Source organism: Episyrphus balteatus, chromosome 2, assembly GCF_945859705.1.
Source record: "Episyrphus balteatus chromosome 2, idEpiBalt1.1, whole genome shotgun sequence".
NCBI lineage: Eukaryota > Metazoa > Arthropoda > Insecta > Diptera > Syrphidae > Episyrphus > Episyrphus balteatus.
In genome coordinates, this window is record NC_079135.1 from 66,739,811 (window position 1) to 66,811,598 (window position 71,788).

The window sequence follows — 71,788 nt, forward strand, 5'->3', positions numbered from 1 at the left end:
ATACACTCTTTTTATAACACTCCAAAAACTATTTTCAACTTATTTTGTGTGATATTTTACGGTGTAGGAAAATGGACAGCTTTAATTTAGTCGGGATAAAATTAAAAGACGCAAACGGGGAAATAAACGTTTTGACCCAAACTAGCGTTACTGCCTCCCCTACACAGGGTGTCCCAAAAGTAATGGATCAAACGAAATATGCTGATAGGCTAACTTTAGGACTCTCAGAATTTGGTAACTTGTTCATCTCAAATTCTTACGGTTTTCGATTTAATGCAGATTTTGCGAAATTTCGAAAAGTCCCGACTTTGCAACTGTTTTTTACAATTCTTTCACTAAAACATTTCTTAATAATAAGAAATAATTAATAAATCAAAATATTTTTTGCTGCAAATCAATTAAGAGTTCAATATTTTTTAAAAACTCAATTTGTTACTTTTATTTCATATCTTGTCACGTAAATCTCTAATTAGGGGAGATTAGGTACTGTTGAAGCAAAGGACGGTTGAAACAACACAAGTAGCTCGAGAATCGTAAGTGATACAGTACGACTTATAGGGAATCGAATGTATTTGAAATTTCAATTGTTTGTCAAAAGAGCTTTTTTTTCGGAAAATGACAGGAACTATGTGATCGAAGAGCTACCTTACGGAAAGGATATAAAATATTGTTTCAATGTACATATTTGTTTTTAAAACTTTGTGAAAATCGAAAGCTTGGTCTTTTTCAAGCTTTTTGAACCGAATACTTTTTTTAAAATGAAAGAGAGATATACAAACAAGCTACTAGGGGGAAGAAGAAAAAACATCGTGTTTACTTTTTTGTACTTTTTTGACTTTGTGTTTTGATGTAGTTCAGGCTTAACACAACAAATAAAGTACCACCACCACCACTTAGCACCACTGTTTTTATCGAGAGAAAGTAAAATCTGGATAATTATCTGGATTTTTCAAAAATCTATACAGATAAAGTTTTTGTTGTTTTTTGTTTTTTGCCTCGAAAGATTCATAAAGGGCCCCCAAACAGAATTCGGTAGGCCTCCAAAGATCCATAGGAGGCCTTCATTGACTTAAAGGCCATAAAGATAATTCTGTGGGCCTCGAAAGATCCATATGGGGCCCACAAACAGAATTAGGTAGGCCCCTAAAGATCCATAGGAGGCCTTCCATAAACGTGATTCTGTGGGCCTCGAAAGATCCATATGGGGCCCCCTGAAAATCCATAGGGGGCCCACAAACAGAATTCGGTAGGCCCATTAATATCCATAGGAGGCCCCCTGAAAATCCATAGGGGGCCCACAAACAGAATTCGGTAGGCCCCTAAAGATCCATAGGAGGCCTTCATTGACTTAAACGCCATAAACATGATTCTGTGGGCCTCGAAAGATCCATATGGGGCCCCTTGAAAGTCCATAGGGGGCCCACCAACAGAATTCGGTAGGCCTCTAAAGATCCATAGGAGGCCTTCATTGACTTGAAGGCCACAAAGATAATTCTGTGGGCCTCGAAAGATCCATATGGGGCCCCCTGAAAATCCATAGGGGGCCCACAAACAGAATTCGGTAGGCCCCTAAAGATCCATAGGAGGCCTTCATTGACTTAAACGCCATAAACATGATTCTGTGGGCCTCGAAAGATCCATATGGGGCCCCTTGAAAGTCCATAGGGGGCCCACCAACAGAATTCGGTAGGCCTCTAAAGATCCATAGGAGGCCTTCATTGACTTGAAGGCCACAAAGATAATTCTGTGGGCCTCGAAAGATCCATATGGGGCCCCCTGAAAATCCATAGGGGGCCCACAAACAGAATTCGGTAGGCCCCTAAAGATCCATAGGAGGCCTTCATTGACTTAAACGCCATAAACATGATTCTGTGGGACTCGAAAGATCCATATGGGGCCCCTTGAAAGTCCATAGGGGGCCCACCAACAGAATTCGGTAGGCCTCTAAAGATCCATAGGAGGCCTTCATTGACTTGAAGGCCACAAAGATAATTCTGTGGGCCTCGAAAGATCCATATGGGGCCCCCTGAAAATCCATAGGGGGCCCACAAACAGAATTCGGTAGGCCCCTAAAGATCCATAGGAGGCCTTCATTGACTTAAACGCCATAAACATGATTCTGTGGGACTCGCAAGATCCATATGGGGCCCCCTGAAAATCCATAGGGGGCCCACAAACAGAATTCGGTAGGCCCATTAATATCCATAGGAGGCCCCCTGAAAATCCATAGGGGGCCCACAAACAGAATTCGGTAGGCCCCTAAAGATCCATAGGAGGCCTTCATTGACTTAAACGCCATAAACATGATTCTGTGGGCCTCGAAAGATCCATATGGGGCCCCTTGAAAGTCCATAGGGGGCCCACCAACAGAATTCGGTAGGCCTCTAAAGATCCATAGGAGGCCTTCATTGACTTGAAGGCCACAAAGATAATTCTGTGGGCCTCGAAAGATCCATATGGGGCCCCCTGAAAATCCATAGGGGACCCACAAACAGAATTCTGTAGGCCCCTAAAGATCCATAGGAGGCCTTCATTGACTTAAACGCCATAAACATGATTCTGTGGGCCTTGAAATATCCCTATGGGGCCCTTTGAAAATCCATAGGGGGCCCACAAACAGAATTCGGAAGGCCCACTAAGATCCATAGGAGGCCTACGTTGACTTAAATGCCGCAAACATAATTCTGTGGGCCTCGAAACATACATAGGGGGCTCACAAACATAACTCTATAGGTCTCGAAAGATCCATAAGAAGCGCAATATATTTATACTGACTAAAAAGGCCAGAAACCGATTTGAAGCATGACGTGAGTGAATTTAAAAATTGAATTTCAAGTGCTTTTAAGAAATGTTTTCTTGCCCGAGGGCCTACCGGGAAAAATCCAGAATGCCCGGTGGGCCAGTCCGCCCCTGGGCACTTGCAACATCAACATCGTCCCTGCCACTGCAACTGCATGAATCCATGACATGCCATTGCCATCACTGTTCCCACGTGTCCTAATGAATTTGCTGCAACAACCATTGTTTGGATTTTAATTTATTATTATTTTTATGCAAAACTTATTTACGCAACACAAAAACATGATACTAAGAACAATTCATATTTCATAAGGGGATGCATTATGATTGGCTTCGAATGCCCCGCCTCCCTTGTTGTAACAGGATAAATTTAATTTTAAGCGCAGGCGCCATCATTAATACCGGAATGTGTGCATTGCATATTAATCTTTCGCGGAAGTGTAAACAAGAACAACGGCTCCATTAACAGAGTCTTTTTTTCGGTTTTTTTTTGTTTTCATCCCCCATTTGTTTATCATATCCTTTTGCTTTTCCTCTCGTTGTTGTATTACTTAAAAGAATAGACAGACACCATGTTAAAAAATAAGGACTAGCGTGGTGCAAAAATCTAATAATATTGCATACACTCATGTACGACACGAGTAAGTATATTTATTGTGAGAATGAATTGTTTTTTTATATCATAGAGTTCGTGAATGCATCTGTATAAGTTGGCGGTTATGAATGTTGTACTTGTTCCATATCAGAAAACGGATAACGGAGAGGATGGTTTGCTATTGTGTGCAGTAATTTTAACGAGATAAAACATAGATCATAATAACATGGGTCTTTTTCTCCCTCAAGTACCTACACGGTACAAATTGTATTGTTTATGTTTTAACAGAGCAAGAGCACCCATCAACTCCCACCAACTCCCACTGACGCCTATGAAGGCAGTGTTTTACTCTTTGGGTTTTTGTGATGAAGAAAACGTATTTATATTTATTCTAACACAGCATTGCCATTATACAAGAGAATTTAATTTATTTAATACCGATAGTTATTGCTAATATATTAAAGGTGCATTAAACGTCACGTACAGACACATCCAGTTATACTTTTCATTTGATGTAAATCGTATAGATTGTAGGTATATAATTCAATTAAAACAAAATACTAACATTTTTGGGGTAAACAATCCTTATAAAAACATACAAATCCACTTAATTTAAGCGGTAAATCATCTTATTTTTATATGGAAATATTTTAATTAAAAACAAAACTGGCAGCCACTGGGGATGGGGAGTGATTCACAAATGTTGCGCCGCTAGGCGAGTACCTACATCAATGTCACTGTTGGAAATAAGCATGTATGATAAACTGCTACTAAAGCTGAAGTGAGACGATATATCGTCGGCACAAAGCCAAAACCGCGAATCTGCATTTTTGGACATTTTCACTTTAATGCGGCATTTAACTTGTCATCGGCCCCTCTATCCACTGCTTCGACCCCAATCATCCATCTGTTGCCTAAAAGCCTAAAATATCAATTTCCGTAGCACGACTTCCCATACGATTGCATGAATTTCCAAAACTTTGAAGCCGTTTTTCTCAAAACAACAATTTTGCAGATTCGTGGTTTTGGCGTTGTGCCCACGATATGTACATAGATTTTAAATTTGTATTTTTTCTCGTTTTTTTTTAAGAAGAAATCGTGTTGTTTTAAAAGGGTGAGATACATATAAAGTGGTCACCATCTTATTTTAGGATACCTACCCTTTTTTCTCAGTGTTATAATGAGCTGAAGAAATGTTTTTAATTTTTTTTTTATTCTTTTTTAAATGATTTTATGTTTGTGTTTATATTAACACTGACGTAAAGATTTTGATCAATAATTGAGTGCAGGTGTTTATTTAACTTCGATTAGGGTCTGTTAGAATCTAGGCCAAAGTTGTAATTAACATTTTTTGCACGTTGTCCATGTACACTGTGGCGTATACGTGTTATTTTGTATCCGCTATTTTTTAAACCGCATTTTGCAACAGTTTCCTGTCGGGGATGATTATAAGTTCTTATAGTCTTATAACATTCCGTGGTAAGTTTTAACTTGTTGCAACATAACCTGGTCTATATCACAACTTGCCCCATATGCGGGTTAAGTTTTAACAGGAGAGCTTTTTTGTTGAATACTGAACTATTTTTAATAAGCTTTACTGATTATTTTTAAAGGATTTTGATAGTTGAGGAAATCGAAAGTGATGATTTTAGCCCCGGTAAAAACATTAAAAATATCAGCGTAAAACTTTAAAAACTAAAAATCTATCGTTTCAAAGTTATTTGCAATTTTTTGATGTTTTTGACTTTTGTCTAGGCGTATGAAGAGGCTTCGATTACCTTATCGACTTTCGGGTAGGTTCGGTTTTTTTGTCTTGATTCTTATGACAAATGAAACCTTTCCAACAAACTTTTTCAGTCTAATGTACCAGTTATGTCCCAAATTGAAAAAATGGCACATGCATACGTCCTATTTATTTAATACTTTATTAAAAAATTACCTGTTACCTATCTAATATTAATATTTATTAAAAAAGTTCAAAAATATTGTTAATAATATTGTAAAAATCGAAAAAACTGTCTGTAACATGTGATTTAAATAAAAATTAACTGAAACAACAAAAATAAAGTTTTTATTCGTAGCCTTTTAAGACTAAAGCAAAAACACACATTTTTAAAAGCTTTTACCGGTGCATGTTTTTCCAAACATGTATTATAAAATGTATGAGTTTTCTGGTAAATTTTTGAATGATTTTCTTCCTTATTATTGTTAGGTTTAAAATTCAAAGGGCAAGGAAAAATTAACGGCATTAAAACAAATATCTGAACAACCAAAAAAGATATCAAAAATGTTTAAACTTAATAAAAATTTAAAAAATTTACCAAGTTTATACTATTTATATTAACAGAGAAATTTATCATGAACATGAGTAAAGGGTTTTCTTAAATCTTCGCTAAATGGTATCAACTTTGCAGATAGAACATTACTGTACAACATTTTTTTTTTTTTGAATATAACCAAGAATCACCTTATTTTATTCCGGGTAACATTGTATAACATTACCTTACTTGAGTATGTTTTTTTGTTATTTTTCAAGCATTTTAATATTTTTCATTTAAACGCTATTGGTTCACATTCTTGAATTTTGTAGTAGAAATTTGCATAGCTGGCAGTTCCACTCCAGCCTTAAAGTGTTTTTGTATGTGTCATAAAATTGTAAACAAATTATGTTTCGTCAATGACTGGTGGAAATAATACCAAACCAACACACTCAAACACTCTGAGAGTATGACTTGGGGTGGCATAAGCACGTATAGAATCCTTGTATATCAGGTGCTTATGGAATGAATGCAGGGGGAGTAGGTCCTGGGGATGAAAACGTTTAAATTTTGATTTGCCACTGAGTGGTGAAGAAAGAGCGCACACGGCCTGATGGCAAGGATACTTCAGGATGCCAACAGCCGACATAGGAAGTGAAAAGAGCAGCTACAACAACAACAACGACTACTCACTTCTTCAAGTGGGAAAATTTTCATCGAGTAATATTATTTCGTTTGTTATAAGGACGACTCGTACAATAGCTTTTTCGTTTTCGCTGTCGGTTTGTGCAAGTTTTAGTTGCATTTGTATGGCGGCGTTGTGTGGAAGGATTTCAGTAGAAACGACCAGTAAAAATATATCGTGTTGAATGTAAAGAACAGTTCTTATTCGGACGCGATTCCAATAACATCGTTTTTCATTTGAATTAGCTTAAAAATATGCGGATTTTTTTGTTTTAATAAATTCATACGAATAGTGTTTTTTTAGAATATCAATTAAAAAAATATAAAATAAAAAACAAAAAACAGTTGACAAAATATTTCTAATTTTAAATGGCTGGACCATTTTTATCGCCTTTGCCTGGGGATTTACTAACCGAATATATGTTTGGTAGAAGGCGCCAAAGAAGAAACCGCACAACATTTACACCACAACAATTACAAGAATTGGAGGCCCTGTTTCAAAAGACACACTATCCTGATGTCTTTTTGCGCGAGGAAGTTGCACTTCGAATAAGTTTAAGTGAGGCGCGAGTCCAGGTAATATTTTTATTTATTTAATTTTTAATCTATCACCCATAAATCAAAAGCCACCTTATGTTTTTTAAAAAGGATAAAATTCACAGTCTTGAATCAATTGTCTTTTTCCTATAGGAAATCGTTAAAAAAAAATTTATGTTTATAAAGAACAGAAAAAATTCTATAAATAAAAAAACTGTTGCGTTCTATGATTTTTCTTATCTATTTGGAAAATAAGAAGCAAGTGACAGTTCTTTCCAATAATTTTTTTAAATACTTGGTATTGCCTCCTCTAGCGCATATGAAAAACTTTTAGTCGTCTGTTAATTCCACGAATTAAGATTTGAAGGTATTGCTGTACATTATTCTCTTAATCTTAATTCACTGCAGTTTTCAGTTGATCAAAACTCCTTGGAGGTAGATTGAAGTCGCGAATGCATCTCTTCAGATTTTCCTAAACATATTTTTTTGAATTTAAATCCAGATTTCTTTGTAGTCACTGGTAGGTATATTAAGGTCTTGAAGGTATTCTGAAACCACTCTATCTGTGGACGAAATCTATAGGGGTGATTGGCACCGCATTCTCTTCTAGGCTATCAGTCACGTAGTTTTAGGAACTTAACGCAGTTCTGACAAAGCTCGTTAACCACGTACGTGCTGTGAAGCAAATTTTAAACCCATGAAATTTTATGATCCACCTCTAAAAAGTTCGCGAGTTGTCAGACCTCAACAAAATCCCTTCATCTCACTCTTGCCTCTTTTGAAAAAAGAACCATGATTCCATGATACCTACTGTGGCATAAAATAATAACAGGATTTCTCTGTAAAATAAATATAAAAGATGTGCGTTAAATTTTAGCGGGAGTGTATATAAGTTTTATGGAAACTTTTACGCCAGCGTTGCCGGAGCCGGCTGTTTATCGCGAAACAGGCTCAATGAACATTTCACTGGCTCCTCAAAATTTTGTGATCCGATATATGTATCGAAATTCGGCTGTTATAATTTTGAACATGACAATTTAGGGCTCCTTTGAAATTAAAGCTTTTTTTTATTCTAAACTTCTTGGTTAATTTTTTTGATAGCGTAATAGTTTGTTTTCATCACATCCTTAGTACAGGTAAAATAGTACATAAACTCAAGAAATAAAAAAAAAAAATTGTTACACTCATGAAACTTGGCAAAAAAAAATTTTTATAGACACTTTAAATTCTTGTTTCTTATCTTAAAAGTAACATAATTGCTAAATTTCAATAGGGTACCACTAATATTACTCTAGTATTACACACTTTTTCAAATATACCCATATTTTCTTTACTTCTAAAAAAAACACCCTTTCTTGTTTCTTATCTTAAAAGTAACATAGTTGCTAAATTTCAATAGATTACCACTAATATTACTCTAGTATTACACACCCTTTCAAATAAAAAAAAATTATAGACTTATCTACATTATTCGTAATTTCCATTGGAAAGAGAACATATTAAATGAATTTCGTAAGGGTACCATTTATACCATTGATTTTATCGGACTTATCTCGGATTTTTCAGTATTTCCCAAAAAAACACCCTTTAACCTAAAATATTTGTATAGACTTTTTGGGTTCTTGGTTTCTGTATTAAATGAAACATTTTTCTCAAATTTCATTGGTGTAACAATTTTTTCCTAGTTTTTGTGGTACTAATTCCGAATTTCATCATTTCTTAGAAAAGAACACCCTTTCACTCAAGATAATTTAGTACACTTTCCAGATTCTTAATTCTTAATTCTTATACCAACCAAAACATTTACACCAAGTTTTAAAAATTAATAAAATTTAAGTCAGCTGTTATGATACCTTCCTCACACACAACTTAACCCATGGGTTTCGGTTATATTTTACCTGTTGAAGTCAAAAAACAAGCGGCCTTGTTTTCAATCGGCTATAACTTTTTTAGAGCAATCGTATTGACTTTATTTTTATGTCATTAGAATTAGCATCAAAAAATACCTTGAAAACATGTGTCATATGATGATATTCGACAAACAATTTTTTTCAGTATATTTTTGACCTTTACCCCCTCCCTCTTGTCCGCGAAAAAACGCCCTTCCACCCAACTTTTTTTATAGACTTTTTTTGTACTTGGTTCTTATCCCAAAAGCAAACTTTTTGCCAAGTTTCATGAGTGTAACAATTTTTTTTCTTTTAAATGCCTATTTTACCTGTACTATAATATAAATGAGATAAATTAGAATTTTATCTCATTTTGAATGTCAAATCGTATAGGAAATTGTTCTTTTTTCTTTTTAATTAAAACAAAAAACCATGCAGAAATCCGCTTAATTTAACACAGAATCTTCTTGTTTTTGGAATATTTGTTTTTTTTTTTTTGCCGTGAATGATTTTTAATAGATTAACAATACTAAATCACAGTACACATAAACAATCAGCTGTCATGTTGACAAAAAAAACTTTCCTAATTTTTTAGGGAAAAATTTCTTGCCTAACTTTCCAGTCAGCTTTCCAATAAAATTACCTAAATTGGAAGGATTTTTTTTTTGACAGTTGACCAATCAGACACCGAGAAATTACCTAAATATTTAGTCCCTAACGTTTCTGAACCTGCCCAATGACGTTACCTAAGTATCTAGTCCCTAATATTTCCTGAACGTGCCCAATTAGCACTGCCCATAGTCAGAACAGGACCAAATTGAAATCGGACCCCACGGGAAGCACAAGCTTAAAAAAAATATTCGAAATCGGTTCACCCAGTCGAAACTTCTGAGGTATCAAACAAAAAAAATACCTTCGAGTTGAGAACCTCATCCATTTTTTGACTTGTTTGAAGTCGTTAAAAAAAAAACGTTCGAACTTTGTACCGCTGTATTAAAAATTTATGTTTTTTTCTTAAAGTCAAAAAAGGGCGAGGTTCTCAATTCGACTGTATTTTGTTTCGAAAGTATATATGTAACTATCCATTTCGGAATAGAGTTCAATGGGAAGAATTTAGCTTTGAAAATTAGCAGAAGTTATCTTGATTTAGATCAGGAATACTGTTTTTTGATTATCAAAGAATGTGGAATACATTTGTTTTGATTAAAATTTCAATATTCTTATAGTAAACAGAAACCACACAGAAAGTTGTTGAAAAATTGCGTCGTTTACTTATGTACTCAAAAAGGTGGATTAAAGGCTTTTGCTTCTACTAGACACTAAAGCACTGTTCACATGGGGCGAACAACGAAAACGACGAGTTTCTTTTTGATTTGACGAAACCCCTCTTAAAACTTACGAAACGAAATCTCACCTTAAAGTTTATTTTATTTTTGGTAAGATATTTTGATTCCTCAAACTTAAAAAAGTCCAGTCATGGCTAATTTTACGGTTATATGGTCGAATCTGTAGCTGCCAAACAAAGTTTCTCAGGGCAACTATGAGAAAGATACATAAAAAGCATAAATTGTTGGTTATTTTCTCGTCTTTTATTCTACAAAAAAGGTTTTAATAAAATAAAATTACATTAAATATTCTCTTTATTTGGAGGAACTGTTGTCACAAAACCAGTCAAGACATACTTAAAATCCCTGAACTCTGAACCTGAAGTAGAAAGTCTTATCCCACTAGCCCTTTTGCTAATTTTTGGAACTTGTGGAAGTGTTAACAAAAACGGTAGTATAATTCACTTTTTTTAAATCTTTACATTCGTTAAGGATCGGCCAATATTATCTATAGATAACATTCATCAAACCTTAATTTTTTTAATTTAGAAATTGTTACCAAATCTAACCTTTCCACAGTTAAACACCAAATTTTTAGAGCAAAACTTGCAAAGGTAAGAACGATTCCCGACTATGAATTTCGGATTAGTGGTCTGCGAGAATCCTTATATTTGCCTTCTCTGAACGGGTATACTTCTGGAGTATACTCTATTCGTTGTTATTATAACAAATAGAGTGCAATGAAAATGAGAAGCAACAAACACTGCACAATATTGGGTCACCTCATATCGAAACAAATAGGTACCTATACCTACTCTATTTGATTTTAGTTTTAAGACATTCATTCCAGATCTTTAGGCGGATCATGGTGGCTTCGGCAGATATCAGGTGTCAAAGGTGTAGAAAATTTGATCTACATTTCGTCGACGTACAAACCATGTTTTTATTATTGGGCAGGTTCAGAAACGTTAGGGACTAAACATTTAGGTAATTTCTCGGTCTCTGATTGGTCAGCTGCCAAAAAAAATCCTTCCAATTTAGGTAATTTTATTGGAAAGCTGACTGGAAATTTAGGCAAGAAAATTTTCCCTAAAAATTTAGGAAAGTTTTTTTTGTCAACATGACAGCAGATTGTTTTTAATTAAAGAATTAATTTAACAAAATTAAATTTATTTGTGTGAAAAACAACTAAAAAGTGCATTATCGGTTATAAATAATTTTATTTATTCATTACAGTTAAGTGAAATTTGGTGTCTTACCCATGCGACTGGTAAAATTCTTAAATAAATTTCGAAATTTGAATTCGAAATAGCATCACATCCAAACAAATTTAGTCAATTTACTCAAATTTCCGTTCAGAAAATGACGTTGCCTAAATATCTAGTCCCTAATATTTTTATTTTATTTGAACTAGTATTATAAAACAAGTTGTCCAGTGTCAGACACCTTGTGCGGTTCCTTCGCCCTACGTCAGATGGATTTATGTATCGCTCTTAATTTTTAAGAAACTACTTAAAAAAAAAGAGAACAAATACACTGGCGGTGCAAAATTAACATATTACTATAAAAAAATTAAAAAAACGAACACATACAAAGATTTCATACTATAGGACGACTGGTTTATCTTCCTTCATTTAGGCGAAAATTCAACACAAAAATGTGTTTGATTGAAAAAATAGTTATAATAATAATTATTATTTAACAGCAGCAACAACACTTACAATTTTAAATTATACCTACCTCTTTTTCATTGCCAGAATTTTGGATTTTACTTAAGATTTTTTAAATTACTCATTTTGGGACAATCTCAAAATTATTATGTTGCTCTTTTTACTTGCGATATATGTAGATGTAGGTACTATATATCAAGTTATGCATTCGTACAAAAAAAAAGTTGAGATAGCATTTTTCCATGACATTACGATGGTAGAGAATGCCAAAAAATTGGGTCCCGGAAGTCCGTCTGTCTGTCCGTCTGTCAGTCTGTCTGTCTGTATACGAAGCTACAGCCTAAACGGATGGACCGATTAATGTCAAACTTGCTATGTAGCATTATTTGGCGACTCTCCAAAGGGGTTTTTGGAATTAATTTTTTTGGACCAAAAATAACGGTACTTGTCATACACCGATTTTAGTAAAATTGAAATTTCTCAAAAACGGCTCCAAAAATTTTGTTTACAAAATTCAAATGTAAGTTTTAAAACAAGGTTTATCTCTTATAAAAAATTTTTTTTTGAAAATCATTTTTAACGGTACCTGCCATAGAACCGTTTTTTTCAAATTATCTCCGAAAGTGCTTATTCGATTTCAACGAAACTTTTTGTGAAGAAGCATTTATATAAAAAACAAAATTTCAAAAAAAAATAATTTTTGAATTTAAAAAAAAAATTGAAATTTTTTTTTTTTTTGAAAAATCAAATTTTCGAAAACAGGACATTGAATTTTTTTGAAATTTTGTTTTTAGATGTTGATTAGTGATTTCTTCAAAATGGCATACCAATTTTATTTTAAAACTTTTTTTTCAAAAAATTATTTATAAAAAATTAGTTTTTTAAAAAACGGCTCTAACGATTTTGAAATTTTTTTTCTAAAATTGCATCTTAAGATATCAATCAAAACTGCATACTTGTTTTGGAGGGCAATTTGATTTCAGATTTTATTTTATTTTTTTAAAAAACGAATTTTAGTATTTTATTTATTTTTATTTATTTATTTCATGATAAACCTATACACATTAAGACATATTGTCTTATAACTTAGGTAAGGGCTACAATTAAGAAAGCTAGGATTTGACAATTTTGTTACTTAAATACATTCAAAAGAAAAAAAAAATTATACAAACAAAATTAAAACAAGAAAGAAAAAAAGAAAAAAGAGGAAGAGAGGAAAAAACTAGAAATTTGTTATTAGTAATTTGATAATTAATAAATTATTGTGAAAAGTGAAACTTTATTTTGGTCTGTAGTTTCAAAACATCGTCTATTTCTCTTATGTTTCGTGGAAGAGAATTCCATAATCTAATTGAATACACAAAAAATTGACGCTCGGATGTGAGAGAGGTATAGCGCGGGTAAATAAGCATTCGCGTCCTTTGCGAGGATGGCATAGTTATAAAATTACTGAGATATTGGGGTTCACGATTGAGGAGTATCTTTGATAGTAAGTTTAATGCTCGGTAATTAAGGAAATTTTCAAAAGTCATATTTAATAGGTTTTTGGAAAATCTAGATATACTGTCATATCTTCTTAGGCCGTAAATATAGCGTACCAGGCTGTTAAAAGCGACATTTAGCTTTCTTTTACTGATGGAATCGCAACATGAATAAATTTCGCAACCATAAATGAGTGTAGGTAAGACCAGCGTTCTCGCTAATAACATCCGCACTTTTATGGGCGTAAAGGATTGTGTTGCCCACATAGTTCGAAGGATGCCATATGTTTTACCGACAGCTATGTTTATGTGATTGTTCCAGGTTAGAGTTCGGTTGAAAATCATACCTAGATTTTTAGCGGTTTCAACATATTCAATTGGGGAGTTTTGTAAGAGCACCGGAGGAAAGTAAGAAAGGTCAACAACTTTCTTTGAAATCACAAGTCTTACAGATTTCTTAGGATTTAATAGGAGACCATTTTTCTGTGACCAACATACGATTTTATCAAGATCTTCATTGAGACAGCTTACACCGTGTTCTATAAGCCCTAACGGGCAACTCAAATGAATTTGCACATCATCAGCATACATGTGGATTGAACTATATTTTACCACTGATGGTAACTCATTTACATAAAGTGAGAATAACCAAGGACCCAGAATCGAACCTTGTGGAACACCGCGAGAGGTTTTGAGGAAGTCGGACAAATTGTTGTTTAATTGAACTGCTTGCATTCGATCTGTTAAGTAAGAACGCAAAAGCTTCAAGAGCTTGTCACATAAAAGTAAGTGGTCGACCATATCGAATGCCTTGGAGAAATCTAGGAGTACCAAAAAGTTAATTTTATCTTTATCTAAATCTTGTCGCAAATCTTCCGTTACTTTAAGTAAAGCTGTGATGCAACTAGTAGGTACCTACATTTTCCAAATTTCTATATAAAAAGCCTTAAAAATGTAAGCAACTTTAACTCTAAGAGCAAGTTCGTGCGACCCAGTCGTGCATTTTATTTCTATAAACTATTGCAAACTTAATCAATTCAAGTTAAGACCAAAAAGAAACAAAAATTAACACTTACAACTGACAACCATAAGATTGCCTCAACTACACGAATTTGTCACACGACCTTAATTTTGTTTCAAGTTTATTTAGTTTTCAAAACTTTTTATACAAATTTTCCAAACGCAAATTTTAAAAAAGTACAAAATTTGTTATAATATGCACTTTTAGAAAAACAAAGTTAAAAAGAGAACCCTCTTAAGTAAGCAAGTAAGATTTTGTGATTTATTTAAGGACTAGAAAACAAAATTGATCAAATTTGTGAAAATATTGATTGTTCTGCCGTTCTTAATAACAAATTATAAAAAAAAAACACTTTTAAGAACGGGTTCAGAATATTAAGGAGACCAAAAACTAAACCAAAAAGTTCTTATTCAATGAATTTCTAAAATATTGACTTTTCATTAAATGGTAATAAAATAGTCATAAAATAGTTCACAAAAGCCATTTGGATTAATAATTTCTTAAGCACATTTTTTTTTCTATAAAAAAAAAAAAAAAAAAACAAAAATAAAAAAGGTTACACATATACCTCAGTGACCAGTTAATTTAAATTAATACAAAGGTACCACTTTTCTTTAATTGGTTCAATTGAAGTAGATCTTAATCTTTACTAACTAATACCAAACTAATACCACTAATACCAAAACAAGCCAAATAACATAAAGCCAAATTTAACATAACACAAACACATACATATGTATGAGTAGTTCTACAAAGCATACACAGCCACACTCATGTACAAATACAAACGTATGCTATGAAAACTTCATGTATTCGAGTGTAAATACGAAAGGATGGCTTTTATATTAAAAGTAAAAATCGATAAAATATTCACCGTAAAGTCCATAAAACATAAAAATTAATAATAAACAAAGTTTTTTCTTTTATTTCCACCTTGAGTGACATGACATTACAAAACAGCTTGCGCTCACTTTACATTATCATTTTTTTTAATTTTAAGTTTCGTATGTTTCCATACTTGCAGTTTGGCTGTTTTATACCGTAAATTTCATTATTTTTTAAATATATTTTTTGTGTGAATGTAAGTCCCATCTGTATAGGGAATTTTCAAATTTGGTCCTTGTCTTTTTGTCTTATACGCCGACAGCGTCCTTTTAACCTGACAGACGTTTAAAGAATAGGGGTTCAGAAACCAAAGTACATATGAAATTGCATCCAATTCTTTGTGGAGCGAAATCAGTTCTTTTGCTCTACCTCAAGATTTAGATGGCACAAGGCACAAGGTCGCTTGTGCCAGTATCAGTGTTTCTTCAAACACCACTTACTCTTATTTCTGAGCAAGAACAAAAACAAGTAGCATATTGGTCCTTGCATTACTTTGATTTCGATTGTATGAGAGCAAAACGAACTTCTTCTAGACTTTCGTCAGGAATCAGAAAGCTCGACAAGTACATAATATGAAAGTAATTAAGAATTTTTATAAAAAATAAAAATGTGTATTTTATGTAGGTTGAATTTGTTTTATTATGTAGAATGCGTTAATTTTACATAAATTTGGATATAGTTTGAACAAACTAATTTTGTTTTTTAATTCTAACAAAAACGGACTGATTAAAATAAATTGAACTAAAATGAACTAGTTCAGAACTAGTTCAGTAGCGTGATTTGAACTAAAGTGATCGATCACTCAAATGAACTAAAGTGCCCAACTCTATTACGGAACCGGTGAAAACATATGTGACATTGATGATCTTTTTTTCAAGACTATTTTCAGGTCTTCCATCAGAGCAGGTAAAACACACTTACAATTTAAGCACTTTTAATGGAAAGTGAGTCAAAGAATATCTCCGTAACTAGATTTACCAGTTTTGCTACATGTCCTTTCAGGAAATCACATTGACTAAATCAGTGGCGTATCCAGAAAAAAAATGTTTTATGGTGAATGTACGAAATTTTTTTCTTTTTTTACCGACTTCTAAAAAGGAGGAGGTATTCAATTCGTCTGTTTTTTTTTTTTACCTCATATAACTTTGGACTGAGTGAACCAGTTCTGATAATTCTTTTTGTATTCGAAAGCTGGTGGCTGCAATGTGGTCCCATTTCAAATTCGTTCAGTTCTGGCCAAAGAAACTATTAGAAAAACCATAAAACCATTTGATCCATGGAAGTCGGTTTTGTTTTTTGATAAAAATGATTATTTTTATTCATCTTTGATCGACAACACAATATATGTAAATATAAGTTTTGATAATATTTTGTCCAAAAATTGCAGATTCATTGAAAATGAGTGAGAAAATACAGAACACCTAATTTCACTTTCGGCAAGTGAATGTAGGACGTGAAAGTCTCATAAACTAATTTTCAATGAAATTCTTATTGATGTTTAATGTTGACCACTAAGATTTTGAGATATAAAAAATTTTATTTCCAATATATTTGAGAAAAATATTATTTTTGAAAAAAAGTAAATATAGGTTCTCAAGACAATAAAATACGGCTTGATTGCATAAGAAGCTTTAACCGTAATGTAATTCGATGTCAAAATACCAAAAACATAATTTGAAGAAATCTGAATTAGACTAAAATCCTATAAAAAATGATCCCAACCCTCAACGTCAAGGGGCTCGATCATTTGAGCTGCTTCTAAATCTCTAAGATTTACGAACAAGATTCAGTTAATCATGTAGATAATGATGAAATCAGCTAAATAATAACATGATTTTGGAGGCCAAATATAGTCTCGAATTATTTTGTCACTTGCTTATCTTTACAAAAACGCTCTCTTTATTACAAACGACAAAAAGCTTTTAGTAAAAAATCATTTCAACAAAAATATTTTTTATATAAAATTCGAGTAGGGTTATAATCTACATGAATTTTTTTTTCTATCATTATTAATATTTTTTTATCTAAAAGTAGGAAATAGCGGCATTTTCGCTTTGTTGTTGAAAAATTCGAGCGAATTTTTATTTTCACACCCCAAAATTGATTCTCCAGTGGTCAAAATTTTTTCCGCTTCGCGTTTGGGTTGTGAAATATCAGTAGGTTCTCATGTGAACAATGTTATTCCCCTTCGCTTTCAACCAATTATTACAAGATGGCTTGATATTTCTTCAAATCACTCTTTTCAGTAAATTATTGTTTTGATATGTCTTACGTAGATTTGGAACAAAAAAAATCAAAGTCGACTTTTAGACTACCTACCTATTAGCGACACAGCTGTTTTTTTTTTTAAGTTTTTGATCAGTTTTCGTATGAAGAGTATGTAAATAGTTAATATGTAGGTACCAGTTGACACGATCCAAGACATTGCTATGTTTCAGAAACTTACAATAGAAATATATTATATTTTCCCAGCTCGAATTTAAATTTTCATTCGAAATTACATACGTAATTTGTACCTTATAATCTGAAGCTACAATCCATTTCCCCAAAACGCAGCTTTTTTTCCAGATTGCACCTACAATACAAACTAGGGCTCTTGATTCTACCCGGGTAATACCCGGGTCCAATGCTACCCGGGTACCCGGGTACCAAAATACTCGGGTATTACCCGGGTAGCACCCGGGTACCCGAAATACCCGGATACCCGGGTCCTCAAATTACCCGGGTACCCGAGTACCCGAGTATATTCAACAGATATTGTAACCAAGTAGATACGCAAATTAAAAATTTAGTTTTTTGTTTTTTCTTATTTTGCTATAATTTATTAACCTAGTTGACACTTTTTAGGAGATTGTTTGACATTGTTAGTTGATAACTATAATGAAAAATATAGGGCTGCCACTTTTAAAATGGGAACTTTTATAAAGCAACCTTATATCATAGGTAAAATTGGTACATGACCGAATTGGTCATATTTTTGTACTTTGGTTCAACCAGGAAACGCTTTAAATGCCAAACAAATTCCCAAATACCCGGGTTTCAAGAGCTCTAATACAAACATAAAGAAAAATAATGTGCTAAAATGACAAGGAATAAATCACCAAAATTGAAGGTGAAGTTATTTCCCAATTAAAAGTATAATAAATTCTCACTCATGGCGGGAATTTAATCCACTTCAAAAAGTGGAACAGATTCCCACATGAGGTGGAATAAATTCCCATGTGGAGCAGATTCTCGTGGAATTATTTCCCTGCACCGTTTTATGTACCTATATTTCGACGACTTAAGTAGGTATGGCTTTGTCTCAAAAGAGCATTGAAAAATCTACGAAAGTATACTTCCTTAATTATAAATAAATCACATAAACAAAACCCAAACAATGTTAAATACAATATTTTAAAATAAAACTTTTTGCAGGTTTGGTTTCAAAACCGAAGAGCCAAATGGCGGAAGCAGGCTCGTCTTCAATTGTTACAAGATGCATGGAGAATGCGTTGCCTTAGCCTTGGTTCACCACCAGTTATCGTTGGAGGTACTTTAATTTTCAATTGTTATTTTTTTTAATAAAAGAAAAAAATTCTATAAAAGCATTTCCCCATAGGTGGTCGTGGCGCCAATAACAATTCTAACGAATCAACAAGTGCCAGCCAACAACAAATACCAGAAAACCTATCTAGTTCGGAAAAATCAAATCTACCCCCACAACCACCGCCAAATAATTCCACAGGGCCCTCTGATAATGCTGGCTCGGCAGATGTTCAACAGCATCACTTTACGATGATGCATCCAGCATTTCAGAATCAAAACAGAACAATAGACCGAAATCCAGAAGCTCCCGGTGGTGGTGACGGTGGTGTCATAGGAGAATTCAACAACTGCGAGAAGACCTATACAGAATTAAAAATGTATAAAGACCGAAACGGTCATGCATCCCTCGATGCATTGCGAAATCACAACATGAATGGAATGGGCTGCGAGGCACGTGCTGGCAGTCTGAGTAATTGCTCCGATACCGATGGTTCTGACTCAGAAGAAATCGACCTAACGTCGGGAGCATGTATTGATTTTTCAAATAACAATAAAGCTACGAATGGCTTACATTAGACATGTGATTTGAATAGAAATGATTAGGATTCTTCGTATTCGATCGTATTGATAAAACAAAGTAATTCCAAAAGCACTTGTGAATAAATGAAAACAATTATAATTATTATTATCTATTTAAACTCTTGCATTTTAGATTTAATTATTTAGCTGTATAGATTTATAAAAAAAAACTAAATATTTTATTTTTTTAAGTTTAAATTATAAAAAAAATAAATATTACAAAAAAAAAAATAAATGAAAACGAAAATATATTTTCCAAACGTAGAATTTCTTACATTTTTTGTGTGTTTCAGATCAATTAGTACAGTTTTATTCCTTATGCAAAGTATCTCGAGAGAAAATCATCGTTCATAATAATTGCTATTAGGCAGGTTCATAAACGTTAGTAGACACGTTCAGGAAACATTAGGGACTAGATATTTAGTCAACGTCATTTTCTAAACGAAAATTAAGGTAGACGAGTAAATCGAGTGAGGGAGATTTCTCTTGCCTAACTTTGCAGTCACTTTTCACGAACCAATCATCCACGCGAAGCATTACTATATATTTGCTTCCTAACTTTTCTGAACCTGTCCAGGGACTTAGAAGTTAGTCACGTTTCGGCTATCTGATTGGTTTGCTATCTAAAAAAATCTTTCCAACTTAGACAATTTTCCTGGAAAGTTAGTCAAGAAGAGTCTCTTTAACTCGTTTTATTAAATTTTAGGAAGTTCAATTATCTTTCATTCTAACGTACATCAGTTTGATATTGAATGCAAATTATTACTGGATGAGCCCATCTTTATTCATCTTATAATGTTAAAAAAATGTAAAACTTCTTGGTATTAAAAATTCAATTTATTATTTTCAGCAACTGAATTAAAGATAAAACTTCAACTAATAACAAAATTTTGTATAACCTTTATTTACAAAAAATAAGTATGACAAAACCTTAAACATAAACACTTTCCTTCAATCAATGATTTCATCCAACAATCCTCTCTATAGTACTATCAAACTTAACTTTGTCTTGGTCTTTAACAAATCTCCGCATTCCCTTCAATAAATAATGCATAGAGGGACTTCCAAAAACATCAGTTAGTATAGCCAATAGATCTGTTACACTACTCTCCTTTTTATAAGACATCAAAGCCTTAACAAATTTCGAATAGTTCTCGGAAGTTAGAGAGCTTTTAATCTAGAAAAACAAATATACATTATAGTTTATCAACTTTCACTATAGTTATTATTTTGCTTACCAATTTCAAGAGATCAACATGCTGTGTTGGCAGTTCTTGCGTCTTTTCTTCATTTTTTGTTATCGAAGGTTTATTAAAAGCATACAACGAATGCAGGGAGGGATTAGAAAAATTGGAACTTGTACTACTTGATATCGGATTGTTTGGAACCATTTTAAGACGTTTTTTCTTTGGATCACTATTCGTTTGTGTTTGGCTGGGAGATGTCCTTTCACGTTTATGAATAGTAACTAAACTTGAATCTTCTGTTTTCAAATTGGATGCATTAAAATCAATCGTCTTAAATGAAGAAAAATCGGTAATAATTTTTTTTTTATGTATATCCATAACATACGGTTATATCAGAATCTAGGCGGCTTATAAAATCACTTGCAGACGGAATGCCTGATGATCGTGGCTTTCCAATAGCTTTTGAGTAATCCTCTGGAGTCCAACTGGTTATTGTGTTGGTATTTTCTATTTTACTGATAGAATTAAAAGGTTAAGAATATCAATTTGTCAATTTTAATAGAAAATCATATTACATGGCTGCAAAATGGGCACTTTGAAATTTCATCTTTGACTCAAGAACTAAGGCTGGATCTGAAAATTGTTTTACTTTAACGACCGGATCGTCCATAGTTTCAGTGACTATCGATTCGACAGATCTTATGGATGCTTTCGGAAGCTGACAAAATAAAGCAACAACTTATTTGCAAGTATTCACCTAGAAATTTAACTCTACTTACTGTTTTCTCGGCATTTCGAAAGAACCGTGACAGTTCACCTATGACAGGTCCGAAACTCTGATGCTGTTGTGAGCCTTTTAAATGCTCTCTTATCCAGGCGGAAAGCTGACTTATCTGCCCAGGTTGATTGAAACGTGAATCACAAAGTAAAATAGCACCGTAGTCATTGCGATGTCGAATAACTCGACCAATAGCTTGGTTAACAGCTCGCGTGGCTTCTAATGAATACCATGCATTTCCATTTAAAAGCTAAAGAAATATTAATATTTTTATGTAATGAAGTGAAATAATAAATGAATATCTATTGCACTTGCCTCATTCTCTTTCGTTCGGTTTTCATCCAAATATCGTTTCTTTAAAATAACACGTGGATCTTTGAGAGGAGGAAATGGCAGACCAGTTATTATAACTGCACGACCATTTGTATCGGCAAAATCAAGACCTTCGGAGACCTTGCCACGACAAACAGCCATAAATATGGCCCCCTTTGTTGAAGGATCTCGTATTTTTTCATAAAACTCAATCATTGCTGTGTTAAATGCTTCCTTAGAACGTGGTTCAACAAAAATCGGTTTATGACGTGCAATTTGTGACCAAATGCCACTTGCTTGCCAACTATCAACACACTTGTTCATAAGTGGATATGATGGAAAGAAAACCAACAAACCATCTGGAATAATGGGACAAAAAGAGAGAATCGTACGTCCGAGAGAGTTTACATATTTAGGATTGTCTCTGTAATAGGTTTTTTTTTTTTTAATTTCAAATTGATGATTGAAAAAGTACAAATGAAAAACTTACCGATTCTGATAGTTTGAAATTAAAAGTTCTTTATCCGGTCCATAGGAGACTATTTTCACACAAACTTGTGATTTTCCTACGATATGTGGATTTTCCAGAGTTTGTTGTATAGGAATGGCTAATTCGGCAATTAAGGGCTTTAAAGGGGCTAGTGTTCCACTTGTTAGTATAATACTTCGGACGTTTTTGTTTAGTAATTGCTCCATTCTATTTTTTTATTTAAAATAAAAACCATTTGTAAAAAAGAATTAAAGTAAAACCTTTACATATTACAGCGTTTATTTATTACAGTTGTCATTACAGTATTCACTTGACTAAATAAATCAAAAGGGTAAAAATTTGATACAAATTTTTAAATGACTTTTTAAATCTTTAATCATCAATAAAAAAATGTATTATTACTGGACAAACAATGAAACTTGAATACTATTTACTAGCATTGCAAATAATTAAATTAAATTTTGTGACCACGAACTAGAACAGAAAACTAACAGGATTTGTATTAGTTGTTACATAATCTGAAAATCTGATTATCTTCACAAAATTCACAAATTCAACATCTCCCCTCTTCAACCAACCACCGAAACTGAGAGGTATGTAGAAGAAAACTCGTGTTTGTAGGCCATTATCCAAAGTTGAAGTCCAAGTCACTCCTAATAGCCCACCAATGCTATCACCACGGCACTTCCAGTAGATTATATATTTTGACATTTCCGAACATACGTTCATAAGTAGCGGGTGTTTTGGCTCTCGTTCTTGGAGATCTTTGGGAAAAATGGTGGCCCTGCAGGTTGGACACTTTACTACTATTTTAATGGCTGCTAAGAAATTGACAGATTATCAGATCTAGATTTTTGTGAAAAAGAATTTGTTTTAACGACACAAAAATTGTTAAGAGGATTTTCTTTGCAATTTATTGTTCCTTGAAGTCTAAAGCATAAAAATGGAGCCAGAAGCCACTTAAAAAAGAAAACAACTTAAAAGAGGATTTAAAGCCTTTTCGTTGCGTTGAAAAAATGGTTAATACTATGATCGTTTAGTACATACATAGAGGAAGGAATACCTAGAGAGCCGACTCGTACCCCCCTTACCGAAAACACCCGCAAATTTAATTTCAGATAATCTCTCTTATTTTTCTCTTGTTTTCCTATCTGTGAATACGTGTGAAAAGTACAATTCGTTTAATACCTTCCTTTCACCAGTAGATGTCCTCACAAATTTTGAATTTAAACATGATTTTGGTTTGTTCATGAACTTGAATAGCTCAAATAGCTCACTCCAGACACCCACCTTTCAATAAATATGTACAGAAATAAAAAAAAAAGGTTCGTGTTTTGAATTTATTATATTATTTTTTTATGAATTTATTTCCTACTGAGCACTTAAATTGTTTTTAATTGTTTTGAGCTCAACTCCACAGTTGAATGTATTGGTGCCATTTTAAATGCACGGGAAAACTACCACATATAAGCACTGTGGAGTTTTTCCTCTCATTGCAGCTTGTAGGGTGGAAGAGAAAAACCAACCGAAGTCGCGTCTCTAGGTATTCCTTCCTCTATGGTTTAGTATGAGAGTTCGTGAAGAAATAAGGAAGTCGACAACCAATCATTCAAACCTAAAAAAACACTACTTTTCATCATGTGGCATTGGTGGTAAAATCTATACTAACGGCGAATTGCTTTACAGTGGCCTTAAGATAATACAGAGATTAGTCCCAAATTTGCTACTCAGATCGGTATCAAATCATTTCTGCATAGTCTAAGAGCCGGCAGCATATTTTGGCAGTTTTGGTATAACCGAAATTCGAGTGTGTACATATCTAGATATGCACGACAGTATGTCAACGCAAAAAGTGTTGCAGTGATCTTTTTCATCCATTTTCACAATGACACACAAATACATACACAAAAATAATCTTTCAAATGAATAATTTGTTTTTAATGAATTAAACACCATTTATTTTACCGCTTTTACTATTATTCATTTTTTCTTCAATAAAAATAGACAGAATAACCAAATTTCTTATATTATTTTCCGTAAATTGTTTAAAAACAATTTGAATTAACTGACGTTTGTGTCGATTTGACAATTTGATTTGAAGCTCTCAGCGATTTCTCGCATGAAAGTAAATCATTGCTAGGTTGAACATAAATATTTTTTAGCAACTTGGAATAAACTAAGTAAAACATACGTGCTATGTTCAACCTAGCTAAGATTTAAATTTATGATCCTAAATGGGCCTAAATTTATGATCCTAAATGGGCCTAAGGCCCATTTGCTCATACGGATCATAAATTTGAATCATAGCTAGGTCGAACATAGTCCTTATGTTTATTCTAAGTTCTTAAAAAATATTTATGTTCAACCTAGCAATGTTTTACTTTCATGCGAGAAATCGCTGAGAACTTCAAATTTGAATGTCAAATCGATACAAACATCAGTTAATTTTAATTTTTTTTGAGCAATTAAGCTGAAATTTTTCAATAATATTGTTATTTTGTGGTTTTTTATTGCAAAAATTAATTAAATACAGTGAAACTGATAAAAAATGTGTGTTTGATTTAATAAAAAAAATTATTCATGTGATGGAAATTTTTTACAAATGTGTTTGTGTGTCACAATTAAGTGACAAATATATGAAAAAAAATTGACAAATACTTCTGTAAATATTTATGCTACCAATTGTACCATTGTTAACATTAGGTCCGTTCCACACTCATTTTGAAACTGACGAATTTAGTAATATTTGGAAATTTTTGGTCAGAGTCTGTTCCCAACTTCAAAAACTGTGTAGAAGAGAGCGCTCACGAGAGAATAAAAAATTTCCCCACCCTGACAAATTTAGCCCAAAGAATTTCTTCCGGCAGAAATATAAGTTCTGTCAAATGAAAAGTTGACGTATGTCAAACAAATAAATAAAAAAGAAAAAAAAAATCAAATTGTAGTGATTTTTAAATTGAATCGCGTTTACGTGTTCTTTGCATTAAAAAAGTATTAATGTTTATCGAACTAAGCATAAAATATGAAATTGTGCTGTATAATGGTGTGCAACTTGTTCCAGACTTTTTGGCAGTCTTTCGTAGTTTTATTTTCTACTGAGAGAATTCTCTCCCAACTCTCATTAATTTGACAGACTTCCTATTTTAGTGCACAAAAAGTCTGGAACAGACCTATTGTATTAAAGTGAGTTGACCATTCTTTAATTAATTACTGATGTTAATTTTCTAGACAAATTCGTTTTTAAGGTTTTTAAGGGATGTTATGGCTTTTGGCTCAATAAAAATTCCTTATGTAGAACATAAAATCCTTATGTTCTACTATTTCTTGCCCCTAAGTTATGTTGAACTTAGAAGAATTTATGACACGAATTGAAGTTTGTGCAAACGATTATGTAGAACTTAAGGGTTTATGTTTCACATAAAGATTGAAGTTCCGTTTCAGCAAATGGGCCTTAGTTTTTTAACAAAAATAAGTAACGAATTTAGAATCATTTTTTTAATAAAAATAAAAGTCATTTACTCACCCAAAGCCAGGATTAAAGCACCAATAATTTATTATCTTGGCATTTTTGGTACTGGCGGGTAGTTTAGTAGTTAACCAACCATCTCCCTTAGCAGCTTTACCAGCACCAAACTTCTGTGGTTTTATCTCTTCCAATTGAACGTGAACTTTAAAGCTCTTATGAATTTTCCCCAAATTCTCATCTTTATTGAAGTGCACTACAGAGATGAGATCTCTTAGAACTTCGAAGCCGGCACCCTTGCGAAACATTGTATTTTGCGAAGCCACAGCAAGGAACTGTAGTAACCTTTCTAACAATGAAACAACCATATTCGCACTTGTTATTGTAATCTGTAAAAATTAAATAAAAACAAAGTTACATTAACATGTTAAATTTAAGTCTTATGAGAATCACTTACATTACCCTTCTCCAGAATTTCAAACATGAAAGAAGGAGGAAAAGTTGCTCCTTCGGTTTTGTTAGGTACTTGTATTTCATCGACTGCTTTCTCAAGTGAAAGTAGCATCTCCTTTAAAAGGGCTAGATCGTCTAATGTAAAGTCCCTAGGTTCTTCCGAGACTTCACCCAGAAGGTCTTCACTCATTGCTTTCATGATGTGTGTCACATCATCAATAGCTAGCGCAATGTCGGAAGACTTAATCATAACCGATGCAGATTCTTCACAAAGACTTTCAACATTGTGAGCTTCATCTAGAATCACAATGGTATTGTCCAAGTTAACCTTGTTTGCTTTTCGAGCTTTGGGATCGAGCAAATAGTTATATGGCATGAATGTGATATCTGCATTGTCGACAAGCTCTTTTGAAGAATAGTACGGGCATACTTTAAGCTTCCTGCCGGTAGTAATGAGATCTTCAACATCCATTACTGATTGCTCGCGGAATTCAGGTGAGTCTTTTTTTGATTCTACCCGCGAGTAAAAGCTACAAGACTTTGTCTGAACCCGCACTTTACACATTTGTACTTTATTGGAGTTTCCTTGCTCCTTCATAACTTCTGGGTGAATACACAACTGATCACGAGAACCCAAGACAACTGCTCTTACGAAGGCGTAAGAAGTTTGCTTCAATTCCTTCATTGCTTGTGTCAATTGGGAATGTGTGCGAGATGCGTAAATTATTTTGGGTACACCCCAGCCGCCGCCAGGTTTTTTACGCGCTGGTTCGTTTATTTTAGCTAGAATATCCTCAACTGTAATTTGAGATGTTTGTGGATTGAAATTGTCTTGGGTTTTTTCTCTTTCCCCTTGAATTTGCAACTTAAGAAAAACAATGTATTCCTGCATATTAAATAAGAATTCTAACAAATGTTTACCTCTGCTTTTTTAGATAAAACCCATGCCAAGGAGGAACATAATAAGCTTAAAGTTTTACCAGTTCCAGTTGGGGATTCCAAGACCGCATTGGTACTTGTTTTAAGAGATTCAATAACTTTTTCCATGAAAGCCTTTTGAACATCGTATGGTTCAAAAGGAAAATTTACAGGTATATTGTTTATCATATATTCAGGCATTTTTATTAATTCTTGTTTATTTTGTAAACATAAATTAATGCAAATAATAATAAATCGCGCGAACTAAAATCAAATCATGAAATCAAATATGTGCCTTTTGTTTTAACGAAAGTTTGAGAAATGTCAATTTTTACCGAAACAAAAATGGTAACACTGTGGTGCGTTCTTTTATTCGACGATGTTAACTCACAGTACACATATGTGTACTGTGATGTTAACTATTAGGTGTGTTTTTTATTACCACCCATTGACCTACTATATATGGACTGCTAGTCGTTTGACTTTTCCATACAAAAATTGAAAAAAAATGATTCCACATCTTTCTAGCTCTACTAGCGGTATAACCTTAGACGGCGAACAGAGGAAACTTTTAGTGAATGACATCTGTCGTTAAAAGGTAGTGCTTTCTCTGTTTTTCTATATTTGTTCCTTTCGCACTTCGTAAAAAATGTTGCACTTATTCTCCGCTTTTTTTAGGGCGCTAGTATCGCGAAGAAACAAGTGGAACCAACCTGAATATGCTTCTAGCAGTCCATATATATTAAGTCAATGTTACCACCGGTCTTAACTGGACATAAAAAACGCCTCGGGGCTTAACCTGAAATCTTGGCAGCACTGCATATTGAATGTTCCGAAAACAGCAGACACAACAAAAATTTAGAGTTGTCATTTTTTTGCTTTCGGGTTTTTCTTGTATTTTTTCTTGTATGTTTTACAAAGAGACACAAAAATGTATGCTACTAAAACTAGTTAAATACATTTTGTCATTCCAAAAGTGAGTTTTCACGTTTTTAAACAAATTCTAAACAATTTTTGAAAAAAATAGTTTGGTAGCACAGATTTAAAACTGTTCAAAAAGTTAAGCCCAGAGAAATCTCCGGGCTAAACAAGTAAGCCCACGGGGCTAAGGTGTTGTTGTATTTAACATGTAAAATGCTTAGCCCCGACTGCGTTTTATTTGTCCAGTTAAGCCCGGTGGTAATAAAAAACACACCTATTGTTAACAATAGTTAACTTTCATCGTTCCTAAATGAGAAAAAAGTTACAAAATGTAACATTAGGTGTGTTTTTTATTACCACCGGTCTTAACTGGACAAAAAAACGCCTCGGGGCTTAACCTGAAATCTTGGCAGCACTGTATATTGAATGTTCCGAAAACCAGCAGACACAACAAAAATTTATAGTTGTCATATTTTTCGCTTTCGTAATTTTCTTGTATTTTTCATGTATATTAATTTTACAAAGAGATACAAAAATGTATGCTAGCAAAACTATTTTAATTCATTTTGTCCTTCCAAACTTCAGTTTTCTCGTTTATAAACAAATTCTAAACAATTTATGTAAAAATTAGTTTGGTAGCACAGATTTAAAACTCTTCAAAAAGTTAAGCCCAGAGAAATCTCCGGGCTAAACAACTAAGCCCAAGGGGCTAAGGTGTTGTTGTATTTAACATGTAAATTGCTTAGCCCAGACTGCGTTTTTTTGTCTAGTTAAGACCGGTTGTAATAAAAAACACACATATTGTGACGTCACAACATCGTTCCTAAATCCAATGTTGAAGTGTCAAATAGTTACACTTTGTTACTTTTTTCAACTCAGCTCCTGGACTTGAGTTTCAATGTTAATCTGTCAAACACAAATAAATGGGGAAGATAGGGTGAGAAGAAAATTTCTTGTTTGTTTCCGTATTTGAAATTATTGAATGCATATTTTTGTTTCAATTTGCTTAGAATTCAATTAAAAAGAATTATTTCAGTACGAAATTAATTTTTTCTTGTTTATTCATTCATAAAATTAATCTCAAAAATTTTTCTTTTGACAGATCAACAAAATGTAACATTAGTCGTTCCTAAATCAAAGTTGAAATTTTCTAACAAAATCTAACAAAAACAAATACAACGATTTTTTTGACACAACAACCAAAGTTAACTATTTAATAAAAGAACAGACCACTGTGATGCGTTCTTTTTTTCACGACAAATTAGACGCGTCCCACAAAGAAAAAATCTCTAATCGCTCAACGTCATTTTGAAAGTAACAATTTTATGAAGCAAGCTTCTCACTTGGATCATATGTATATTATTTATTAATTCAACAATTCAAGATGTCACCACAGAACTGCTACTTTTCTTTCGATATTAGGGGTATTCATGAAACGGTTCAAACTCTGGGTTAACGTGGTAAAATGATAAATGTGTCAAAATTGTTTAGTGTTTTGACAGATCGTTTTCCATATTTTACGTTTTACCAGGTCTACCCGGAATTTACAGCGTTGCATAGATACCCCTAATGGCCACTTGTCGCTAGCGAAATTTGTTTCCAAAAAATAGTATGCAAATTAGTTTTTACACCAAAAACTAATGCCTCATTTACACGACTGAAGCCACTTTTTTTTCATCGTATAAACGCTTTCAATAGGGGGGTTCACATTTTGACCAACTTACCGGACAGACCGATTGTCATTTGGCTTGATGGCGGAATTATATTTTTCGTTCACATTTATCAGACAATTTTCATCAAAACACATTTTTCAGCTTATTTTTAGGGCCAGTTCTACAAACGTGGTTCATCCTCGGATCAACGTTTGAACTCGGTTCAACTCATTTGCAGTGCCCAACTAACATTTCAGCTTCGGTTAAGGTACTACAAAAGCTACATTTCAGCTTCTTTTAAACTTTAGTAAAGTTGTTGGGCATGGAAAAAGGAGAACGTTATACAAATTTGACCCTCTATAAGGATCTTAAACGAAGCTTTACAGAAGCTCTACCGAAGCTTTGAGATTTGACAGATAGCTTCGGAAGAGCCTGTATATCTCTTTAATACATGTCTTATCGAAATTAAAAAAATACTACAAAAACAAAAAAAAAATTCTTTTTTAACTGGTTTTAAATCATGAATTTTAGCTTTTGATCTGATATTATATTTAACATTCCATTAGTTTTTAGTATATCTATTAATAATAATTTTAAAAGTATATAATTTTTTTACCACACCCAGGAATCGAACTTCGTATCTGCTTGGTGGTAGTCCATCACTCTACCCACTCGGCCATCCTAGTATATTCATTAATAAAATCAAAAACTTAATCAGTTCAAATAGCAAAAAAATGTCCGAGCTAAATTATTCAATGTCAAAACCAAAAAGTGTCCGAGCTAGATTATTTAATATCAAAACCAAAAATCAAATACAAAACTTGGTAATTTCTGTAAAGCTTTTATAAATTCATTAAACAGGCTTATAAGAAAAACAAGCTTTCTTCGTTTAAGTTTCTTTAAGAGTATTTAAACAACTTATTAGAAGTTGTTAAACAAGTCCGAACTTCTATAAGCAGTCAAATTCTGAAGCAAGCTCAATACAAGCTGTATACAAAGTAGATCCTGCGAGATTTCAATTTACAGAAGCTGTTGTGCTAGTTGGGTGTTGTACAATCGAGGTTCAGGTCTTAACCCACAGCTGAACCACGATCAGAAGTTACCCACCGATATTGATGGGTTAGCAGTGGTTCAGCCATGGATCAGGTGATTTAAAGTGGAAAAAATGTTGCATTCTCACTTTATTCTGAATTTTTTGACAGTTCAGGTAAAAGCTCGTGGAAATTATGTGGTTTTCCCAAATGATTGGGGTGCTTTTTTTATTTGTTTTTGATGTGTTTTTGATCTAAATAATAAATAAAATAATAATAACACAGCCCATTTTTATTGATTTTTTATACTTCTTTATTTATTTATTTATTTATTTTATAAATGGATACAATATTCTTCACAAAAAAAAAAAAAACAACAAAAAAATAAATAAAACAACCTTCCAAGAATCCTCCTCTTCCTCATAAGCCCTTTAAATGAATATTCCGGCCGCCATTAGAAGTAGCAAAAAACAAGTTTCACTAAAATATTACTTTACATTTTGTGTATTTTATTCCAAATCACAATACGATATATTTTCTCTAACTTGTGCTTTATAAAATAAGGACAACTGACAGTGAAAATGTTTTTGTATATAACACCCCTATTCTGGCAAACCTCACAAAAACCTCACAAGGTGATCATAAACTTGATTTTGTGAGGATTTATTTTTCACAAACTTCTTGTTATCAAAAATCCAACTTGTGAGTTGTGACCTCCTTCAGAGCAGATCACAAATTCGAAAGTTTTTGTTCCGTGAAAACCTCACAAAAACAAATTCAGCTCAGCTTATGAGGTTATCATAACTTGTAAGGTTGGCCAGAATAGGGCTGTAAACCTGATCTGCTGTTCAGCTGACTCTCACTTGATCCACAACTGTACAACCCACTCAAAGTTGAACCTGGTTCAAGAGTTAACTCGAGCTCAGCTGATCCGTGGGTTAACCCTCAATTTGTACAACTGGCCCTTACCCAACTAACATTTCAGCTTCGATTAAGGTATTACAAAAGCTACATTTCAGCTTCTTTTAAACTTTAGTAAGGTTGTTGGGCATGGAAAAAGGAGAACGTTATACAAGTTTGACCCTCTATAAGAAGTTTAAACGAAGCTTTACCGAAGCTCTTCCGAAGCTTTGAGATTTGACAGATAGCTTCAGAAGAGCTTGTATAGCTCCCTAATACATGTCTTATCGAAATTAAAAAAGAACTACAAAAACAAAAAAGAATTCTTTTTTAACTGGTTTTTATTTGATTTTAAATCATGAATTTTATCTTTTGATCTGAAATTATATATATTTTTCCATTAGTTTTTAGTATATCTATTGATAATAATTTTAAAAGTATATAATTTTTTTACCACACCCAGGAATCGAACTTCATATCTGCTTGGTGGCAGTCCGCCACTCTACCCACTCGGCCATCCTAGTATATTCATTAATGAAGTCAAAAACTTAATCAATAAAATTAGCAGAAATGTCAAAACAAAAAATGTCTCAGTCAAATTATTCAATGTCAAAACCAAAAAGTGTCAGCTAGATTATTCAATATAAAAACCAAAAATCAAATACTAAACTTGGTAATTTCTCTAAAGCTTCTATAAATTCATTAAGCAGGCTTTTCCGAAAACAAGCTTTTTTCGTTTAAGTTTCTTTAACAGTATTTAAACAACTTATTAGAAGTTGTTAAACAAGTTCAAACTTCTACTAGCAATTTTGCTTCTATAATGCTTTACAGAAGCAACTGTTGCATCTGTAAAGCTTTATAGAACCAAAATTGTTTGTCGGGATGTACTTAAAAAATTAAATGTTGGCAATATAATGCCAGTCGTGTAAGTATAAACTTTCTGCTTCATTTATTTTAGTTTTTCAGACGGAAAACCTATAAAAAATTACGTTTGCATGTTCACTTTTGTCATTTTTCACTTTTTAAGGCCAATGTACCCAACTAACATTTCAGCTTCGGTTAAGGTATTACAAAAGCTACATTTCAGCTTATTTTAAACTTTAGTAAGGTTGTTGGGCATCACAGTACACATATATGTGTACTGTGGTTGGGCATGAAAAAAGGAGAACGTTATACAAGTTTGACCCTCTATAAGAAATTTAAACGAAGCTTAACCGAAACCCTTCCGAAGCTTTGAGATTTGACAGATAGCTTCGGAAGAGCTTGTATAGCTGTTTAATACATGTCTTATCGAAATTAAAAAAAAAAAAAACAACTACAAAAACAAAAAAGAATTCTTTTCTAACTGGTTTTTATTTGATTTTAAAGCCTAGTACGCAGATCGCGCTAAAATTTATCTTTCATACAAATTTCCTCCAAAGATAAATTTTAGCGAGGATTTTTAGCCAGGTAGTACGCAGTTCACGCGCTAAATTCGAATTCTCATCTACTACTTTTGCAAAAAGTCTCCACTCAATTTAGCTCGCGAAATAATGCTCGGCGCATTTTTTCACAGATAAATTTTGACATTTTTGTGGTTGTTGTTGTTGCTGCAAGGAATAAGAGGCAAAAAAAATCTTGTAATATATAAAAGAAGAGGAATAAAACAAAATGAGAGCGTAAAAAAGGTATTCTGCAGGTAAAAAAATATGTAATGTAATATTGAATGTAAGCTGGTATAAGTAAATTAAACTGTGATTCACCCGTTATTTTTAAATTTAAATTTATCTTGGCTTTTAGCGAACGCGTGTAGAGATAAAAATTGTCGAGATAAAATTTAGTTTAGCGTGATCTGCGTACTGGGCTTAAATCATGAATTTTATCTTTTGATCTGAAATTATATTAGGTATATATATCTTTTGTTAATAATTTTAAAAGTATATAATTTTTTTACCACACCCAGGAATCGAACTTCGTATCTGCTTGGTGGCAGTCCGCCACTCTACCCACTCGGCCATTCTAGTATATTCATTAATGAAGTCAAAAACTTCATCAGTTCAAATAGCAAAAATGTCAAAACAAAAAATGTCCGAGGTAAATTATTCAATGTCAAAACCATAAAGTGTCCCAGCTAGATTATTCAATATCAAAACCAAAAATCAAATACAAAACTTGGTAATTTCTGTAAAGCTTCTATAAATTCATTAAACAGGCTTATCCGAAAAACAAGCTTTCTTCGTTTAAGTCTCTTTAACAGTATTTAAACAACTTATTAGAAGTTGTTAAACAAGTCCGAACTTCTATAAGCAATTAAATTCTGAAGCAAGCTCAATACAAGCTGTATTCAAAGTAGAACCTGCGAGATTTCAATTTACAGAAGCTGTTGTGCTAGTTGGGTAGTCAAGGCATTACGTAAAAAATCATTAAAAGCCCTGTTCCATTGAAGGTGGTAGTCTAATAATAGCCCCGTTCCATTGGCGGTGGTAGTTTACTCATGAGTAGATCTAGTACTAGAATTAACACATGATCTTCTACTCTAGGAGATAGGAATGTGTAGCTGTTGTACTAGATTTCTACTCACGACTAAACTAAAACCTCAAATGGAACAGGGCTAATAGTAGATGTTTTAATTAATCTAGTACTATTATCTCCTCATGCTCTTTTTCTCGAGTAGATACGATTTGTATTGAATTCGTTGAAAGTGCGTTCCATTGAAAATCGCTAGTAAACTACTAGTAGTACTTTGCCACCTCCCAAACGAACAGGGCTAAAATATGCTTCATTGAAATCTAAACGCATTCAATGAAATTGAACGAAAGATTTATATAACATCACTGGTATTTACATTTCCATATTCAACCAATGTCTCTGCAATCGCATCGAAGACAAGAAAAAAAGCGGGTATATTTATTTTATTTGTGGATTGTGGTTATAAAAATTATTTGTTTACATTTGTTTTTATTTTTAAAAACTTCTCGCAATGTTCACTGACAAAGCATTTGAATTAATTAAGGAATTAGAAAGAGCCTCACAAACTATTCCACCTTTTGATGTAAGTTAAATTTACTTAGCTAACAAAATTTGTTCAATAACCTTCAACTATCTCTAATTTTAAGGACGATGGAGTGCGACAAGTTCTCGAAGAAATCAAAGCAATTTTTGAAGAAAACTGCACTCAAGCGTAAGGTTTAATTTTATTTGTCAATATGCGAACAAAATATCTAAAATTAATTTTTCAGTAATAATTACTCAACAACAGGTGATCGTACGCTTTGGCCATTGCTAAATTATCGTCATGCCGCCTTGCAACGCAACAAACGATGTTTACTTGCATATCTCTACCAACGATTGCAAAAGATTAAAGCTGTTCGATGGGAATTCGGTCCCATCATTCCGGCAGACATCAAGGAATCTCTGTGCGAACCAGAGGTAAATTTCTTTAATTGCTATTCAAAATCGCTAGCCACTTATATGCGATCAATTGGAGATGGGCAAGGATTAGACTTGACGGGTGATTTGAGACCGCCAAAGTCACTTTATATTGAGGTTCGTTGCATAGAAGATTATGGGAAATTCGAATTGGAAGATGGTGAAGTGATTTTATTGCGTAAAAATAGCCAACATTATTTGCCCAGATCTCAGGTAGAGTCTCTAATAAGACAAGGTATTTTGCAGCATATTGCTTAGTTAAGTTGAAAAGTAATTTCAAATTATTTTATTTTATATTTTAATAAATTGTTTTTTTATATTAATTTTATCGTTCAGTTTGTTTTGCTAAAAACTTATTAATTATTTTGAATCGTTACGATTTTATTTTTACTGTCATTGGTAAACATACTTTTGTGGAAGTCTCGAACAGCTTAATTCGCTTGAAATAAGCTTTATTCCTAATAACAGTATCTACAAAGCGTTAGTTTAAATTCATGTGTATCCAGAATTGCAATTCTTCTCTGCTTCCTTTATTTGGCGCTATTATGATTTCCATGTCAATCATAACTCGCTTCACACAAGTGATTCAGTGGTGGGGTTCGCTAGATTGATCTCAGAAAGGGGTGGAAAGCAACTCGTTCTTGTATTGCTCAACTTCTGGGGTCAACTGGATGTTTTTTGTTTTCATTTGCTTGTACCATGATTTTTTAGATCTGGCTTTATTCTTAGTTCTCGGTCGTATCGGAAGGGTGTATGATTTTACGTTTTTTAGGTCGTTCTTCGTTTTTTCGTGATGTTTTAATTAATTTTTTTACATTGTGCACGTTGTTACGGGACAAACAACCGCGGTGAAGAGCATTTTTTTTGCAAACATTTTTGATTGCAGAAAATGTTTTCCTGTCAAGCGTTTTCAAATTCAATCTACATGATTTATGCAATTCTTGGATTGCAGCTGTGGTTTACCTGCGACAAACCCATGCTAGGCATATTATTGGTTAATTATTTTACGAAGTCTGCTAGCCAAGACTTGTTCAAGAATCTTCACTGCTCAACATACTGCGCTGCTATAAACATTCCGTATTTTTTTCGTCGTTTCTACCATAAAAGTTTAATATAAAATACTTTGGAGTATTTTAAATCGATTTTTTAGGAGCTTAATCTCCCCGCAAGGAAGGGTTTTTGAAAATTTGGTTTCTATGTATTTCTATCCTCAAAAAGATAAAACCAAAGTTATATTATTTTTTCTTATTATGAAATGATAGTCATTAGCTCAAAAGGGACAAGTTTGAGACCAATAAATATGCTCCCTACATTGAAGCACGCTGAAAGTTGGTGATTTGATTTCAGCTGCAGGCCATCAAATCAATATTGAAAATTTGTAAGTCATCTTTAAGTGACGGATATAGAAAAAAAGAACACTTTTAATGGTGACTGTGCGCATATTCCTAGCTCTATTAAAATCACCATAAACAAAATATTCGGCCTAAGCGAGGTATTCGTCGGATTCTCCGATTTCATACGAATATTGCTTTGAGGTGTGCTCCTGACAGGTAAAACCCTCCAAAACGTACGAAATTGGGTAGATTTCGGCTCCGACGGATACCTCGCTAAGGCCGATTATATATGTACAGTGGCAACAAAATAAATAGCACATGTACCCTAAAACTTCTAAAATGAAAGTTTTTCGCACTTTTTTAACTCAAAATAGCTGTTTTATTAATGAGGAAGTAAGAACACAGATAACTTTGATTTATTAAAAAAGAAATTAAGGGCCATTTTTTTCACTATTACCATTGTATATAGAAACTATAGTACTATCATGAAAGTGAATTTATTAGGTCCGCTTCCTTTAACTAGGGTGCGCTGCGGTAGCTTTATTCCAATTTTTGGAAAGTAGAATGAAGGAATAAAATACGTGTGTAAGAAAGAGAAAAATACTTTCATCTTTTTAAAAGGATAAAGAGAAAAAACCGAAATCATATGTTTGAAATTTGAATTTCGACTGCTTGGGAATAGGGAAGGAGAAATGTAAACAAAATATTGTTTGTTTACAACGCTTTGTTTATTTCTTGTTTCCTAGGTGATAGTAATTTGAGTATTTTTGAATCAAATAATTTATTTTTGCGAATTTGAATAGATTTTTGTTTTGGGACTTTTTTTTGTTATATTCTAAGGCAATGTTGCAACATTTAACTTATCTTGTATTGCTTATTATTTTTTAGGTATAGTTTTTACTTTATAGTTCAAATTGATAATATAAAAACAAGTTTTAAACTGCATCATTTTGAATTATAAAGTAAATAAAGTTAAAAACTAAATAATTAAGCGTCATCGAGGCACATAAAATTCAAAGGAAGGTTATTAGTTTTTGACATAACAAAATGCTAAATATTTTTTTAAAGTTTTATGATTTTTGTCAAGTTTGTATTAATTAATAAAAACCTGAAACATTGAACAAAAATCTTAAAATAAAAAAAAAGTTCAAAACTACATTGTAGGGGAAGGTGGCGGACAGTGAGACACCTTTTTTTCAAATTTGTATATCTTAGAATGTTTTCAAGATAGCTTAACAAAACTTTGAAGACAGTTTAAGACACATTTTATCTTAATGTTGCAAAAAATCTTGTAGTTAAAGAATGAATGAGAGCATCACATTGGACTAAAATGTAGAAAAAGTCAAAACGTCTCACTGTTTGCAAGGGTTGCGATCAGTGAGACATTCTTAGATGAAAAATAAATTTACGAAAATGTCAAATAATTAGGTAATTGACAAGTACATAATTAATTAATTTATGTTACTTTAACCCATTTTTTCAAATAAAAATAACAAAAAGCCCAAAAAAATGAATGAAAAAACACTTCGAAATTATATTGAAGTCATGCTAAAATAATAAATTTTTTTTTAAATTTATATGTCTCACTGTTTGCTTTTTAAAAAATCTATGTCTCACTGTTTGCTTTTACAAAATGTCTCACTGTTTACTTTTTGTCATTTTTCGGAAAAATATAAAATTAGAAAAAACGAGAAGGAATTCTAATTACATGATATTTTTTTATGAAAGAACATATAAATATAATACATATGTAAAAAAAGTTCTGTCCACTAACCAGATTTTTTTGTGTTATACACTCCTTTTATAACACTCCAAAAACTACTTTCACCTGATTTTGGTTGATATTTTACGGTGTAGGAAAATGGACAGCTTTAATTTAGTCGGGACAAAATTAAAAGACGCAGACGGGGAAATAAACGTTTTGACCCAAACTAGCGTTACTGTGCTTATTTTCAGAAAAGAGAAAAATGGATTGTCTCACTGTTTGCACTGTCTCACTGTTCGCACCTTTCCCCTATGTGTACAATGTACATACATATTTTTAATTAAAAAAATCTACTTCTCTAGAATAATCAGTTGTAGAGCGCCCTGTAATAAGAAAGCAAAAGCTTTTGTTTTTAAGTATTAAAGTACATAATAATATAGCATTACTCGCTTTATTATTTCATTAATGAATAAATTAGAGTTAAGTTAAATGTTGCAACATTGCTTAAGAAAATATCAAACAAAAATTCAAAAACAAAAATGTATTCAAGTTTTCAAAACAAAATATTCTATTCGACAACAATCACCTAGGCAACAAGAAAAAAATATTTCAAAAAGAAGAATACAAACAAAAAAAAAAAAAAACATTTCCAAAGAAGAATACAATTTTAAATTTTATTTCAAACGTGATTGCCACATTAGTCAAATTGAACTAAAATATTTAAGCAGATTATTATAAACGCGAAATACATACACTAAAATACAATCATCTCATGCCAAATTCACTGCAATTATTGACGAATTTTTTCGAGACCATGTTTGAAATTTAATGTTTCATTACTTTCTAACAAGTTAAAAATGCTTCTCACTTATTAAAGAGAGAAGATTCAAACAAAATATTCTACAGAATTTACGTTTTGTTATTTTCGCTGTCAAAAAAATGAATCTAAATGAAATTCAAAAATATTAAATGTTTCTCGACATCATTATTTTGATGGAATTTTATAACTGTGTTTTATGAAACTTAAATATTTTTGCGATTACTATTTATCGTAAGACTTTTTATATTTGTCTTGTTTAAAAAAAAGTATTTACTATGTATTTATTTCCAAATTTTTTAATTTATTTGAAAACAAAAAATTTTTACTTATGGGCAACCGTATTTGTACGTTTTAGTTTTTTTTTTTTTTTCAATTTTTAATAAACAACTTTCATTTCTACTTATGCATCTTTCTATCTCCCTCTATCTACAAAGCTAAATATGTAGTCACTTTCCCCCGAATTGAAATTTGAAATAATATTCCAATATCTTAAATAATATTCCAATATTTTGACGACTCCTTCATTATCTGATTATTCTTAGTCCCCACTCCTGCCAAAATCATTCCATGAATAGGTCCGCTCTCTTGAACCAGACGGCGCTTCAGTCGTTGGAACCCATGATAGTACTATAGTTTTTATATACAAGGCTATTACTCAATTTGAAGCAAACTCTTGAGTTTGCCAACTTGAGAGTTGACTTTAACTCGAGAGTTGAAACGTGTAATTTTTTTTTATTCACTAATTATTTTCTCAACTCTCCAGTTGAAGATCTTAAGTTGGTCAACTTCAATTTTGAAAAATATCCCTGGGATATTTATGAAATATCTGTCATTTATTAAAATTAAAATTTGAATCTGTCATACCGATAGCATATTTTCATTGGATTTTGTGTTTAATTTTTCGATTTTTGTTTGCTTTTTCGATTTTTCCTTGCTTTGGAATATTAATTCGTTAAGACAATAACTGCCAACAAAATTTTGACAGAAAAATTAAAAAAAAAATCTGAAGCTACATAATTCTCAAGTTTGGTCGGCAAAAATTAAAAAAAAAAAATCTGAAGCAAATTCTCAAGTTTGGTCGGCAAACTTCTACTTTTTAGGGAAGTTGAGAAAACTGGAAGTTGATCAACTCTAGTTTAAAATTGAAAGTTTAAAACGTAAACTTGGAGTGAATAAAACCGAATTCGGAAGTTGAGGATAAAAATCCTCAAGTTATGTTCAACTCCGAGTTGAGGACTTGTAGAGTGACGTGGGAAAAGCAATTAATAGATCTGATACCTCAAATTTGGACTAACTTTGGCAGGAATTTCGACGAGCTTGGTACTCAGTACCTGTTGAACGATTTCGGAGTCTTGTGACGTCTATTAAACTCCGGTTTTATGTTGTTATTAATAATAAGGGTTACCAAATAATAGTTATTTTCTTTTGACTTTGTAAAAATTTTTGTTAATTTGCTAATTTGTTTTGAGGAAGTGTGCTATTTATTTTGTCCTACAAAACTTGAACTGTATTAATGATTTTGTTGTTATTTTTTATTAATGAATTCAATGTACTTAATTTCTTTTTTAATAAATCAAAGTTATCTGTGTTCTTACTTCCTCATTAATAAAATAGCTCTTTTGAGTTAAAAAAGTGCGAAAAACTTCCATTTTAGAAATTTTAGGGTACATGTGCTATTTACTTTGTCACCACTGTATATTTAAAAATTTTTGCATAGATGAAATTCTGGATTTACATGAATTTTTAATTTTTTTGTGAATTAAAAATAATTATTTTGGGTTAAAATTGTTTAATTAATGAAAAAACGACGTAGAAAAAATAATAATAATAATTTGTTTCAGTTTTTTTTTTGTTTACAAAATTCAATTGATGAAAATAACAAAAAATTTAAAATTTTTTTAGCAGCAGTAAACAAATCATCAATTACCAAAAAGTTGAAAAAAAAGATACATAACAATTGTTTAAATAATACAATAATCGTTTTTATTGGAACTAATTTTCTATGCACTTTCACGATGATTTAAAGTGCAGTAGGCGGTTACCCACTTACATATAACAAAAAAACATCGAATCACCGGTAAAAATAATTAAATAATTTGCAAGACTGATAACTGCAAGTTAAATGATATTTTTTATAAGGGGTTAGACATGATCATTTCACTATAATAATTTTCCCATATAAAAAGACACACCTTACGAATATTTTTTCAAAATCAGTACGGAAAATTACTACCCTCAACATTTCAATGATGTAGGTAACTATGTGTTACACCAATATGTAATTCGAAACCATCCATTATCCGTTTATTTTTGAGCAATTATCTTCTATTATATATATTAAAGTTTGGTTTTGTGTACGTTCGCTAACCGGCCACACCGGCTGACTTATTTTCTTAATTTTTTTTTTAAATCAAAGAGGCATAAGAGGAGAAGATTTTATAAAGTAAAAAGGGGTAACACGACATTGAAAAAAGAGGCTATTTTCTTAACGGTAAGTCGTAAAGAGTTGACTTTTTTTTTAAATGATAGACAAATTTATTCAATAGTTAAAAAAGGTATTGACAAAATTCAAAAAAATTTCAAAACCAAGTTGTGAAGGTTTTTTTGCAGTCATAGACCTTCAACAAAAGACTAATTAGAGGTACGCAAAATTTTGCACAGAAGAGTATTTTGCATAGGCCAATTTTGCTAAAAGTTTAAAAGTTAACATTTTTAAACTCATTTTATGAACTTTTCAAGTTTTGATCCTCTTTTTCATTTGAAAATTAACTAATTACAGAGTCGAAAATTAGAAATAAATACACGAAATGGCGGAACGAAGTCCGCCGGGTCAGCTAGTTTATTTATATTTCTTTCTTTTTATTCCCGATGGCTTAGTTTTCATTATTGTGGAATATCACCACTGGAGTCTCCACATTTAGTTCCACGTCATCAAATTTGTGTCTTACATGGAACCAAAGTGCAAATATGTTTTAATATATTTTATAATATTTGTTTATTGAAAGATAAAAAATTAAACTATAAACACGCTCATTAAAACACAATAAATTATTTCATGCGACTATCATCGTGCTTAACAAAAATCTTTATTAGGAAATTAGACTCTCCCGAAAACATACAATTTCACATTTATATACAAGATGTAATTAACAATTTCAGTTTTAACTTAATATAAAAATTAAATTTAAACATCATATTGGCTAACATCAAGGTTTTGAAATCGAAAACCAAACAAGAAAAAGCAAGAAAGCTCAATCTTAAATTTTAAAATATTTATGCATTATATTTTTCCGCAATAACTGTTATCATGATAAAAAACGGGGATTCAAGCAAAAAACAATGGAATGGTTTAAAAATTCAGCCAAAGTTGCTTTCTTCCTTCAACCCTTCGACGTTCTTACAAAAATCACACCAAAACAAAATCTGGATTTCAATTTCATCCAGTTTACAGCCTAAACAAAGAGCTCCCTGTGTACGGTTTCTAAGGGCGCAAAAATAGATAGTATATACATAGTTTTTGGTCATCCTTTATGTGAACCATTTAAAATATTGCCTCTCTTCAAATTTTCTGTTTCCTGCCCTTTCGAAATCACTCGAGTATTTTTATTGACCCGCTGAAGGAAACGTTTAAAATCTTCTTCTTCTAGTAGCCTTTTTCTAACGTAAATTGGTAATTGTTGATACGCCATAAGAGTATCGTCCGAGTTAGTAATTTTATTTTCGTCAACATAACCGTTTTTCATCCTCCAAATATCTGTTTTACCTCAAATAAAGCTAACATCAACGCATTCTGGGATTGCCGAAGCTTTACAGGAACAACGGAACTTTTGTTTTCTTCTTTCGAAATTACACTTCGGAACCTGAGCTAAAAATAAAATTAAAAATTTTAACTATGAAATGCTTTTGAGGTGAGCAAGTTGAAAAGTATACCCAGTAACAAACAAAAAACTATGACTCACAAGTTTTGATGTAGAAACATGTGTCCGCATTACTTCTTAAATAACAGCTGTGTTCTATTACTTCCATAATTAATATCTGTTTACGAGTTCATTTGAACTTTATATTTTACCTGTTTTTATATATTGACTCAGTACAATATTGAAAATAAGCATTTTTTAAAAATTTATCTCAACAAATTTATATATAAAACAATAAAGGTACAACTATATTGGAAAATTTCGAAGTTAACAAAATAAAAAAAATTTGTTTAAAAAATGTAATCATACTTAAATGTTAATAATAAAGAGGTTACATTGGTTGTTTAATTTATTTTGTTTTTTTCTTAAATAAATCACTTAATAATGCATAATTTGCTACTTCAAATACTTAAACATTATAGGTAGAAGAGAATTGTAATGATGCATGGCGGGAGTAGTGTCTAAAATTGTACAGCTTTTGATTTTTTAATTTTTTAGGAAGAATCAATAAATTTAATAACAAAATCTAGATACAGCACTAAAGCGCAATGGTTGTGTCAAGTTTTTACACTTGAAACTGATGATTTTGTTGCATTTAGTTTTGCTTTCATTTTAAGCAGAAGTGCTTCGAATGAATCTTCTTGTTTTGATGGTGCCACCTGGCGAGGTACATCGTATGACTGGTACATGTTCATTCCAGCATTATCCAAATCAGCATATGATGCTCTGCAAAATGCCCGTCGACCTCCAAAACTTATATCATACATATTTATGGTTTCATCTTTTGGACCGCTATCAATAACTCTGAAGGCATCCTCAGACTTTTCAAAGGTGACAAAACCATACTTCATTCCAGTATCTTTGTAATGAATTGTGATTTGTTTAATTGGGCCATAGACTATGAATTTTCTTCGAAGCATTTCTTTAGTTGTGTCTTGCCCAATTCGGCCAACATAAACTATTCGACGCTCTTCAACAGGTGCCGAGACATTTCTCTCAGCAGCGCGTCTAGATGATGATTTCGATCTTGATCTAGATGATCTGTTATAAATACGATCAAAGGATTTACTTCTGCTGCGGCGTTCACTAGATGATATACTACGCCCTGCTGAAGTCCCACTGTGTCGGTGATTTCTCTTGGAATAATCGTCAGACTCTGAGTAAGAGGAACTAATGGAACTTCTATGGCGACGAGTGTACTTTGACCTCGATCTTCTTTTTGATGAATTACCTTGAGACCGATAGTTGCTGTCTTCTTCATCGGATGAAAACGAACTCTGGCGAGCTCTGTATCTTCGGCGAACTTTTGTTCCTCTGCCAGCAGACGAATTGAAACGATCGCTGGAAGATTGAACTTGTGGTAAAGGTAGAAGAGGGAATTCTGGCAATAATTCAGTCTGAGTTGATTGTGAGAAATTACGTTTTCGTATTCTATCTTTTCGTAAATGCATTATAATTTTATCCTCGCCATGTTCTGATGTTGTTGTCGTAGTTTGCTGGCCTTCTATCGGTAATGGAGATGTTTTTTTCACCACAACATCTTGTATACTAACAATCAAAGAATTGCTAGATATTTTAACACTATCGTCAGAACGAACCTTTTGAAATGAGTTACTTATTTTTGCAAATAAAACATTAGATTTCAAAAGAGAGCGTGACGAACTCTTTGAAGTATTATATCCGTTTGGTGGAATTGTTATGTCAGTATTGCATCCTGCTGAAACAATTATTATTTCCTCATATTCCGAATTATTTATTCCAGGGCCAGCTCTATTGCCTGTTTTGTATGAACCTTTGACTATTTCTTTTAGAGGAAGAAGTTTAGTAACACGTGCAACTTTAGACGATACAGTAGAATCGATAATTTTGATTTGTTGAGCCTTTTTTAATTCTTGCAAGCGCAACACTTTGTTTTTTGCCTCTGTTATTGGATCAACAAATCCTTTTGGAGGCTGACTCTCTTTTAAACTTTTGACAATTGAAGTAACGGCTTCAGTTTGTGGAGGTTTCTTAATTGGACATTTGGGTTGAGGGTTTGTAACTGCTGCCATTGTTGTTTGTCCTTGAGAAACCTCAGTTTTTACTTTTTTATTTTGCATATGAAGATTTTTACATATAGACGGCTGTAATGAAGGATTTTCTCGACGTTTTTTATACTCTTCAAGATTAAGTTTACGTTTCATTGGCATTGCCTCTAATGTTTGAACCTCTGAATTTTCTACAATTTCTTTGTCATAATCTTGCTCATCTTCCTTAGGTTCAGTTTTTATACTAACCGTTTCTTTTTTAACAAAATTTGTACATTTATATATTTGAGATGGAATTTGTTTTTGTTCAATTACCTTCTCGTGTGTATAAGGTTTTTCTAATTTAATTTTTATAGGTGTTACTTGTTGTTTTTCAGTTGGATTATTTTCAACTTTATTTTTTGTTAAAGGTATCACTTTGTTTTGAACACAAGACTTCTCCGTTTTCTCTTCAACATTGTTATTTTTCAAATTATTATTATTGACTTGTTTCAATTTTGACTTTGGCATGGCCTTAGTTGGATTGCGATGCATATTTAAATTTTTACCACGTCCAATACCAAATTTTCTTTTTAGTATAACAGATTGAACCTTGTTTGGAACAATGGTAAAGTTACGTGTAAAATTAGGTTCTGTTGGTTTTGTCTCTTTTTTCTCTGCATCGCAATTGCTAGAATTTAGATTGTTTAACGATTCCATTTGTTTCCTTTGATCACATAAACCAATACCAGTCTCTTCAACGGTTTCTACATCCACAATAACATCCGAATCTGAATCGGAATCAGAATCAAGAGGTATTGTGGGCTCAACAGTTTTTTGCAATTTAATGTTATGACCAGCATTGGGCACAAGTGCTGGTGTATGGTTATCAAAAATTTGATCATCTTGTGTAATGAATGCGGCTAAATCAAAAGTACTAACATCTAATTGCATGGCAAAAGGATCTACATCATCTGTTGGTTTTTTAAACGCATTGCCATCAGAATGAAGTGCGCAATCATCGAGTGGTTCCATTGAATCACTATCATCATCATAGTCACTCGAGTGACTCTCATAGTCACCTATTGAGGAGCTATCGGTTCTGCTTCTAAATGTAGATCTACTACAACTTCTAACATCATTAAATGCCACGATACCACGTGATCCTATATCCTCATTATTTCCCTCATCAACATCATCATCGTCTTCGTCATCATCATCCTCATCATCTGTAGATTCTAGGCAATCAGAATCAAAATCATGATTCGGATCAACGGAGACAACTTCTATTGTTTGTTGGCCCATGTTTTGCATTCCTTCCTCGTAATTTTCAAACATGATTGAATTTGTATTTGAATAGTTTTTACTCTCTAACGAGTAGTCTCCCTCTTTTAAACTTGAAGAGCTAAATAGATTATTTGATGCTACATCAGTTGGGGCTATTGGCAATATTCCATGGAGTGTCTCTGCCAATTGTAGTCCCAGGCTTCCGCTATCATTTGACCAAAAATGTGTATCTGTATCATACTTGACGTAGTTACCATCAAATGGGTCATCGTGAAAAGCATTTAGGAGTCTTGAATCCATTTTTTAATTTGTAGATTGCACACTTGGTAGTAAGCTGGTTGATAGCTTTTGAAAATATATTTGTTTAATTGTCTACTTCTTTTATTTACTAAAAAATTTTATTTACATACCAAAAATTCACTATGAGGAAACTGTGAAACGTGTTAAATTTAACCCCACATGTTCAGCATCTTTTGAGAGGCCCACAAAAATTCATTATATCGGATGAAACAAATGGAATTTTGTTGAAAAATCTTTTTAAAAGTTATAATTCGATTAATTCAAACAGATGTAAATGTTTCTTTTATTGTATTTTATTAAATTAACAAATAAAAATGTGCCGACTTCTTTGAATTCACGTGGGTTTCTTCTTTTAGCTCTTCAAGCATTGGGGAAATTTTTTAATCTGTCAACAAATGACAGATGCTTTGGTTGCATGGTAAATAGGCGTGTTCGACGAAGATATTTGTGGCTCACATTGGACGTGTCTCACAAATGGACAGCGCTGTAAATTCTTAAGGGCTAGTTGTAGGCTGAAATGTGAAGCTATGGTTTAAAACTTGAACAAGATATGGTCGTACATAAATTTCATAATTCAGGTTCGAGTCCACTGATCTTGAAACACTGGATAGTGGATTCATATAAAAATGTTGACGAAAATTGAATCTTCAGTTGTAAGAACGGAATAAGTCCATTTTGCAAAATTGTTGGGAAAACGTAAAAAACAATAGTTTCTATATTTTACTGTTTTCAGATGTTTGAACTTCAGATAAAATAAAGATTATGTAGTTTTGAGAAGAATGAGACAAACATTTTATTTCTATCGGTTTCTGGTAGACAGGTATAACGGTTTAAAAACGTTGGACTTATACCGTTCTTACGACTTACGGTTTGAAATTTCATGTTCTTAATGAATGGATTCCCAAAAACATAAATGAAAATGAATATTTTGTATTTTGCTGGTGACTTTAACATAGATTACTTTAACATAAATAATTATGAATTGAATCATGTAAAGCAATTTGAATATCTTATTGGTCTTCAACAAATAGTTAAAGAACCAACCAGGATAACACAGCATTCAAAAACACTTATTGATTATGTGATGACTGACTTTACCCTTAGAGCAGATGTTAAAGTGCGAAATGATTGGAAAATGTCTGATCATGAATCTTTGTTCATTAAAATTTATACAAGACTGTCAGTTCCTTGCAAACCAAACACAATAAAGTATGTGAAATATGAAAAAAATAAATTTATAAATGAATTCAAAAACTGTTTTAATGAAAATGCGGAGGATAATTTAAATGACTATTCAGTGAAATTTGAGGCAGCAATAAAGAATTCTTTATTAAAATTAACTAAAAATATAATAGTAGATAAAAAGTGTGCGGAGTGGTATGATGATGAATTGATGATTTATAGATCCGAAAAAATTCGTTTACATGATAGGGCAGTTTTCACTAACCTTTTGGAAGATTGGAATATTTATAAAATCTCGAGAAATTCTTATAAAAATATGTGTGTTCAGGCAAAGAAAAAATACATCGAATCCAAAATAAATGAAAAGGCTGGCGATCAAAAGGGTATGTGGAAAGTATTAAAAAGTCAAATATTCAAAGATCAAAAAAGTACATTTAACAATTTGGAAATAAATGGGACTATTTTGAAAAGTAATATCGATATTGCGAATGGTTTAAATAATTTTTTTATTGAAAGTGTTTTAGAAATAAACAGTAATATTCCAAGTGTTCAGTACACTGACAATTTTGCCTTGTATGATGATGCATTTAAGTTTGAGCAAATTGATGAGCAAATACTTGAAGCGACGGTGAAATCAGTAAACGCAAAAAATGATAGCTATGGTTTAAACTGTAAAATGATCCTCGAATGCAAAGAAATCATTTTTCCTCCACTCCTAAAAATAATAAACTCATCGCTAAATGAAGGGTCGTTTCCTGAAAGTTGGAAAGTTGCTGACATTGTGCCGGTAGACAAAGTTAAAAACGCTAATAGTCCTGAAGATTGGAGGCCAATAAATATGTTACCTACATATGAAAAAATACTGGAAGTCATAGTCTGTAAACAACTTACATCTTTTATTGAAGAAAGGACAATTATATGCGTTGAACAGTCCGGTTTTAGACGAGCCCATTCGTGTGAAACGTCTATTAGTTTCGTTATAAATGAGTGGAAAAAGGAAATGGAAAAGGGTAATACAACTTTGGCTGTTTTCTTAGATTTCAAACGAGCGTTCGAAACAATAGACCGAGAAATATTAATTAAAAAGCTTTATAAATATGGAATACGGGATAAAGAGCTAAACTGGTTCAAGAGCTACTTGTCAGGCAGGATGCAAAGAGTAAAAGTAAATGGCACTTCGTCGGTGAAACCAGAAAAGTGTGTAACTCCAAATTTTCTGAAAATTAGATTTGAATGCCATCTGTTAGACAAACCAAATATCTACCGTTCCTTAAACTCAGAATCCCCTTTAAATTCATAGTTTTTATTTTATTAGCAAATTAGAAAATGAAAACTCATAGAAATGCCTTCAAAACGATTTTGTTTTTTTGCTCTCCTATAAAATTTGCTAAAATGGAGTTACACACTTTTCTGGTTTCACCGACGACTTATTCCAGCTCCAAGCTGATCCCCATTGGTGTCCCACAAGGATCAGTTCTGGGTGTTTTGCTCTTTTTGCTGTACATAAACGATATTGGAAACTCCTTGACAAGTTGTAAAATATGTTTATTTGCTGATGATACCTTAATATACACAAGTGGTAAAAATAGTGACGAATGTGAAATTATTCTTCAACAAGAACTTAATGCAATTTATAATTGGCTGTGTATAAACAAACTAATGGTGAATATTCGAAAGACAAAATGCATGTGCATAAATGGTAATTCAGGAGTGAACATTCAAATAAACAATGAAATCATTGAGTGTGTAAATGAAATGAAATATTTAGGTGTGTATATTGACAATAAATTAAAATTTGACTTTCATACTTCGAAATTGTGTTCAAAAATCTCACAAAAAATTGGATTCCTTTCAAGGATAAGAAAATATATATCAAAAAACTGTGCCGTAACCATATATAACACTACTATATTTCCTCATTTCAATTATTGCTCTTCCATCATATATATGTCTTCCATTCAAAACCAGAATAAATTACAAGTGCTTCAAAACCGAGCGATGAGAGTTGTTTTAAAGTGTGATAGATTAACTGCAATAGTAGATATGTTACAATCCCTAAAGTGGCTAAATGTTACTCAGCGACTAAAATTTAACGTTTTAATTATGATTTTTAAAATAAAATTAAATCTTTATCCAGTCTATTTACAGAATAATGTACAATATGTTACTAATGACAGGTACGCCCTTCGGAACATTGGTGATTTTCGACTACCGCTCTATAGAAGAAGTCATACTCAAAACAACATTTTTTACAAAGGCCTGCAACTTTTTAATCTTCTTCCTAATGAAATAAAAAATTTGAGTAATTTAAATGTCATAAAAACACGTCTAAAATTAATATTATATAATAATTTGTTATAATTTTATTGTAAATTATTTTTTAAGAGTTTCATTGAATCTAATAAATTCAATTAAAAAAAAAAAAAAAAAAAAATTATGCTTTGTTAACGAGATATATTGAAAAAAACAAAAAGGGGGCTTTTGCACTCTTATCTTCAATTTCCACCCTCTCATTCCATATCACTCCGTGGTATTATATTCTCTTATAACCCATTCAACGTTTTCTGAAATCAAAACTCGTGAACGTCTTAGTTAAGACATAATCAATAGCCTGAAATCCTGGATTTATTCTGTTCTTCAAACTTATAAATTTTTCAACCCCTGTAACTTCGACACCCAAAATAATTTTTTTATATGGAGTGCTTGTTCCTATACCTAATACATTGTAACGCCATATACATGGATAGGGGTCGCTGCCTTCGTTTTTCAGTGCGAGTTCGGTTCCGCAGCTGTAAATAAAAACGCTTGTTGATGACAGTCATCTAATGAAAATAAAAACTTAAAGAAACTAGAGCCTTCTATAAAAGCTTCACGGAACTAACAGCACAAGCACTCCATATGTTATATCCTCTAAGGTTTTTTTCAACTTGGAAGATGTGTCTACGCCTAAAGACAAAATTTGAATCAAAAAGTCAATTTCGGAAAAAAGTGGACTTATTCTGTTCTTACAACTGACGATTCAATTGAAGAACTATTATAATCAGTTCATCTCTTTTTTTTACTTGCGATATAGGTACTATAGGGCAAGTTTAGGATTCGTAAAAAAAATCGAACTCGAGATAACAATTTTACATGACATTACGATGATGGAGAATGCCAAAAAAGTGGGTCCGGCAATTCTGTCTGTCTGTCTGTCTGTCTGTCTGTCTGTCCGTCTGTCTCTATCTGGAGCTGCAGCCTAAACGAGTGAAGTGATTTTCTTCAAACTTGGTAGTTAGCAGTTTTTGGTGATTCCCTAGAGGGGAAATTGAAATTTTTTTTTTATGACCAAAACTAACGGTACCTGCCATATAACGGAAATAGAAAAGTTAATTTTTTTCAAAAACGGCTCTAACGATTTTGATTAAAATTTTTGTGTGTAATACTACACATAAGGGCCAACTTTTTAAATAAAAAAAATATTTTTTGTACCGTTATTAACGGTACCTGCCATAGAACGGTTTTTTTCGTTTCTGAATATCTCGTACAAAATTAACCCGATTTAAATGAAAATTTTTATACAAAAGTGTGTTAGTAAAGATAATATTAAAATTTTAGAAAATTTTCAAAAAACGCATTTTTGGTTTATTAAAAAATATTTCAAATTTTTTTTTTGAAAAATCAATTTTTTGAAAACGGATCAATGAAAAATTTTGAAATTTAGTTTTTATGTGTAAATTAATTATTTCTTCAAAATGGCATACCAACTTTTTTTTTGAAAAATGTTAAAAAAATTTTATATATAAAAAATCATTTTTTTAAAAAACGGCTCCTACAATTTTCAAAATTTTTTTTCTAAAAATACCTTTTTATACGAGAAATAAAATGGCATATTTGTTTTTTTTTTTAAGATATTTTAAAATGGAGTTTTATTAATTATAAAAACAGATTTAATTTTTTTATACTACTTATGAAATTTCTTCAAAATATCGAATTTTAAATTTCTTGAATAAAAAGCTTTAACATTATAGTTACTTTAAGCATAAGAGCAAGTACGTGCGACCCCAGTCGTGCAATTTATTTCTTTTATAAAAGTGAGATAGATTTGTACAAAGAAGATTGCTCTTATATTGCTGCGTTCTTTTGGGAATATTTATCTGCTGCTTAGTACTTAAAGCTGCTTTGAACTACTTTTTCGATACAGCAAAAGTAGTTCAAAGTGGTTTTAAGTACTAAGCAGTAGATAAAAGTTCCCAAAAGAACGGAATTTGAAATCTGAACGGACCTGATTTGCGAAATTATCTCATTTGGGCTCTAGTGAAAACAGGCTATTAAAATATAGTGGACGACCTGCTGTTAGAGTTGAATACTTAAATTTTAAAAAACTTTCTTAGTGCTAGTTGTACAATCGTGGATCAGCCTTGGTTCAGGAATTTAACCCACCGATTTTGGCGGATTAGCTGCGGGTCAACGTCGGTTCAAGCATGAATGTGTCTATTTCTTCATATATGAACCTTGAACCAGTGCTAAACTCCAGCCTTGCTACCGATTTCAGAAGATAAAAGTTGCTGATCCACGGATTAAATATTTGTACAACTGGCCCTTATACAAATTTAGTAAATGTATATAAAAAAAATAGTTTAAATTAAATTTATAATTTAAATATAAATTATCTTAAATGAATTTCAGCTCCAAAAATGTTATGCAAAATAATTTCTTTTATTGAAATGCATTTTTAGAAAAAAAAATTAAAGTCTTAAGAGCCGTTTTTAATGAAGGACAATTTTTTTATAAATAATTTTTTGAAGACAAAATTTTAAATAATGTATGGCATATTAACATAATAGAAATTGTTAATCAAAATTTAAAATCTAACTTTAAAAAAAAATTAATCTCCATTTTTGAAAATTTGACTGTTCAATTCTGTTCACATCCACAAATTTCATTTTTGAGTTAAGCCCTAACTACATTGGCTCAAAAAGTGAAAAAGTACAAAAGTGAAAATTTTCAAACGCATTTTTGTATAGTTTTTCGGGCTTGAAAATTAAAACAAATGATGCAGAAAGCTTATTTTATGGTCTAAAAAACAATTTGTATACTCTTTTTCACAAAACAATTGCGCTAGCCAGAAAAAAATATTTTCACTTTGTACTTTTTCAAAAAGTGGTGTATGTAGTAATAGCCAAAACGCAAATTATCTCATATCGAATGTCAAATTCTATAGAAAAAAAAAATTGAATTTGAAATCTGAACTGAACTTATTTGCGAAATTATCTCATTTGGGCTTTAAGCCTAGTACGCTGCTGAAGCGAAAAGAAATTTTTCATACAAAATTTCGATAACGAAATCTTGAACGAAAAATTTCGTTTTGGAGAGTATTCACTCATTTGTCACTTACTTTTTACTGTCCTCTGCATTTTTCTTGACTCCAAGAGCAGTGTTGACGGTTTTTTAACTTTAAATTCATTTATTTCTTGCTTTAAAAATTATTTTCTGTTGAATTTTCTTACCTATTTTAAATTAATTTTGAATTTTTTTATTTTGACTTTGACAGAATACTCGATGTTATTTTTTCGTTAATATTTTCGTTGTCGACTTTGAAGATTTGAAAATTTTTCGTTTCGCTTCAGCTGCATATGTACTAGGCTTTAACCCGATCGTAATAAAAAGCACACCTGATAATTTGCTTTCTTTTTTAACTTTTCGCCTTTCGGTGGCGAGGTTTTTTTTCATTAAGGGTATTCACGTAACGAGATAATTTTCTTCTTTGCAGAAAAATAGAAAATTCCGCAAAAGGTTTAAATGAACACCCCAGCAGAAAATAATTGCGTAAACAAGGGAAACAAACAGCTGTTTGTTAAACGTCAAATTGAACTTATAAAATTTGTTTAATTATAAAAACTAAGTCAAGCTAATTTTGCAAATACTATGCAACAATAAAAAAAATGTAATTTGTTCAAATAAAATAATATATTCTTTTCAATATTAACATATTTTATTTGTGGTTATCTGAATAATAAGACATAAATCGCGTTCAAAAAGATATTCCAGATACGGGGATCCCAGATAGCCTATCCGATAGGTGATTGAACACACCCAAAGTTTATCAGATTTTATTTTCAACGGTTTCTGCTTCAAATTTGTGAGATAAATTTCTATGATTTGCGGAATATTTTTCCCATACAAATTTTGACAGCTCATTTCTACCGATAGAAAATTCTACGGTTTATATGGGTTTTCCGCGTTTACGTGAATACCCCTATTGAATGTATGCTTTTACCAAATGTTATGCAAACAAAACACCCTGTTTTAGTTCCAAAAGAACATAAATGAAAATCATTACAATTTATAACGGCCATATTATTCACTAGTTTAAAAAAGACATCTGGATGCAAAGAAATTGAAAAGTCAAAAATAAATCCAAATCTATGATATCACTATCACATAGAGAAAAAAATAGTCATTTTTAACTATTTTTTAACTATTTTCATAGTTAAAATCGGGATAACTATTTTAGATTTGGATTTATTTTTGACATTTGACAATCTTACATCCAGATGCATTTTTTAAACTGGTGAATAATATGGCCGTAAGAGAAGAGGCAGCCCTGAGTACTATTGTTGAATTTCGTACTATTTTTCCATGGACAACAAGTTATTTTCCAATTTCATTTATGTCAAAATCGAAACGATTTTGTTGTTATGTATATACATCGATGTACTAGTACTTGGTTATTTTTCGCATTCACTGAAATAGTGAAGTTGGTTTAAAATTACTATTACTAGTTGTGAAATAAACCTCTTATCTCAACTAAATTCCTTGCAAATTATCTGCAATCTCATTTGTCTTAAATTTATATCAGAAAATAAGAAAAAAGGAAAATGTCGGTGCTCGAAGAAATCCCACTAGCAGTCGTGAAACAGCATAACAAACCCGATGATTTGTGGTTTATCATTGAGGACAAAGTCTATGATGTTACCAAATTCCGTTTAGAGGTTATTAATTTAATAAAAGTATCTCTTCTGTCCTAATGTTTATTGTTCTTTTCTTGACATAAAAGCACCCTGGAGGTGAAGAAACACTTGATGATGCCGCTGGCAGAGATGCTACAAAAGATTTCATTGATGCGGGGCATAGCAGTGAAGCAAGGTAAGTGTTACATTTAATTTATTTATTCTTACTTTTTTTTGTATATGTTTTACACAGAACAATGATGAAGAAGTACTTAATTGGAGCACTAGCTGCTGCCGATAGGAAAAAGAAATTACCGATAAGGTAAGAAATGTTTAAATATGTACATAAATACATGTTGCATCCAAAGTGTTTGAATGTTATTTATACAGTACTATTCTGCTATTCGATTCGCTTGATTAATTAGTTCAAATTGGTTTTGAAAAACTTCTAATTTTTGATGGCAAAACGTTGCTTCAGTTCTTTATTTTTTTTTTAATTTTCTACCTAATTTATTTGTTTTAATTTAACTTTGGTTTCGCGTGAATCGGAGAGCATAATAGGGCTGGTAGTTTAATTTGAGTTTAATATTCATAAAAAAAAGGTTAACTATCTAACATGGATTATATAACTTCAGAGTTTTCTAATCTAATCATAAGAATTAAACAAACAAAATTCATACATACTAACCAGCTTCAACTTAAACACTTTTTGAGAAGTTTAAAATAAAACTTGACGCAACCGGTTATATGACTTATTTTTTAGGATTTTTCAGAGCAGAACAATTCATATGAAACGTAGGAACAGAAAGCAACGACAAATACATTTTACAGTTTTAACGAATATATGTATTTACTTTTCTTATTCTTACAGTGTAAACATAGTTTTTAAAAGCTCTGGGATTGGTTTCCTCAATTTAATTTGATAAAATTATTCACCCTCTTATGACTATCCATTTCTGATAGTTAACATGAGAGCTCCTTTAAAAAATGTATAGTCATATTCATTTGGTTAACTTCGAAAAATATGTCCCAATAGTTACATGGAAGGATTATATTTTACTATTGTTTATTTTACTAAGGGCCAATTTTTCAATACTCAGATAAACACCAGTTAGAGCTTATTTCTAGGAATAAAAGTTTTTTTTTATATTGACATTTGGCAGTTTTTATTATTCTGATAGTCTAACTGACGATTGAAAATTTCAGGGCTAAATTTTATAATTTATTTAACGTGGAGGTAAAATGTGGTACAAGTGGTGGTATAACTTATGGCGTTTTTAATTGGTAATCTGGAAGCAAATAAAAGCAATCTGAATGCGTTCAATTGGGCAAAACTGACAGTTCTGATTCTGAAAAAAAGAGAATTTCTCTTCTGGTTTTAAAAACAGAATCAGAAGCAGAATCACTCACACATTCATAGATTTAAATGTCAGCAGTTCAAAATGTTTGCAGCACAAATACAAATGAAATTTGGCGCGAATACACATATATGTGAAACATGTTAAACTCAAACAATACATTCACACCAAACTTCAGATTCTTCGGAATAAAAAAAACTGTTCAATTGGGATTCCGGATTGCCAATTAAAAACGCCATTACATTAGAGGTATTCAAAATGAGGTAAATGTGGTTGACGGCTATTTATTTGAAGTCTATTTGGAGCTAGAAACTGAAAAAAAGCATTTAAAATTATTTTTTTCCATTTTATTATAATTTTTGTAAATATATTCATACCTCTTGCATTCATTTTAGTTTATTTTAATCATCAAAATTAAACATCAAAAGTTTTCCACACAAAATTGTGCGGGAAAGTTAACCAGATTTTGGTAAATTTTTTCATACAAATTTTGACAGCTGCGTTTACCACATATACCACTTTTACCTGGTTTCATGAATACCCCTATTGATTTGAGAATATAATGTAAGTTGTATCACTTTTCCGTGCATGGATCGAAATCATGGCGGTACCTCATTTTTGGGAATGTATTACGCCTTGACACGGTTTTGTAGATAGGGTGTGCTGTGTGCACATTTACGACCCTCTAAACTAAAGATTCAATAAAAAAAAGAGTGTATTTTTGCCTATTTGAGTAAGGATTAACATTCTTAACCATGAAACTCCAAATCCATTGATGTAGTTTTAACTGCAGCTTGTATGACAAGTTGAAAATCTGTCGACTTTTACTTAAACTGCAGGCAAAAATGTAGCAATCCACTTTTAGAAAGTGTAATTTTTTTCAAGAACCTTCCCCTGTGACTAAGCAATTTAAGTTCTCTCTTTTTTATGAAAAATGTTTTTTTTTTCCAAAAATCATTATTAACGGTGACATCGACAACGGCTAGTTCCATTTGAACTGAGTTTTCAAAAGATTAAGGGCGGTTTTATTCACTATTGATCAACTTGAAGAAAACTATCAACTTTGCTAACTCCAGAGTAAACTTCAAATAAGCGGTTGAAACGCAAGTTAAGATTTTGTTTTATTCCCGTACTTGTTACTTAACTTCTCAGTTTTAAGTCAAGAGTTTGAAAAATATCCCTAGGATATTTGTGACAATAATACAACTAATGTCAGTTTCAAATGTTAATTTAATTTTGTGTATCGTTGATATTGATGTTTTTGTTTAAGTTTTGTGCTTTATTATCCATGTTCTTAATATGAAATTTTTAAAATTGCCATTACGATGTTTGAGAAACCAAACTATTACAGCGGAAACGTTTTTACAGTTTTGAAAAATATGATAAAATGCTCTATTTTCATTTTTACAAAAAGAACAATAAAATGATTCGCTCTTAAAGCTACAATTTTTGCTGTAAAAAAAAAAAACAAATATACCCTTAAAGGGTAAAAAAAAGAGTAAGACGAAGAAAATGATCAAGAGGCTGTAGAGAAATATTAATGGAAAAAGATATAAATTTACAAACAAATAAGAATTCTTATTCTCAATGTTTGAAAATATTTACCTATATTTTTTACCCAACAACAACTTAATGCAACTTAATGCTCAAAAATAATGATTTTCTTTCGACATTTTCTTAAAAAAATATGCGTTAGTAACGTTGTTTTAACTTAAAAGAGGCATTCTTAAAAACTTATTTAAAATAAGACCAAGCTTTTGATTTTTTTTGTGCGTTTTAATTATTTATGTATATTTTTGTCATTAGCAAACATTTCAGTCGTCGCTAATACTAATTTCATTTCAAATAACAATTGCATTTAAATGAGTTTTATCATGAAATCATACCGTTAAAATAATTAACAGTAAGTTAAAATACTCGTACACAAATTTGCACCCAGCACAAATAATATGAAATAATACGGGAAAGAGCAATTCACTAATATTGTGCGCTACTAATTTTTATAAATTTTAATTTCAACTATTTCACAGATCAGAGAATGAGAAACAATGTTGTTTACTGTCTTGATAACATGGCGTGTTTTATTTTTTTTAGTTCATTTTTGATGAATTTAGAATTAATAATAGTCAAACTATTCGTTAATAACATATCATCGGCTAAGAATAAAATTCAGCTAACTTCATTTTTTATCATTTTGTTCTGTTTAACATATAACCCCGTTAACAGATTGGTAATAACTCATTTGTATAAATACGAACAAATAGGCCCAATTTGTTCACTGTCTCGGGGCTAATACCGGTACCAATGGAATTAATTCTGCTTTTCAGCTTTTTGTTAAGTTTCATCTGTATTTATAAAATTGAGAAATCTGCCAAATTTCATAAAAAGTTTAAAATTTCATATTTTAAGGCCGTGTGTGAATTGCGTTAAATAGTTAACACCGTGTAAAATTTTTGACACTATTGAAGTGAACAAAAAAATTTCAGCTGTATGGCTTATTGTTTAATATTTTTCTCTGCCTCTTTTCTGCTATGAAACTCCTTTTTAATAAAAAAAAAAAAAAAACAAAACCATCTGCAAAAAAAATTTAACCTAATTTAACCAGGTCCCAGAGCCCATTAAATTTTTAACAAATGAAAATTTTTTATTCACCTCAATAGTGTCAAAAAATTTACACAGTGTTAACTATTTAACGCAATTCACACAATTTCAGCTGTATGGCTTATTGTTTAATATTTTTCTCTGCCTCTTTTCTGCCATGAAACTCCTTTTTAATAAAAAAAAAAAACCATCTGCAAACAAAATTTAATCTTATTTAACCAGTACCTAGAGCCCATTAAATTTTTAACAGCTGAAAGTTTTTTATTCACCTCAATAGTTTCAAAAATTTTACACGGGGTTAACTATTTAACGCAATTCACACACGGCCTAAGTATCAGGGGTGGAATCGGCTAAGGTGATAGTTGATTGTCACCTTTTTGATTGTGACTTTTGACCATCACCTATTCTTTGCTCTGAGTAAAGTGATTACCAAAACCCTGCAAGTGCAGAAATTTTGATGAGTATTTGACTCACACGCTGGAGAACGAGGTTCGATCCCTACCGGTGCCCAAATATTTTTTTAAAAATATTTAGATATTCTATATTTTTTCTTCACAAAAAACCATATTTTACCTAACGAACTCAAATTTTCGCATTAGTTTAGAATATAATGGAGTTCGCCGTTGAGGATTTAAATAAAAATTGAAAGTGAAAGTGACACCTAAATAGCCAACAAACCATAACAAAAAAGTGATCGTCACTTTGATAATCACCTTACGTGGAGCAAAAGTATTTATTGTGATGATCAACAATCACCTTAGCCGATTCCACCCCAGGTCTAGCACCTTAGTTACGTTAGTTACTTATTTTATGAGTTATCTTTTTTAAAATCTACCAATACATGACATCAATAAAGTTAGCAGTTTTTTATACTAGCCGAAGACAGGTCGTGTTTTCGTGAGAATTGTAAAATGCAAAATTAACGCTTTGCACAGTCTGGCTTTAAAGTTATCCACAGTTTTAAATTATTCCAAATCATTCATCTTCTCTCTCGTTTGAGTAAAAAAAGCAAACTAATTTATAGTTATTATTTTTTTTTTTTTTTAATTATCGCTAAAACACGGCTAATTATAAATAACTTAATGTAAAAATGTTTGAATTTGATTTTTTGTTTGCTTTTTATTTTTTTTATTGAGTTTTTTATATGAATAAATTCTAAAAAAATATATTTTAACAATGAGCTGTTTTATTTTAAGGCAAATTGGACTTGCTGTTGGTGCCGTAGTTATTGGGATTGCAACTATATTCGTCATAAAAAAAGTTATATTAAATAAAAATTAAAATATTTCAATATTGCTAAACCAATTCTGTATGCCAAGTAATTAAAGAGGCTTGACCAAAGTGGCTAAACGGCTACATGTATTAGAACTTAAAACAATAAGCAGATTAACTGCATAGTTAGAAAAAATTGAAAATTTAATGAAAAAAAAAAAACAAAAACTGGGACATTCCAAATATTAATTTTGAAATGTACGAGTACAAAATAATGCAAAGAATATAAATTTTATTTCTCCCATTGTTTTTTGGAACCTTTATTTTTATCAGTCAATATTACCTACATAATAAATGTGTTCATTTTTCCAGTGCGTAATTTATTGTTTTATCACAATATACATACAATATCTAACAGTTATACACTCGAAAATAGTAATATAAATGCATTTTAATAAATAATATTCTGCAATATTTCCATAGAATAAAAAATTGTATATTTCTTACGACTAAAGATTATTAAAATATTTTCTTACTTTATCAACACCGACGATAACTACTGAGCCATATTCATAGTCATATTTTAAAACCACGTCTAACATACACTGAAGTCGAAAGTTAAAACAGAAGTGGGTCTAAGTTGTCTAAAAATAAGTTAAATCCGTTTTTCTTACAAGAGGCAAAGTCACACCTTATGAAAGATCTTTGAATATTCCCCAATATCTGTAATATCACCAAACTAGAGCATTTCTGCGGCCATTCCAAACTAACGGAAAGGACATATTGACTCTTGTTCCCAGTTTATCTTGTTTAGAAATCAATCTCTTTTCTTGAAACTTGGTGAGACAAGAGGGCCCATCAGAAAGTCGATGATTTTGAAATTTCACGAAAAACTAATTAAACGTAGCCAAATTATTCACAGATAAAGACGATAACGGAGGAGACGCGTACTTGTCTTCTTCGTTACCATCTTTATCTGGGAATAATTATTTGGCTACGTTGAATTAGTTTTTCGTGAAACTTCTGGAATATAAATCTTATCATGAGCCCTAAAGACTCACCAAGTTTCAAGAAAAATAGTCCAGTGCATTTATGATATTCATTATATGGGCGACCCAGCAGTTTATACCACTCCCAATTTGTTTTGCTCATTCGATAGAGCATTGGCTGAATATCATTACCCTGTTTTTTGGCACTTGCGAAATTCACCTTTCGGCCACCATCTTGGATTTTAGTTTTTGTTGAATATCTCGATTTCTATTTATCCTACATAAAAGTTGTATATACAAAAAAGGTAGGCAATTAAATTTCGCGTCTTTTATGTTAAGAACACTTTTTCGTAGAGAATTCTAAGGTGAGTAATCTTTTCTTGGAACGTTTTTTTCATAATTTTGATAAAAAGTGCTCAAAACTTTAAAATAGTCATTTTTTTCGTTTTTTTACTTTTATGGCTTGTAACTTTTTTAATATTCAGAATATCGAAAAAGTGTTCTTAACATAAAAGACGCCTACCTTTTTTGTATATACAACTTTAATGTACCTAGGATTAATAGAAATCGAGATATTCAACAAAAAACTAATGATATTCAGCCAATGCTCTATCGAATGAGCAAAAAAAAATTTGGGGGTGGTAAAAACTACTGGGTCAAATTAAAAATCCCAGAATGCTTCTTCAACGAGATAAAATGGATTAAAAGCGCCAATATTCCTTCAAAGTTAAATTAGAATGACCGTACTATAGAATTCAAAAAACTGCAAGTCTGACAATTTTGTTCAGGTAAGTTTGGACAGGAAATTGCCATATTCGATGACGCAATGGACTAAGGATTCTCAGAAGTGGAATTCAACAAAAACAAAAACGCTACTAGCTGGCCTAACCCACTGTGGGCTAGAACGCTATTTTAGCTGGAATTAATTATAGAAATTCTCAAAATAGTCTAAAATTGCAATTAAAGGCATTAAAATGATGTGGAATGATATAATAATGATAATTTTATGGCACAACAGACACTAATGATAAGAAAAACAACAAAAATAGGGGAATTATTATATAAAATGAGGTTCTCAAATTTAAAACACATATTATTGGTCTAAAAAACAAAAAATGGGGTCTTTAAAGTTTGAACGCATCAAATTCGAAAATGGTATCATTGAAGCGAACAAAAGTTGTTTTAACTTAATATGGAATGTAAAATGTTAATGCAAATAAAAAAACCGTTATATGAAAACATTCAACTCGTTTTGTTTTAATCGTAAGTGGTTTTTCTGAATATTTTGCTCCCTATACTTTCGGAGTTACAGCGAAAAAAGTTTGCTCTTGTAGGACATAGTTTTATATAAAACATAAAGCCATATAGGCTAGCTACTTTTTAAAATTATTTCTAGAGTGTGCCTACGCGTGCCTTTTTTTTAAAGCTTAGGAACATTCGTTTTATATAAAATCGGTGCTAGTAACATACTTTACTTTAAAATGTATACACAAAAGTTCAATATAATAACAATTTACTAGCAAATACTATATTTGGACACATCACTCGTTGATAAACTAGCAAAATTATCACAATCAATCCGTTAAAACAAACTCAGTAAAAGAATATCTGGATAGAAGAAAAAGAGGCCTTTTTTGTTTTTTTTCCGAAAAATTGCTTTCGATTGTGTTTTTTGATGTAGCCAATGAATGTTTTGACCTCAACTTTGAATGAGAAATTATAGCTAGTTCATTTATCTATCGAATGAGACCAAAATTATCAATTTTGGAAGAAGTTGACATTTTAATTAATTCCAGCTAAAATAGCTTTCTAGCCCACAGTGTAACCGTTCGATTTACTTAAGGAGGTATTCCATTTCATTATAAGGCAAATGTGAAAAGAAAATTACAAAAAGTGCACCCTGTTGGGGGGGGGGGGGGGGGGGGGGGGGGTTGGGTGGGTAGGCAACATATATGAAGAGTTGCAACCTTTTACTAAATATGTAATCAAAATTAACAATAAAACAAAATTTTGGAATGAAAATGTTTTAAGCTGAAAAACAAAAGAATTAAACCTCAACTATGTTGTCCACTTTTAGCAAAAGTACAAAAGTAAAAATATTTTTTTCTCACTAACGCATTTTGTTTATATAGAATTAAATTAACAATACAACAAAATTTTGGAATGAAAATATTTTAAGCTGAAAAACAAAAGAATTAAACCTCAACTATGTTGGCCAATTTTAACAAAAGTACAAAAGTAAAAATATTTTTTTCTCACTAACGCATTTTGTATGTATAGAATTAATTTTTTAATCCAAAATCTAAGCTTTCAACATCATTTTTTTTAAGTTAACCGGTCTTTTTGACCATACATTAGCTATTTTAATTATAAAATTGGTACCAAATGAATGGTCAAATAGACAAAATTGTTAGAAATTTGACAAATATTATAAATACAAAATTTTATTTTCAATGCAAATATTTTTCGGTTGCAAAAACTTTTTTTTTAATGCAAAATTTTTTTATTTGCAGTAAATATATTTTTTTATGCAAATATTTTTCGGTTGAAAAAAAAATTTTTGAATACAAATTTTTTCAGTTACAATATACATATATTTTTTGTTAATTAAATTTTTTTTACTTGCAAACATTTTTTTTATTTGTAATGGACAACAAACACATTAAAAATAATTATTTTTTACAACCCTGGGTCCAATTATATATTAAAATAGCCAAATCCACAGCCACAGCTAATCCGAAATCTGAAAGTTAAATTGCTGGACCACGTTTGTATTACTAGCCCTAATCTTTCTACAATCTCATTTTTTAATTTCGCTGTATATTGTTCATTGGAAGGTGCAAGGGCGGATCCTGGATTTTTTTCTGGGGGGGGGGGGGGGGGGGCGAAAGGGACGGATTGGCAAAAAAATCAGCAATAACAGAAATAAAGTGAAGTATCATACGACTGACTGACAAGCAGCGAATTTAACCGACGCGTCGCGACGCACAGTACGCTATTTTGGTCTTAAACCTGGCCAAAAATATTTGGGCACATTTTCCACATCAAACAGGTACCAAATGACAAAAAAGTTATTTGGAAGGAAAAATTTTCATTTTCTTGGTACAGTAAAAGCCACTTAAGTGCTTACCCACTTTCCTCCCAATTAGCCGGGGAAAAAAAATATTAAAATCATAAAATGCACCTACAATCCTGTGCTATAACTTTTCTTAAAGTTAAAGATGAAAATTAGAAAAAAAATGTTTTCGGTTTTTAATTGATTTTGTATAAAACTTTTCAATATTATGGACATATTTATACCATTATTTAATGACCTGGTAGTCTTTATAGTCAAATACTAATGACTACATTTTAATTAATATTAAAGTTCCCAAGAATAAAAATAAAACTGAAACATACTTTTTTCCCGGGAAACACAATTTTTTTTAGTTTTTTTGCAGTAAAATGTTGTTATATCTCAAAAATATTTTGTTCAAATTTTAGGTCTATTGGAGCCAAATTGACCAAGTTATGAGTATTTTATGTGGTTTTCTTTCACTCCAATGAGAGTACCCTTTTAGTACTTGTTTTTGCACTTTTGGAGGTTTTGTGTTCTTTGACGCCGCAAAAGTGTAAAAAAAAAAATTACTCCGGAGTAATTTTAGTACTACGGAGTACCCCGGATTTACTCCACATTTTTAGTCAGATTTACACCGATTTGCACACACACTAATGAATTTGAAGTTTGACATTTAAAAATTTTGTTTGAAAAGAGAAAAATGCGAAAAGTGTTTCTTTAAAATTCTTTTGTTATTAACAAAAACAAGCATTATGATTATATTTCCTATTTTATTATACTCCGCCATATATATTTCTTCCATTATTTTCGTTAATTCTTCACTTTTTTCCAAAATGAAATTGAAACCCGAATAATAAAGTTTTTCAGCTAGTGTTCTTCATCAATATAAAAAAATTTTGTACCAGATAAAAAAAAAATCCCACTTTTTTTCTGCGATGATGGGATATTTTTATTTTACAATTATCAAACTAATGTCGTTTTCTATTGACTTTTGAGATTTTTGTGTAAAATTCTCAGATTTTCCACTGCAAATAGAATATGAAATCTAGTTTTGTAATTGTGTGCGAAATCTGTGCGTATAAAAAAAATAAAACAACAACAAATGTTCAGACAAATGTCAAACAGAGGAGTGTATGTGAAAGTGCTTGTGTTTGTATGCGTGAATCTTGATAAAAATCCAGAATCAGATTCTTGAATCTCAGATTCATTTTTTTGTCATTTTTTTGAATCTCAGGACGCAAATAGATCATGAAATCTGAGATTTGTCCACTATTTCCCCTCTTCACCCCCCCTTTCAGCTGTCAAATTCACAAATCTCATTCTGAGATTCGTCAATAGAAAACGACATAAGTGTGTGTGTCAATTAGGCTGAAAAAAACCGATCAGAAGTATAATGAAAAATAAACCAAAAGTAAAACTAAGTCCGCTTCTACACGAAGACGAAAAGCGCGAGACGCACGTAAGATCAAGGGAGAATTAAAGATCGAAGACATAGTCTGCTTCTACACGAAGACGTAGACGGACAAGATGCACATAAGAGCAAAGGAGAAATCGATCTTTCTCTCTCCCTTGTTCTTATGTTAATCTTGTGCAAGGTATAAAAAGACAAGGTATGATCATTAGAGCCATCTTACAAAATGGGGTAATAAGGTTTTGACGTTTGGCATTTGGCAAAGTCAAAAGCAACAACAACTTCCAAGACACATTTGTTTACAACAACAATTTCAATGGGCTGGGCTGTCAAAACCTTAAGTAGCCATAAGTTTTGACAGTTCTCGATACTGAGTTTTTTCTAATGATCATACCTTCTCTTTTTATACCATGAATCTTGTGCGTCTACGTCTTCCTGTAGAAGTCGTCATACGAAAACAAAAACAAAATAAAACCAAAGAAAATAGCTGTCAAATTTGCGCCTTCAAAAAAATACTACGTGTAGAAGCGCGCTACGCACCGAATCGAAAATCAAAGGGAAATTCAAAGATAAATTTCTGCGCCTTGCGTCTTCTTGTAGAAGCAGACTCATCAACGAACGCTTATTATGCTTCATATGTTATTAATACCTATTATTTTTTTTTTTTTTTTCAATTCATAAAATTTTTTTCCTAGGCCTGTTATCACTATTTTTTTTAAGGAAATTATCCATTTTTGCCTTGTCACACACACAATTACAAAAAAAAAAATTACTCTCATTATGTTCTTTCACTCCAGAAAAAGGAGTAAAAATTTAGAGTACTCCTTAATAGAGTGAAATAAAACGACATTAATATTTCGCTTACGAACGTTTAAGTCCAGAGCTCTAAACTTTAAATCGTTCTCCCCACAACTAATATTTTCAAAGCCGGTTCACCTCATAACTTCAAAACTACTGCATCGCATCTTTTGAAATTTGGAACACTATTTCTTTCCATATTTTGAAAAGTAACCCTGGAGAAATTTTCTCAAAAACATAATATTTATAAAAATCTTTGATTAAGGGTCGCTTTTGAAGAGTCTTTTTTCAAGGGGTCTCTATTTTCGGGGGTGCAAACTTGTTCTACATATCCAACAGTTCAATAATATATAGGTTATGTAATTTTGTGGAGTGTTGCGCTATTTTAAAAACACTAATGTTAAAAAAAAAAACAACGACAAAAATGCAAATTTTTTAAGTGTGTATTTCAACCCCTCCGTATGAAAAAATAGAGTTGCATTAAATTTTTTTTAGAATACTGTAACGTTTTATTCCGGGTTCACAATAAAACTTATTTCGTTTATTTTAACTTCCACTTATCTTTCCGTTCAAATAAGAACACACTTTATTTCAAATCAATTTACTTTTATTATTCGCTCAAACAAACACACTTTTCAATCACTTTATTTACTACTAACAATTTCCAACACTTTATTTCACTTTGTACTGTACTCTTTCACATTCAAGATTAAACTGTATCCGGTCGGTGTCCACGCTGCCCTTTTATACCTGAAATTCGGAATTCGAGAATGTCTTCGAAGGTTCTCGTCTTTGCTTCTCGAAGCTTCCTTTCCAAGAGGGGGCGCTTCATACTTCCAGTCCAGTGGGATATTTTGGGATATTCAGCAGTCGAGGGAATTTCTTTGGATGCGTTCAGAGGGTAGTTTCTTAATTACTAAAGGTCCGTTCACATTTCTACCTTTACTGTAGCAGGTAGTGTGTTCAGACTTTTATCTTAAAAGTAGTTCGGTAATTCATCGTTACATTGCCCCCCTCTTAGGATTGTTCGTCCCGAACAACTCCATTGCTTCTTTCACCATTATAACGATGTAAACGGTCACAATGAACTACCTTTAATTTGCCTCTTACCCCTCTCTGTATACGGTAAACCACGTCGTTGATTCTGGTTATTACTGTGTAAGGGCCTTCCCAGTTTTGTTGTAGCTTCGGTGATAGTCCCTTTTGTCGGTGGGGGTTGTAAAACCACACAAGTTCTCCTTCTTGAAACCCTGTTGCTGTCGCTCGCGCGTCATATCTTGTTTTCATCCTGTCACTAGACGCTTTTATATTTGTCCTTGTCCGTTGGTGAATGTCAGCCAGTGTTTCTTTCAGGTTATCAACATACTCATCTATTTCCTGTGGCTCATTTGGAACACATCCGAATTTTATCTCACTTGGCAGCCGTATTGTAGAACCAAAAAGGACTTCCGATGGTGTATGTCCAGTGGAACTATGTGTTGCACTTCTATAAGCCATCAAGAATAATGGAATATGTCGATCCCAGTCTCGTTGATTATCGTTGACTACTTTTGACAGGTGTTCTTTAAGTGTCCTGTTAAATCGCTCAACCATCCCATCAGATTGTGGATGAAGCGGTGTTGTTCGCGTCTTCTTGATGCCAAGGAGTGAGCAAACCTCTTGAAAAATCTTAGATTCGAAGTTCCTTCCTTGGTCGGAATGAAGTTCCATGGGTACTCCGAACCTGCTCACCCAATGAAAGACAATCTTATCCACAACTGTTTTGGTTTCCTGGTTTGGGATGGCAAATGCCTCCGGCCACTTGCTGAAGTAATCCATCACTACGAGGATATACCGGTTTCCTTTGTTGGTTTCGGGAAAAGGACCTGCCACGTCTATTGCAATCCTCTCAAAAGGTGTGCCCACATTGTACTGATGCATCTTGCTTTGCATTTTTCTAGCTGGTCCTTTGCTAGCGGCACAAGTATCACATTTTCGGCACCACTTTTCAACGTCTTCTCTCATACGTAACCAGTAGAATTGCTGGCGTACCTTTTCCAGCGTCTTGTTGATGCCTAAATGGCCTCCAGAAGTTCCCTCGTGCATCTCTCGGAGAACATCATTAACCTTTGACTGAGGTACGATTAGTTGCATTACATAAGATTTACCATCTGCGGATTCCCACTTACGCCTGAGTAACCCTTCTTGCACATGAAGTGAGTCCCATTGTGCCCAATATGCTTTGAGATTGGGGCTTCGGTCGGAGATGTCGGCCCATTCTGGTTTCTCTTCATGTTCCTTCCATGCAAGGATGGGTTCGATGTCCGAATCTTCCTGTTGGGCCATCCTGAGTTCTTCATTACTCCAGCCGCAAATGGGATCAGCTCTCGTTCTTCTTACAGCGACAACTTCCTTTTCCTCTAGCCGTGTGCAATGCTTGCAGTCTTGCTTGCACGGGCGCCGAGATAATGCGTCTGCATTTGAATGTAGCTTTCCTCTTCGATGTTGAATCTGACATTGATACGTCTGGAGTATCTCGATCCATCTTGCTACTTGACCCTCTGGATTTTTGAAGTTCAAAAGCCAATTTAGTGCACCATGATCTGTGCGAAGAAGGAACTTCTGTCCATAGATGTACTTATGGAAGTGCTTTGTTGCCAATACCAGAGCTAGAAGTTCCCTTCTGGTCACGCAATAGTTTCTTTCTTGTTTCGAGAGTACCTTGCTGAAATAGGCAACGACCTTTTCTTCTCCGTCATGAACTTGCGATAAAACAGCACCAACTCCAACATTACTTGCATCTGCGTCAATGATGAATTGTTTGCCTGGAGTCGGATAGGCCAACACAGGAGCTTCACATAACCGTAGCTTCAGTTCCTGAAAGCTTTTCTCACACTCACCTGACCATTTAAAGGGTTTACCCTTCTCCGTAAGCTGGTGCAAGCTTTTGGCGATTCTCGCAAAATCCTTCACGAACCGTCGATAGTACGTTGCCAGACCGAGGAAACTCCGAAGTTGATGCTTGTCCTGAGGGGTTGGCCAATTCTTCACAGTGTCAACTTTTTCTGGATCAGTCATTACTCCTTGGGATGAGATGATATGCCCCAAATATTTAACCTCGGTCTTGAAAAGTGCACATTTCTTTGGATTCAACTTAAGATGTGCTTCTCGTAGCCTTTGGAATACAGCCTTTAGGTTTTCACAATGGTCATCAAATGTTTTCCCGTAAACGATGACATCATCCAAATAGACTAGGCAAGATTTCCAGGTTAATCCATTTAAAACGCACTCCATTAAGCGCTCAAAAGTAGCTGGGGCATTGCATAGCCCAAACGGCATGACATTAAACTGCCACAGACCATTTCCTGTGGAGAAAGCCGTCTTCTCCCGATCTTCTGGATGAATTTCTACCTGCCAGTAGCCACTCTTCAAATCCAAAGTCGAAAACCATTGTGCTCCTTCCATTGCATCTAGAGTATCGCTGATTCTTGGCAGTGGGTAGCTGTCTTTCTTCGTCACATCATTCAGCCTGCGGTAGTCGACACAAAATCGAGTGCTTCCATCCTTCTTTTTGACGAGAACTACCGGTGATGCCCAAGGGCTTTTGGAATTTTCGATTAGCCCGTCTTTCTTCATTGTTGTTATCATTTCTTCAACTTCACCTTGTTTGGCCAAGGGGAGACGTCTTGCTGGTTGACGAATCGGCCTAGCGTCTCCTGTATCGATTCGATGCTGCACCAGTTGTGTTCGGCCGTATTGCCCGCTGGGTGAAGAGAAGATATCAGCATATTCATGAAGAAGCCTTCCAGCAACATTAAGCTGATGTTGACTCAAGTTGTCTGATTTGAGAATTTGTTTCTTTAGTTTCTCCGAGTTCATAGTCATCTGTGTATCCACCTCGTTGATCTTAGTTATTGCGGCCACAGATTCACATTGCCCAACAACTTCTCCTTTCTTAAGCTTGATTGGGTACGGTTTGATGTTAAGTATCCGTACAGGTACCATGTTGTTCTTTGGTGCCACAAGAGTCTTCCCGATGATGATGTTTTCGGAACTTTGCTCAACTTCTGGTTCAACCATGAGGTATCGATGGCTTCCAAAGTTCCCTTTTAACTTGGTCCACACAAAAACTTCTGAAGAAGGAGGCAGGCACATGTCTTCTTTGATGACAGTTCTAATTGTTGTCGAGTTTTCGCTGCCATAGACCATTGGAATCTCTACATTTCTGTATTTCAGGACTTGATTACCGATATCCAAAATGATTCCATGCTCCTTCATAAAGTCGATTCCAATGATGCACTCGTCACATATATCTGCCACCAAAAACACATGTGAAAACTTTAGTTCTGCTATACGGATCTCAAGACGAACTTCTCCGTACACTCTTGCTGCTTCTCCTATGGCGGTCTTCAGACGGTAGCTGTTGGTGTTATGTAGCCATGTCATCTTCACCAAGTCTCTTCGTACAATAGAGGCGTTGGCACCGGTGTCAATTGTAGCCACGTGTTGTTTGTTGTTTATGGTCGCTTCCACTGTCAGACTTTTGTTGTCTCGTTTAGTCTGTGAGACTTGAATTGTGGTTCTGGAGCCATTGATACCAGAAACCAGCTTCTGCCCCTCGAAGTTGGTTCTTACTCGTTTTCCCGAATGGGAATCAAGATGAGCATGAGTGTTAGTTGTATCGCTTACCTGTTGTTGGGCAATATTCCTGTTTCCACAGTGTTCGCAAGCAGTTCTTCTTGGTGGCAATCTGCACTGCCGCTGGAGATGTCCTATCTTGTTACAGTTCCAGCATCGAGCAGCTCCGTCTCGCTGGTTTCTTTGGAATGCGAGTTTTTGACAAGAGCATTCCTCCACTGCAACTTCTCTTACCCGATGAACGCCATGAGGAGCCTGTTCTGCTGCTTCCATAGTTAGTGCGAACGCTAATGCTTCAGGAAGGGAACGTTTTCCAGCTGTTCGTATAGCTCGCTGAAGATTTATGTCAGATACAGCACGAACAAAGGCTTCTGTCGCAAACTGATTGATAATGTCGTCTCCTGCTGTCGGATATGCAAGATGAGCTAACCTTTCAATATCAGCTTGGAGTTGTTGCAGAGTTTCTCCTCTTTTCTGGACTCTTGTATTGAGTTGGACGCGGAAGACCTCCTGCATATGGCCATCTCCAAAGCGTTTTTCAATTACCTGGACAAGAGCATTAAAGTTACCATTCTTCTCTGGTGGTAAAGTTTGTAATAACTCAGCAGCAGGACCTCTAAGAGCAAGAGTCAGCGCGATACATTTGTCTTCGTCATCCCAGCCATTTGTTGTGGCAGCTGCCTCAAACTGTTTCTTGTAGATCGACCATGAACTTTGTCCATCAAAGGTTGGTGGATGCATTTACTTCTTCTTTGAATACTCACCAGAGCTTTCTCGGATCTTAATCTTCCGAACCTTGTCAAGTTCTTCGGTAAAACTTTGCATTTTAATTTCTATTTTTTCAAATTTGTCATCGACTTGGTCGAATTTTCCTTCTACTTTCTCGAGTTTTTCTTCAACTTTCTCGATTTTTTCTTGAGATTGTTTTGCAACGTCTTTTATGGAAGCATCAAGAGCAACAAACTTGTTTTCGATCATATTTAGCTTACCTTCGATGAGGGTTTTCTGTTCATCTAGAAGGTTCTTTTGCTCTGTGCGTTGTGTCTCTATTTTTTCTAGAACACTACTCTGTTGTTTTTCTATTTGTTCGAGAACATTCGTCTGTTCATTCTTTTGCTCTGTGCGTTGTTGTTCCATTTGTTCTCTCTGTTCTTTGCGTTGTGTCTCAATTTGATCTTTCTGTTCTTCAAATTTTGCAAGGAGAACAGCCATCATGGATGACATATCGGAACTAGTACTTACTCGTTCTTCTATCATTTCAACTTCGAATTGAAATGTATCCAAATCTTCGTTTTTCTGGGTTAAATAATCCTGTAGACGAATAATGAGATCATTTTTCGATCCAGCAGTAGGAAGACCTCGCTTAGTTAATTCCGCCTTCAGCTCAGTCAAACTTAACTGATTTAGTGTTTTACCCATTTTAACTTTTCAAAACGCGAGCACTTTTACTTATTTCAAAATGTTTTACACTTTTTTTTTTATTGTTAAAACACACGC

The 71,788-nt window shown here is 32.6% G+C and overlaps 5 protein-coding genes across 10 annotated transcripts; 3 read left to right on the forward strand and 2 right to left on the reverse strand.

Annotated features, from left to right (window-relative positions):
* The first annotated feature begins 6,248 nt into the window (after positions 1-6,248).
* LOC129911279 (homeotic protein ocelliless) lies at positions 6,249-19,415 on the forward strand. The gene is made up of 3 exons (XM_055989013.1): positions 6,249-6,912; positions 18,562-18,676; positions 18,746-19,415. The coding sequence occupies exons 1-3, from the start codon at positions 6,706-6,708 to the stop codon at positions 19,246-19,248; spliced, it is 825 nt and encodes a 274-aa protein (XP_055844988.1). The 5' UTR covers positions 6,249-6,705; the 3' UTR covers positions 19,249-19,415.
* A 651-nt stretch (positions 19,416-20,066) lies between these two features.
* Positions 20,067-27,166, reverse strand: LOC129910612 (regulator of telomere elongation helicase 1 homolog). The gene is made up of 10 exons (XM_055988046.1): positions 26,856-27,166; positions 25,939-26,799; positions 25,542-25,870; positions 22,019-22,225; positions 21,532-21,952; positions 21,218-21,466; positions 21,014-21,156; positions 20,824-20,953; positions 20,490-20,768; positions 20,067-20,428 (listed from the first exon to the last, which is right to left on the reverse strand). Exons 1-10 carry the CDS (start codon positions 27,051-27,053, stop codon positions 20,216-20,218), a joined length of 3,030 nt encoding a protein of 1,009 aa, XP_055844021.1. The 5' UTR covers positions 27,054-27,166; the 3' UTR covers positions 20,067-20,215.
* A 7,098-nt stretch (positions 27,167-34,264) lies between these two features.
* Positions 34,265-35,087, forward strand: LOC129908484 (DNA replication complex GINS protein PSF1-like). Its single transcript, XM_055984975.1, has 3 exons — positions 34,265-34,387; positions 34,452-34,516; positions 34,575-35,087. Exons 1-3 carry the CDS (start codon positions 34,316-34,318, stop codon positions 35,020-35,022), a joined length of 585 nt encoding a protein of 194 aa, XP_055840950.1. The 5' UTR covers positions 34,265-34,315; the 3' UTR covers positions 35,023-35,087.
* Positions 34,656-59,727, forward strand: LOC129908486 (cytochrome b5). Of its 4 annotated transcripts, none has more exons than XM_055984978.1 (5): positions 34,656-34,764; positions 54,157-54,289; positions 54,355-54,443; positions 54,501-54,569; positions 59,403-59,727. In XM_055984978.1, the coding sequence occupies exons 2-5, from the start codon at positions 54,176-54,178 to the stop codon at positions 59,485-59,487; spliced, it is 357 nt and encodes a 118-aa protein (XP_055840953.1). In that variant the 5' UTR covers positions 34,656-34,764; positions 54,157-54,175; the 3' UTR covers positions 59,488-59,727. The 4 variants fall into 4 exon arrangements, with proteins under 4 accessions (XP_055840953.1, XP_055840952.1, XP_055840954.1 ...); XM_055984977.1 differs by lacking the exon at positions 34,656-34,764 and adding an exon at positions 53,974-54,059 and having other exon boundaries at positions 54,110-54,289; XM_055984979.1 differs by lacking the exons at positions 34,656-34,764; positions 59,403-59,727 and adding an exon at positions 57,636-59,373 and having other exon boundaries at positions 53,974-54,289.
* On the reverse strand, positions 41,682-46,527 carry LOC129908483 (uncharacterized). Of its 3 annotated transcripts, none has more exons than XR_008771286.1 (3): positions 46,244-46,527; positions 42,583-46,178; positions 41,683-42,488 (listed from the first exon to the last, which is right to left on the reverse strand). XR_008771286.1 is itself a non-coding variant. In XM_055984974.1 (2 exons), the coding sequence occupies exon 2, from the start codon at positions 46,131-46,133 to the stop codon at positions 43,098-43,100; it is 3,036 nt and encodes a 1,011-aa protein (XP_055840949.1). In that variant the 5' UTR covers positions 46,134-46,178; positions 46,244-46,527; the 3' UTR covers positions 41,682-43,097. The 3 variants fall into 3 exon arrangements, 1 of the variants encoding a protein (XP_055840949.1); XR_008771285.1 differs by having other exon boundaries at positions 42,554-46,178; XM_055984974.1 differs by having other exon boundaries at positions 41,682-46,178.
* Positions 59,728-71,788: the final 12,061 nt, after the last annotated feature.

What these genes read in the sequence shown, in the direction of transcription:
- LOC129910612 (XM_055988046.1), bottom strand. Translation starts at nt 27,053, where the DNA reads ATGCCTGAATATATGATAAACAATATACCTGTAAATTTTCCTTTTGAA. An exon ending in TTTTATCTAAAAAAGCAGAG is followed by an intron (nt 26,800 to 26,855) that starts GTAAACATTTGT and finishes GTTTTTCTTAAG; the next exon opens with TTGCAAATTCAAGGGGAAAG. An exon ending in GCCTAGATTCTGATATAACC is followed by an intron (nt 20,769 to 20,823) that starts GTATGTTATGGA and finishes TCTTCATTTAAG; the next exon opens with ACGATTGATTTTAATGCATC.
- LOC129908486 (XM_055984978.1), top strand. Translation starts at nt 54,176, where the DNA reads ATGTCGGTGCTCGAAGAAATCCCACTAGCAGTCGTGAAACAGCATAAC. An exon ending in TTACCAAATTCCGTTTAGAG is followed by an intron (nt 54,290 to 54,354) that starts GTTATTAATTTA and finishes TTGACATAAAAG; the next exon opens with CACCCTGGAGGTGAAGAAAC. An exon ending in AAAAAGAAATTACCGATAAG is followed by an intron (nt 54,570 to 59,402) that starts GTAAGAAATGTT and finishes TTTTATTTTAAG; the next exon opens with GCAAATTGGACTTGCTGTTG.
- LOC129908484 (XM_055984975.1), top strand. Translation starts at nt 34,316, where the DNA reads ATGTTCACTGACAAAGCATTTGAATTAATTAAGGAATTAGAAAGAGCC. An exon ending in AAACTATTCCACCTTTTGAT is followed by an intron (nt 34,388 to 34,451) that starts GTAAGTTAAATT and finishes TCTAATTTTAAG; the next exon opens with GACGATGGAGTGCGACAAGT. An exon ending in GAAGAAAACTGCACTCAAGC is followed by an intron (nt 34,517 to 34,574) that starts GTAAGGTTTAAT and finishes TTAATTTTTCAG; the next exon opens with TAATAATTACTCAACAACAG.
- LOC129908483 (XM_055984974.1), bottom strand. Translation starts at nt 46,133, where the DNA reads ATGGATTCAAGACTCCTAAATGCTTTTCACGATGACCCATTTGATGGT.
- LOC129911279 (XM_055989013.1), top strand. Translation starts at nt 6,706, where the DNA reads ATGGCTGGACCATTTTTATCGCCTTTGCCTGGGGATTTACTAACCGAA. An exon ending in TAAGTGAGGCGCGAGTCCAG is followed by an intron (nt 6,913 to 18,561) that starts GTAATATTTTTA and finishes AACTTTTTGCAG; the next exon opens with GTTTGGTTTCAAAACCGAAG. An exon ending in ACCACCAGTTATCGTTGGAG is followed by an intron (nt 18,677 to 18,745) that starts GTACTTTAATTT and finishes ATTTCCCCATAG; the next exon opens with GTGGTCGTGGCGCCAATAAC.